The sequence below is a fragment of the Cervus canadensis genome, chromosome 2, assembly GCF_019320065.1.
Source record: "Cervus canadensis isolate Bull #8, Minnesota chromosome 2, ASM1932006v1, whole genome shotgun sequence".
In the NCBI taxonomy this organism is placed as follows: Eukaryota; Metazoa; Chordata; class Mammalia; order Artiodactyla; family Cervidae; genus Cervus; species Cervus canadensis.
In genome coordinates this window covers 102827339-102897474 of record NC_057387.1, presented here as the reverse complement: position 1 = coordinate 102897474, position 70136 = coordinate 102827339, and the positions used below count along the sequence as shown (strand labels likewise).

Genomic DNA, 70136 nt, shown 5'->3' with positions numbered 1-70136 from the left:
GCAGCAAGAGAACTGGGTTACAATATCTCAGGGTACAACAGTAAGGTGGTCAGTTGACTGACGCTGCCACCATGAAAACACACACGAGTCTGCCTCTCATTGACATAAAACTGAGCAACTCATTCTTACAGCAAGTAACATCAGACTTTAAGTTAAATAAATCCACAAATGAGACACTCTACTTGAAAGACTAGCTACTGAACAGTCTGAGGCAGTGACTTCAGATCAACATGAAACGTTACAAGGCAGAAAGTAAGACACCGAGAACTACACTCAAGCATCACTTACCTGCGCAAGGATGCAGATGCTGGAGGGGTTTGCTTTGATGAAAGCTTCAGAGAAGCCCAGTAAAACAGACAGGGGAGACTGCTGATCCTTTTACAGGAGAACTGGATAAAGTCTGCCTGTTTTGTTTTTCATTCTTGGTTTACTTTATTCTTTTAACAAAAATATACAATGCTTCACTAATTAGCATACAATTCCCCTTTGGGACTATGCTAATCCATTCTCTTCCTAGTGCAGGTACATAAGAAGCCAAAGGAAACAAAAGCAATGCATGTTTGAGGAAAACTTTCAAAACAGTTTGAAAATAAATGCCCCAAATACAAAACTCCAAAACTCCAAAATCCTTGAGATCTGAAGACATAAAAGTACAAATTCTGAGAGAAAAGGTTGTTTCCTCCAGTGCCACCAAAGATCAAGAACACAGGAATCATTCCATAGAATCTGTTATACAAAAATCTGGGGATAAGGGAGAGATTCTATACCAAGGAAAAAAGAGTGAAAGGCAAAGCAAACCATTCTGACAGTCATAGTGAAGGGGAAAAAAAAAAGGACTTAGTCCAACTGATGATGTTGGTAGAAAGGAGTCAAAGCCACCTACCAAGTTTTGAAGGCGGGAGAATAGAGTACTCTTAACAAAATAATTGGGCAGACACACTTTGAAGAAAATGGCATGGCTCAGTTTTAGACAAAATGAGTCTGACTGAGTGGAAATGTCTAGAAGACACTTTATAGAATTTTCTAGAAATGCAGGACTAAAGCTCAGGGAAGTGAGTTAGGGACGAGGCTAAAAACTCAGAAATCTGTATATAGAGATAATAATAGAAGCCACTGGGTAGTTCTAATTAGAAACTACCAAACTACCAAAACCCATTTTCCTCAAACCAGTGCCCTAATGCAAACAAAACAACTGGATCCCACACCGAGACATGCCGTGGGCAAGTACCCAGCCACAGTACAAAAGGCAGGGTGAGTTTCAGAGTGACCCGACCCACAGGGAGAGCACCCAGTGCATCTGCCTAGAGTCTGATGCAGAAAGGTAAACGTGCAGCTCTAAGTCTCATTACTAGAAACAAGAAAGGAGTTAGACTGTGTGGCTTAGGTACAGAGAATGATACAATTTCTCTACAAAGTAAATACAATCTGCTCTCCATTTTAAATTTAAGAACACACAGGTACATTCCATTCATAGCATCAGAATTTCCTAAGAATGATTAAATTGGGTACACAGGAATTTATTAGATATGTCTGAACTTTTCCATGACAAGAAGGGTTATTTTTAACTAAAAAAAAAATTTCCTAAGACTTCACAGGAGTGAAAACATATTTCTGTGTCTTTGAGCAGCTAAAGTGAATCTTCAAGTGACTGAAAAGGCAGGAGGGACATGGTAGTTTCTTCCACAGAGAAAGACATGATTAAGGATATCCAAAAGGGCTCCTAACTTCCAGAAAGAGGCAAGAAAAAGACATGCAGTCTTCAGATACACAGTTGGACTGAAGTTAAATACAGGAGTGATGGTAGCTCAAATATAAATTGATGAAAAAGTAAAAAAATAAGTAAATAAACTTACTCTTTTCAATGAGCTGGTCCTGAACTCCTGCCAAAGCACTCACTGCCTAAAAGAAAAAACTACCAGTTACCAAAAAAATTATTACAGGTCTCAGGAGAGCACTCACAGACAGAAAGGAAAGAGACAACCTACTCATAGACAGAAGGGAAAGGGAAAACTCACAGGAGTTTAACTGAGGGCTTCCTTAACAATGGGCCACAGAAAGATCCTCCCCCCACCCCCCCCCACCTCACTTACAGCTGCTGAAGTAACTGAGGATTTACTGAAGAGCCGCTCTGCTTCCTTAAACTTCCGGTTCCTTCTATCGTTTTTGCTATTGGAGTTTCTAAAACACACAAGAAACTCATTGTAAGCACCAAGCTACTCCTATGGTTCAAGCTGAGGACGCCCCAGGACAAATATAAGGAAGTCTTTTTTTTAATTATGAAGTTGATTATGGAAACACCTCCACACCACCTGGATTGACCAAAATGACATTCATGCTGAATGCCTACATACATAGCAGTGTTTTCCAATGTATGGTATGTGATCCACTGTGACACACGGGATTACTTTAGCTTTAAAGTTCAGAGTCATTTTCATGTATTCAATATGTATTTAAAATGTATTTATTTTAATGCCTATTATTAAAAACATCTAGCACAGACTAGTGCTATGAAGTATCTCTGTTTAATAACCTGAATTTAAAAATTTAAAGAAAGAACCAGGGTTCCTCAGAGAAATGACTGATACCAGGCCTGGGACAAGCAAAGTACAGGGTGACAGAAAACAACAAAGTGCTCAGATAACAGGGTCATGTCAAAGGAATCAGCTTGGGGAGGCTCCCTCCGGGCACTTTTTGGACAAATTAAGCTTTCCTGGTGGCTTAGCTGGTAAAGAATCCACCTGCAATGTGGGAGACCGGGGTTCGATCCCTCGGTCGGGAAGATACCCTGGAGAAGGGAATGGCAACCCACTCTAGTATTCTTGCCTGGAGAATCTCATGGACAGAGGGGCCTGGCGGGCCACAGTCCACAGGGTTGCAGAGTTGAACCCAAATGAGTGACAAACAAGCATCAAGAACAATAATGATGGGTGTGTTGCGGTGTGAAAAGTCAGTGGGTTGTAAATTCATGATTTATGTACTTCTTTGTATAGATTTCAATAAATGAATTTACACTAAATAATAAAATAAACCTCTAGCGTAAAAAAGTGACAGTACTAGACCCTAATACACTGGGGGTTTTTTGGGTTTTGTTTTGTTTTTATATCCACGCATCTACAAGGATTCTAAAGAGACAGAGAAAGACAGAATGAAAGGGAAAGAAGATAAAAAGGGACGACTCTTCTTTCGGAATGCTAGTAACAAATGTAAAAGGAACACTAAAATTAGAATCATCATTTTGCAACCTCCATTATAATAACTGATTCAGATATGAATCAACAACGGACACTAAAACCAGTGACAAAAATTGGGGGAGTAGCATATTCACACTTCTAAAAAAGTATAACCTCTGAAATTGTTAATCATGAAGAGAAAAAAATAACTTTGGCAATTGTGAAATTACAGAATCAAACTTTGCAGCAGCACCAACAATGGGGCAATCTGTCATTATGAGCTGTATGATAACACAGAGGTAAACAGGGACTCCCCTGGTGGTCCAGTGGTTAGAACTCCATGCTTCCAGTGCAGGAGCACAGGTTCGATCCCTGGTCAGGGAACTAAGATCCGGCATACGGCATGGGGCAGTCAAAAAAAGAAAAAACAACTTAGAGGCAAACAAGAGGTACACAATCAGTAATTCAACATTTTTGCCAAAAATATTTAAAGGATCCCTCATGAAGTCACAGCAAGAAAAACCTAGAATTTGTACATTCTACAAGATAATGTCATAAACAAGCTCACCACTGAAAAGGTTGCTGCTGCTGCTGCTGCTGCTGTCGCTTCAGTCGTGTCCGACTCTGTGTGACCCCACAGACGGCAGCCCACCAGGCTCCCCCGTCCCTGGGATTCTCCAGATAAGAACACTGGAGTGGGTTGCCATTTCCTTCTCCAATGCATGAAAGTGAAAAGTGAAAGTGAAGTTGTTCAATCGTGTCTGACTCTTAGCGACCCCATGGACTGCAGCCTACCAGGCTCCTCCCTCCATAGGATTTTCCAGGCAAGAGTACTGGAGTGGGGCGCCATTGCCTTCTCCATGAAAAGGTTGGGAAGATCCTAAATTAAGAGACTAAAGACACATAACAGCCAAATGCAATGCACAAACACTACCTGGTTCAAAACAAGCTATAGCAATGCATTAGGGGAAATATGAATAAAGACTGTATATTAGATAATACTATTAATGCAGTGCTAATTTTCTAGGCATAATTGTGGTTACGTTAAGAAAGATGTTCTTATTCTTAGGAGGTATCTGCTGACACAATTAGGGACGAAGTGTCGCAAGATCTGCTTTTAATTTCTGAATGGTTTAGCAAAAAGTATATATACATATATATGGAAGAAAGGAGAGATACGACTACAGGGGGTGGCATGAGGGAGATCTTTGTGGTGACAGAAGAGTTCTATATCTTTACTGCAGTGGTGGCTATAGGAAGCTACCCACTTAATAAAATGACAGAACTAAACATACACATTGTACCAATGTCAATTTCCTGGTTTTACCATTGTACTATATGGTTACATAAAACCCAACCACTGGGGAAAACTGAGTGAAGGGTATATGGAACCTCTCTGTATTGTTTTTTGCCTATGTATCTATAATTATTTCCAAAAAAAATTTTTTTTAATTTTAAGTATAGATCTGGGGATGTATGGGCTTCCCTGGTGGCTCAGATGGTAAAGAATCTGCCTGCAATGCAGGAGACCAAGGTTCGATCTCTGGGTCAGGAAGATCCCCTGGAAAAGGTAATGACTACCCACTCCAGTATTCTTGTCTGGAGAATCCCATGGACAGAGGAGCCTGGCAGGCTATAGTCCATGGGGTCACAAAGAGTTGGACACCACTGAGCGACTAAGCAGGCATGCCTGCAGAGGGATGTGTGCTTATAAATTACACAAAAAGAAAAGCGAGAAAGCAAATGTGGCAACAAGTTAACAACCGGTGATCGGTGAAGGGTACCAAAAGATCACGAACTATTCTTTCAGTTTTTCTCTAGATTCGAAAATTTTCAAAAAAATTAGAAAGTTTTTAATAATAATATTACTAAATAAACCATGGCACAGTTGGCATATAGGTATGGCAAATCCTGTGAGGGTGGAACTCTTGACTGATTAAAATGTACAAAATACCAAGAGGCATGCTGGTATATAAAGTATTATATGCTGTATTCCATTTAAGCCTCATACAACCTTGTGCCATTGGCCAGACTTCCCCTACTATACAGATGTAGAATTTGTCCAGGGTTACTCAGTAAGGCAGGGGCTGAACCAGAGTCCGAGCTCAAATGCAGACCTCTGTCCACCCCACCTTACTACTGCTTCCCTCCAAAGCTACTACCAAAAATACATACATAGTCCTAATCACAAATACAGTTGTTGTTGCTTAGTTGCAAGTCGTGTCAGATGCTTTGAGATCCCATGGACTGCAGCACACCAGGCTCCTCTGTCCATGGAGTTTTCCAGGCAAGAATACTGGAGTGGGTTGGCATTTCCTTCTCCAGGGAATCCTCCTGACCCAGGGAAGGAACCCACATCTCCTGCATTGGCAGGGGGGTTCTTTACCACTGAGCCACCAGGGAAGCCACAAACGCAAACATTACTAGGGCACAAAGCAACGCTACAGGCCTCTATCACTCACTTTTGGTTGGTCAGATACCGATCCCAGCCACGAATAATGTTGCCATACATCTGCGTGTCTTCCAGGTAGCTTCCTTCAAAGGCATAGATCTGTCTCTCCAAGTTTGCCAGTGTTTCCTGAGATGAAAGACAAGGAAGCAGTTGATGCCTTTTACATGCAAGCATTAAGTCGGACCAAACTGAAATCCTGGTATCAGGCTTGGAAATTCAAGTTCAACGACACCGAGGCAGCCGTGTGGAGAAGGATGACGTGGGCAGGGGCAGGCTGTTTTAGACAAGACGGTCTAGACCTGTCTTGCTGGGTGCCTTTAAGAATAAAATGAAACAGAGTCTGTCCCCAGAAAAATGTACACCCAGGCAAACGTCTGCATATACTCAGAGGCTTCGTGGAAACCCAGCTGTCAAGAAACTCCGCGGAGGAAGAAGGTGAGCAGTCTCCACTCCCACGCATAAAAGATACCGCTACCGGAGAGCGAAGGGTGAGCAGCCTTCCAGCGCCAACTCGCTCCCCTCCCTGCAAGCTCCGAAAGGCCGCCTGCACTGGGCTGCCGGTTGCTATGGAAACCTGGAAGGGCAGCTTCAGGTAAGATGCGCCTCCCGGTGCTCCAGCCAAAAACGCAAGGGGAGGGAGGGCTTAGCCACCAGGGAGCAAGGGGCCCCGGGCGCGTGTCACAATTCCTAATTCCCTAGACTGAGTCCGCTCCCCCTCACCTGTCATCTTCTAAGATGTCCCCAAACACATCCCACGCCTGCCCATCAAAAGCCCCATCCAACGGATCTACTCCTATTCCCCGCAAAGACACTAACGCCCCTCCATCCTCCAAAGGTCAGAATGGATGTGCGGGTCTCCCCTCCCACATCCGTCTCCTACCACACCTCCCCAGAGCCCATCGCCAAGCCCGAGCCGATCTCCTCCACCCTGCCGGCACGCTTGCCGCCCAATCGCTCCAAGAGCCCAGAGCCGCCCGCCCTCATCCAGCCCGCGGAGCTCGCGGACCCTCGCCGCTGCAGGGCTCCCACACGGCAGCCCCCACCCGCGGGCGCCATCCTCCCTCCACGCCTCCGCCGGCCTAGCCTCCCTCCCCCTCCCCCGCTCCGCGCCCCGCCCCCGGCTCCCGGCTCCAGATCCGCCCGGCCGGGAAGCTGAGGCGCCGGCGGGCCGCGCAATGCGCAGCCGTCCTCAGGCCGGCGGACTCCGAGCCGCCGCGCTGCGCCCGGGGAGTAACGAACGGCCCGGAGCGGCTGGGCCCGGGCCCGGAGACGGGGGCAAGCGCGGGGGCCCCCACCCGGGCACCCCCGGTGCCGGCCCTCACCGCCAGCTCCTGCTTCCGCTTCACGAGCTCCGCCAGCTCCCGCCGGGTGTCGGGGATCTGCGGCGGCGCCGCCTTGTTGTGCATCGCCATGTTGGGCTGAGGCGGGCGGCGGCGGCGGCGGCGCCAGGCTGGGGGCGGTCCCTTCGAGCCACCGCCCGCCAGGGGGCGCCCGCCGCCACACTGCGCCTGCGCGCGCGGTTTCCGGAGGCGCGCTGGGCGCCCCCGCAGAGCTCCCGCCAGCGGGCTCAGCTCGCCCCTGCCAGCAGGACCCCGGGGGTGGCCTCTGCCCTAGGTCCCGGCCGCGTTTCTGCACTGAAGATTCACCGTGTCCAAAATAAGACTTCTCGGAAGTCTCGTCAGTGAATGACTGTTAGTGTCCGCGGAATTACTTGAGTCAGAAACCTGTGTACCAACCTTACCCTTCTTCACCCCCTTAATCCGATCCAAAACCAAGTCCTGTGAACTTGACTCCAACAAAGCTCGCCAATCTGTTTTTTCTTTTGCCTGCCACCTCCCTCATTCATCCATGCTCTCATTTTTGGAGACATTATTCCAACAGCCTCCTGTTTCTATCCTTAGCTCCATTTAATCCATTATCCAAAGTGGTGCCAGGATGACTTGTTTTTATAAAACAAATGTGTCACTTTCTGGGTAAAAACCTTTCAGTGGCTCCCTAATGCCCTTTAGAGAGACAAGTATGTGTGGTGGTTAAGGGCGCAAACGAGCCAGAACAGACACCTGGCTGGTGGCAGAAATGGAGGAGGAGGAACAAAGCTGAGGTCTGGAAGATGATTATTCTGTTGTGTTTTCAGACACAGAAAACAAATTTACAATTACCAAAGGGGGAAGGGGGCAAGGAATAAATTAGGAATCTAGGATTGATATATAGGCACTACTATATATAATATAGATAACCAACAAGGACCTACTCTATAGCACAGCAAACTATACTCATTATATTGTAATAACTTATAAAGGAAAAGAATCTGAAAAAGATTCTATATATGTGAATCGCTTTTCCGTACACTTGAAAGTAATACAACACTGAAGTGCTTGCTTCGGCAGCACATACACTGAAAGTAATACAATACTGTGAATCAACTATACTTCAATAAAAAATTAAAATTCTAAAAATCCTACCTCTACCACTGATGAGGCTGTGCCACCTTGAGCAGGTAGCTAAATTTCACTTGTCTCAATTTCCTCATCTGCATAATGGAGGTAATAATAGTGCATACCTAATACAATTGCTGTAAGTCTAATGTTGTTATGGAAAGCTTGGCCTCTCCGTACACTTGTGCCAAATCAAATCTTGGGAGACAGAGTTTGAGTGAAGTAGAAAAGGATAGCTCTATCACTTTGCCAGGCAAAGGGGAGACAAACTGGTCTTCTGTCTCAAAAAACTATGTGTTCCACCCTGGGAGGATGTGATGAAGGGTTTTATAACAATAATTCAGAACTACTCTCTAATTGTGGTGCTAAGGTTTCTCCTTGTGGTGGCTCCTCTTGTTGCGGAGCACAGGCTCTATCTAGAGAGCTCAAGTTTCAGTAGTTGCAGCACATGGGCTCAGCAGCTGTGGCTCCTGGGCTCGAGAACACAGGCTCAGCAGTTGAGGCACACGGATTTAGTTGTCCTGCAGCATGTGAAATCTTCGTGGACCAGGAACCGAACCCGTATCTCCTGCATGATGAGCGGTTTGAGTGTAGGTTGGTAAAGAACTTCCAGACACACAGTATTCCAGCAGGGAGCAAGTATATTAAGAACAAAGAGCAGAGATAAAGTGGGTACTGAGAGCGCAGTGGGCCAACCTCCTGACAGACCAGGGAGAGTTGACAGCTTTTGTGGGTTAATAGCCAACTTTTATAGCCTCAAGCCAAAGAAAATTCCTCCTGGAAGGTTGGTGTTAGGTGATTGGTTGGGGTGCTATAGGGTGTTTGCTGAAGTGGACATCTTTGCCTAATTGGGAGTCAGGAAGTCGGGGGGCTTTTGGAAACAAAAGGGGCTCAGTTACAGAGGGGCTCAGTCAGCTTCAGAGGTGACCTTGGTTCTGGGCTCCACTTCTGTGGCCTTGGGGGCAGGACTCAACACTGCATTGGCAGGCAGGTATTTTATCACTGAGCCACCAGGGAAGCCTCTATTGATTTATTTTTGGTTGTACTGGGTCTTTTGTTGCTGCAGAGGGTTTTCTCTAGTTGCAGTGAGCAGGAACTACTCTTACTTGCAGTACACAGACTCCTCACTGCAGTGGCTTCTTTGTTGCCGAGCGCGGGCTTCCTAGTTTGGGCTCACAGGCTCTAGAGTGTGGCACACGGCCTTAGTTGCTCTGCAGCAATCTTCAAATCCTCCACTGGGACTTTTTTAAATAGACAGTCATTTCATCTGCAAATAGGGAAGTTCTTTTTCCCCCCTTTTCAATCTATGTGCTTCCTATTTCCTTTTCTTGTCTTACTGCGCTGGATAGACTTCCAGTACTCTGTTGAATAAGAATGGCCAGAGCAATAGCCTTGACTTATTCCTTAAGAGGAAGGTATTCAGTCTTACCAAGTTGAGGAAGTTCCCCTGCATTTCTGGTTTACTGATAGTTTTTTTATCATAAATGGGTGTTGAGGTACTTTTCTGGTGGTCCAGTGGCTAAGAATCCACCTACCAATGCAGGGAACACAGGTTTGATCTCTGGTCTGGGATGATTCCACTTGCCAAGGGGTAACTGAGCCCATACCCCGCAACTACTGAGCCTGCGTACGCTAGAATCCATGCCACACACGAGAAACCCTTGTTCCACAACAAAACAGCCCATGCGCAGCAATGAAACCCAGGGCAGCCAAAGAATGGGTGTTGAATTTTGTTATTCAAAACTAATTGACATGATCATATGATTTTTATTTATCTGAAGCTTCTTGATACAATGGATTACTACATCAGTATATTTTCAAATGTTAAATCAATTCATTTTCACATGTTGAACCAGCCTTACATATCCGGAATAAACCCCTTGGCCATCTTGCATAATTCTTGTTATGTATTGCTAGATTCAATTTGCTAATATTTTACTGAAGATTTTAGTAGCTAAGTTCATGGGATATTGATCTGTAGTTTTTTGTTTTGTACTGTCCAGTCTAGTTTTCATATCAAAATAATAATGGCATTATAAAGTGAAAATAATAATGGCATTATAAAGTGAGCTGACAGGTATTCCCTACTTTTCTAATTTCTGGAGATTGTATAGAATGGTGCTAATTCCTCTTGTAATGATTGGTAGATTACTTCAATGAAACTATCACCAACTGGACCTGGATTTTTTTTTAAGTTTTTAAATTACAAATTCAATTTTTAAAATAGTTACAGGATTATTCAGATGATCTATTTAATATCAGGTGAATTTTGGTAATTTTATGGGTTTTGAGGAATTGATCCATTTTCTCTAAGTTGTTAAATTTACGTGCATGGATAATTTCTTTTGACCTATCTTCCTAGTTCACTAATTCTCCCTGAAGCTTCTGTTAAAGGAGTTCATTGATGGATTTAGTTATTATATTTTTCATTTCTAAAAAGGTTCTAGTTGGTCTTTTGAATAACTCTCATTTCACTCATTGCCATTCTTGTTCCCTGTGGGTATTTTTAAGCTTGTCATATATTTCTTTGAAAATAGCAACCATGAACATTTTATATATAGTACCTTGAATTCAAGTATTTGAAGCCTTTGACAATCAGTTTATTTTATCCATTAGTTCTGTTGGCAATAATCTTTACTTGCATACTTTAAAAAATAATTGGTTCTTTGCAGAGTAAGATGTGGAAATAACTGGAAGGGAGATAATATATCTCTTCCTCCAAAGACTAATTTCATTTATTTATTTATATCAGACATCTGGAGGCACAAATAGTACAGGGTCATTTTCTTTTCTTCTTTTTTTCCTTTGTATTTAGTACAGGGTCATCTTAAGCCAAGTTCAAGACTTGAGGATTTCTGAGCTCCCAGCGTGCAAATCCCTGGGAGGATTCAATTTCTGATCTGCTCTTTTATTCTGAAAGATATAGCCCTTTGGTGTGCCAGATTTTTGTTGGAAAGATGCTCTATTAGACTCATGCTATGTGTGCTCTGGGTTTTGATGTTTGTCCCATTCCATCCAGGGTAAGGTCTGATATGCTGGAATTGAGTACAGTTTGCCTTTATATTGAAAGTGGTTTCCAGGCGTCCGTGCTCCATTGCTGTCTGGATTAGTATCTTCACTTTGGGCTTGATAACTCTACTTGTCAGTTCCTGGATGCCTTAAGAAATTTTTTTTAAGTTTTTTTTTTTTTTTTTAAAGTTTCTTTTATTTTTGGCTGCACTGGGTCTTTGTGGCTGTGCACAGGATTTCTCTAGTTGTGGTGAGTAGGGCATACTCTCTACTTGCAGTGCATGGGCTTCTAATTGTGGTGGCTTCTCTTGTTGCAGAGCACAGGCTCTAGAGCACTGACTTACTAGTTATGTCCTCAGGCTTAGTTGCCCTTTGGTACGTTGGATCTTCCCAGACCAGGGATTGAACCTATGTCCCCTGCATTGGCTGACGAATTCCTAACTGCTAGACTACAAGGGAAGCCCAAGAGATTTTTTTAAATTTATCTTTTATTCAGAAATTTTAGCTGTTTTCAGCAGGATTCATAAAAATAACTTAGGCAGTCATTAATAGAAACCAGAAGTCTCAATCACCTTCTTTCCCCTACTGAACTTCAAGTGCTTTCAAAGCCTCACTGAACACCTTAAGCATTTCTGAGTGCTAGTCTCTGTCTAGAAATTGTTGGTGTTGTACAGTCATTTCCGACACTTTGCATCCTCATGGACTGCAGCATGCCAGGCTTCCCGTCTTTCACTATCTCCCAGAGTTTGCTCAAACTCATGTCCATTGAGTCAATGATGCCATACAACCATCTCATCCTCTGTTGCCCCCTTCACCTCCTGCCTTCAGTCTTTCCCATCAGGGTCTTTTCCAATGAGTCAGCTCTTCACATCAAGTCTAGAAATTATTTTCCTGTTTTGGCGTCTGCAAAATATAATGATAATAGAAGCCCTACTCCTAAGGTTATGTGGGTGAAATGAGTTAATGTATGTGCTTGTTGTGCACATGTTAAATGCTCCATCTAGTCAAGGCTATGGTTTTTCCAGTAGTCATGTGTAGATGTGAACGCTGGACTACAAAGAAGGCTGAGCACCGAAGAACTGATGCTTTCAAACTGTGGTGTTGGAGAAGACTCTTGAGAGTCCCTTGGACAGCAAGGAGATCAAACCAGTCAATCCAAAAGGAAATCAACCCTGAATATTCATTGGAAGGACTGAGGCTAAAGCTGAAGCTTCAATACTTTGGCCACCTGATGCAAAGAGCCAGCTCATTGGAAAAGACCCTGGTGCTGGGAAAGATTGAAGGCAGGAGAAGGCAGCAACAGAGGATAAGGTGGTTGGATGGCATCATTGGTTCAATGGACATGAGTCTGAACAAACTCCAGGAGATTGTAAGGGACAGGGAAGCTTGGCATGCTGCAGTCCATGGGGTAGCAAAGAGTTGGACACGACTGAGAGACTGAACAGCAACAACACACACACAAATACACACACACACACACGTATATATATAATCTTTTTCAGGTTATTTTCCCTTATAGGTTATTACAAAATATTGAGTATAGTTCCCTGTGCTATACAGTAGGCCCCTGCTGGTTACCTGTTTTATGTGTGTGTGTATGTGTGTGTGTGTACAACTGAATCACTGTGTTGTACACCTGAAACTAACATTGTAAATCAAATACACTTCAACCAAATAAAAACTAAAAACAAATACCGTCTCTTTTACAAGCTGCATGGCACCTCCAACGTACTGCTCTAACTCAGCTGTACGCCAATTGCTAGCATAGGAATTTTATGCAATCATTGATTGGATTAATTCACTTTAACTTCAGTGTAAAAGTGTGAAAGTGTTAGTCGCTCAGTAGTGTCCAACTCCCCGTGACCCCATGGACTGTAGCCCACCAGGTTCCTCTATGCATGGAATTCTCCAGGCAAGAATACTGTGGTGGGTAGCCATTGCCTCCCCCATGGGATTTTCCCAGTCCAGGAATCGAACCCGCGTGTCCTGCACTGCAGATGGTTCTTTATTGCAGCCACCAGGGAAGCCCCAACTTTAGAGTAATATAAACAAATCAACTGTCTTTTAAAATTGTCTCCCACTTGATAAATATACTGGAAAGTTGACCCAGGAGACTGAATGAAGCTTTAAATTCCAAACATTTGATTTAAATCAACAGCACTTTTATATAAACTCACACATCCGGGAACCCTGAGGGTCCAGAACGTTCTCTCACAAGCAGGCATTACTGGCGTGTTACGTGCGTGTCACACTTAGACTCTGATTAACGTGGCATCATTTCACTCCTCGTCAACTACTAATTTCCAAAAATGGAAGGGTGTTAACAAATATACCCGTGTGTGTACACAAAAATAAACTCAAAATGGATTAAGGATCTAAACATAAGACCAGAAACTATAAAACTAGAGGAAAACATAGGCAAAACACTCTCCGACATGAATCACAGCAGGATCCTCTATGACCCACCTCCCAAAGTAATGGAAATAAAAGCAAAAATAAACAAATGGGACCTAATTAAACTTAAAAGCTTTTGCACAACAAAGGAAACTATAAGCAAGGTGAGAAGACAGCCTTCAGAATGGGAGAAAATAATAGCAAATGAAACAACTGACAAAGAATTAATCTTAAAAATATACAAGCAGCTCCTGCAGCTCAATTCCAGAAAAATAAAAGACCCAATCAAAAAATAGGCCAAAGAACTAAACAGACATTTCTCCAAAGAAGATATACAGATGGCTAACGAACACATGAAAAGATGCTCAACATCACTCATTATCAAAGAAATGCAAATCAAAACCACAATGAGGTACCATTACACGCCAGTCAGGATGGCTGCTGTCCAAAAGTCTACAAGCAATAAATGCTGGAGAGGGTGTGGAGAAAAGGGAACCCTCTTACACTGTTGGTGGGAATGCAAACTAGTACAGCCACTATGGAAAACAGTGTGGAGATTCCTTAAAAAACTGGAAATAGAACTCCCATATGACCCAGAAATCCCACTGCTGGGATTACACACTGAGGAAACCAGAATTGAAAGAGACATGTGTACCCCCAATGTTCATCGCAGCACTGTTTATAATAGCCAGGACATGGAAGCAACCTAGATGTCCATCGGCAGACAAATGGATAAGAAAGTTGTGGTACATATATACAATGGAATATTACTCAGCCATTAAAAAGAATACATTTGAATCAGTTCTAATGAGGTGGATGAAACTCTAGCCTATTATACAGAGTGAAGTAAGTCAGAAAGAAAAGCACCAATATAGTATACTAACGCATATATATGGAATTTAGAAACATGGTAACGATGACCCTATATGCGAGACAGCAAAAGAGACACAGATGTATAGAACAGTCTTTTGGACTCTGTGGGAAAAGGCGAGGGTGGGATGATTTGAGAGAATAGCATTGAAACATGTATATTACCAATTGTGAAACAGATCGCCAGTCCAGGTTTGATGTATGAGACAGGGTGCTCAGGGCTGGTGCACTGGGATGACCCTGAGGGATGGGATGGGGAGGGAGGTGGGAGGGGGGTTCAGGATGGGGAACATATGTACACCCATGGCTGATTCATGTCAATGTATGGCAAAACCACTACAATACTGTAAAGTAATTAGCCTCCAATTAAAATAAATAAAATACTTAAAAAAAAAACAAAAAAAAAACATGTGTGTACCATATAAAATCATAATTATATATAAGAATATATAAATAACTTCTAAGACTTTAAAAACCAAGCTATACTGTGGCACCTTAACACAATAATACAAAAAAATTTTTTTTAATTTTTTAGATACACGCGAGGGAGGAGCTAGGATGGTGGAGGAATAGGACTGGGAGACCAATTTCTCCCCCACAAATTCATCGAAAGATCATTTGAACACTGAGCAAACTCCACAAAACAACTTCTGATCCCTAGCAGAGGACATCAGGCACCCAGAAAAGCAGCCCATCGTCTTCAAAAGGAGGTAGGACAAAATATAAAAGATAGAAAGACAAAAGAGTTAGGGACGGAGATCCGTCCTGGGAAGGGAGTCCTAATAGAGAAAGTTTCCAAACACCAGGAAACCCTCTCACCGGTGGGTCTGGGGGAAGTTTTGGAATCTCGGAGGGCAACCTAACCGGGAGGAAAAATAGATACATGCGTATGTATCACTGAATCACTTTGCTGTAAAACCTGAAACGATCACAACATTGTTAATCATCTATACTCCAAAATAAAGTAAAAAGTTAAAAAAAATTTTCACAGTTATCTGAATTGATTACTCGGCTTTCCCTTATCATCAGGATACAATGAGAGTATTTAAAATTTAAATACTTTTAAACTTTCAAATAAGTAAAAGAGTATTTAAAAATACAGTAAGAGAATTCCCTGGCAGTCCAGTGGTTAGGACTCTGCCCTTCCAACGTAGGGGGGCACAGGTTTTATCTCTGGTCAGGGAACTAAAATCTCCCATGCTGTGCTGCACAGTGGGGAAAAAAGTTATATCACTGGTTACACTTAATGAGCTATCCTTTGTCAGCGTCAGAAAGAGGAAACTAGAAGATGATTGGAACGAGGCTTATGGGGGAAATCTGAAGATTCTGTCCCATACCTCGGCAGAACCATAGACCACAGAGGATTTGAGGGAGGGGCTCAGAAGCACAGAGTTGTTCTGCAGATGGCTCGATTTTGACAGCTGTGACTTGCAGACAAGGACGCCAGGGCGGAGAAAGGGTGGGGAGTAAAGCCATTGCCAACAGCTAACATGAACATGAGTTTCTAAGCAACGAATTAATTCAAAAAGAAAGCTTTAGAATTAGGACCTCCCTGGTGGCCCAACCTCCAATGCAGGGGTGACGGGTTCCATCCCTGGTCAGGGAACTAAGATCCCACAGTGCTGCACCTCAGTTACTGAGCTCACACTAGAAACCTGGCACTGCAATGAAAATCCCATGTGCCAAAACTAAGACCCAGCCAAAGCTAAGTTGTGGGTTTTTTTCTTTTTTTAAAGAAACCTTTAGGATTAACTCATCAACTTCAGATGAGAGGTCTACTTGCTGATACCTGGCCTGGCCTCAGAGATAAGTAGTTTTTTTCTTTCACGCTCTTAAAAAAAAATGTGAGTATGGGCGGGAAACAACATCCCACATATTTGGCATGAAACATCTCTTAATCCAGGAAGCAAAAGTTAACTATACAACTGGCACCTCTAATTGAAAAATATAAGCAAAGTGGTCATCGATCAGTGTCCACCAGGATGGTGCATGAAGTCAAGCCAAAAGCTGCCAGGAAGCAGAAGTAGTTGCACAGACTGAACAAGAAGGCCCTGGAATGAGATGTCAGGTAAGTACCTCATTCCAGGAGGAGAAAACCATTCGTCAGGATCAAGAGAAAAACTCACCCAAACATAACCTTTTAGACCTGCACGCATGTAATATGCACATCCACGGGCCAAATTAGAGCACTTTGGGTGAGGATGCTAATTGCTCCTACATTGCTTCTTCCCTCAGGTAAGCTTCTACCTAATTAACCCTTAAGTATTCACTCTTCAAAGGGGATCTTTTTTTTTTTTTTAGTTTTTGCCCCAAGTCATGTGAGATCTTTATTGTGCCCATCTTCGCATGAAATGTTGCTTTGAGATCTCCAATTTTCTTGGAGATCTCTAGATTTCATGCGAAGATGGGCACAATAAAGGACAGAAACGGGGAAGACCTAATAGAAGCAGAAGAGGTCAAGAGCAAGAATACACAGAGGAACTGTACAAAAAAGATCTTAATGACCCTGATAACCACAGTGGTGTGGTCACTCACCTAGAGCCAGACATCCAGGAGTGTGAAGTCAAGTGGACCTTAGCAAGTACTGCTGCCAATAGAGCTAGTGGAGGCAATGAAATTCCAGCAGAGCAATTTAAAATCCTAGATGATTCCGTTGAAGTGCAGCATTCAATATGTCAGCAAATTTGGACTGGAAATTTGGAGATTGCAGTAGCCACAGGAAAAGGTCAATCTTCATCCCAATTCCCAAGAAGGGTGGTACTAAAAAATGTTCAAACTATTAGACAGTTGCACTCACTTCCCATTCTGGTAAGGTTATGCTCAAAATCCTCCAAGCTAGGTTTTAGCAGTATGTGAACCGAGAACTTCTAGACGTCCAAGCTGGGTTTAGAAATGGCAGAGAAACCAGAGATCAAATTGCCAACATTCACTGGATCATACAGAAAGCAAGGGAATTCCAGAAAAACATGTTTCATTGACTACGCTGAAGTCTTTGACTGTGTGGATCATAACAAACTGTGGAAAAATATCTTAAAGAGATATTATCTTAGACAGATAATATCTTAGACACATCATCTTACCTGTCTCCTGAGAAGCCTGTATGCGGGTCAAGAAGCAACAGTTAGAACCTTATATGGAACAACCGACTGGTTCAGAATTGAGAAAGAAGGACAAGGTTTATCTGTCATCCTGTTTAACTTATATGCAGAGTGCGTCATGCAAAATGCCAGGCTGGATGAGTTACAAGCTAGAATCAAGGATTCTGGGAGAAATAAACAACCTCAGATATGCAGATACACTTTAATGGCAGAAAGTGAAGAGGAACTAAAGAGCCTCTTTATGAGGGTGAAAGAGAAGAGTGAAAAAGTGGGCTTAAAACTCAGTATTAAAAAAACTAAGAAAAAAAAAACACAAAACTAAGATCACAGCATTCAATCCCATTACTTCATGGCAATTAAAAGGGGAAAAGGTGGAAGCAGTGACAGATAAAATCACTGCTGATGGTGACTGCAGCCATGGAATTAGACAATGATTGCATCTCGGAAGAAAAGTTATGACAAACCTAGATAGCATATTTAAAAAGCAAAGACATCACTTTGCTGACAAAGGTCCATAAAGTCAAGACTATGGTCTTTCCAGTAGTCATGTACGGATGTGAAGTTGGACCATGAAGAAGGCAGAGTGCCAAAGAATTGATGCTTTTGAACTGTGGTGCTGGGGAAGACTCTTGAGAGTCCCTTGGGCTACAAGGAGATCAAGCCAGTCAATCCGAAAGAAAGTCAATCCTGAATATTCATCGGAGGGACTGATGCTGAGGCTGAAGCTCCAATACTTTGTCCACCTGATGGGAAGAGCCGACTCACTGGAAAAGACCCTGATGCTGAGAAAGACTGAAGGCAGAAGAAGAGGGAGACAGAGGATGAAATGATTGGACGGCATCACCGATTCAATGGGCATGAACTGGGGCCAACTCCAGATGTTGAGGGACAGGGAGGCCTGCAGTGCTGCAGTCCATGGGGTTACAAATAATTGGACACGACTTGGTGACTGAACAATGTGGGATCTTAGTTCCCCCACCAGGGATAGAACATGTACTCCCTGTAGTGGACAGGAGAGTCCTAACCACTGGACTGCCAGGGAAGTCCCCAAAGGGGATCTTTTCATTTCTTTTGAATAAAATTAGTCAGCTGCTCCTCTCCACACTAGGTACTAGTCAACATTTAATGTTGAGTACATACAGGTATGAGACCTCAATGGAAATACAATGGTAAGCAAGATCAGCTAATGTTAATGTTGTCTAGTCACTAAGTCACTTGTATCCCGACTCTTTTGCAACCCCATGGACTCTATAGTCTGCCAAGCTCCTCTGTCCATGGGATTTTCTAGGCAAGAATACTTGAGTGGGTTGCCACTTCCTTCTACAGGTGATCTTCCCAACCCAGGGATGGAATCTGAGTTTCCTGCATTGGCAGGTGGAGTCTTTTACCACTGAGCCACCAGAGAAGCCCAGTAAGATCATTAGTTTCCACCCAAGAGGACCAGCTAGCAGCAGCACTGACTGACTTGCATCATCTCTCCTTCCCATTCTCACACCCCCATCACCACCTGAGGGTGAGGAAGCAGGGACAGGTGTCAGCGGTAGGAGGCCCACGATGGATACCCTGCCCCAACTCTGACTCTTCTGGGAAGGAAAAGCCCTCCACTGCCAACTCAGAAAGCGCTGCTGCTTCATCAGGACCACCACTCAAGTCGCTGAGATGTGAAGATCTGGATTCCAAGGCAGGTGTGGGCCCTATCACTCCCGCAACACCCTCCACGACTGTCAACTTCTACTCCACAATACTGACTCAGAGATGTCCTTAGCACCAGAATACACCTGTGAACACAAGGTCTTCTGTGCAAGCAAAGAAGTACATTTTGAAAGGGGGCTATATTTACAAATTTTATTATTTTTTATTCCAAAAATACATATAAATGAAAACCTGCTCCTCAAATGCAGGGAGGCCTTTGCCTATAATATTGTATTACATTTACGTCACAAAACATTCTCATAGGAAAATCAGTATGCGGCTCTTTCACACAATTTTTTAAATATGTACATATATACATACACACAACAGATGTAAGCAGTTGTGACTTTTCTACTTACACATAGTCCTCTGGTGGAAAATGAGAAAACTGGGCAATTCCCATACTTTCCAGCCTTGGGAAGGTAAATACAACCTCTCTGAATGTTGTTTTAAAAAGATGAAACGTGTAAACCACACAACCGTCTTTTGACATGTATATGTTGTTAGGATAAAGCAAAGACCCTGCTACAAAAATGACTGCTTCTCTCAAAGAAGAAAGAATGGAGATAACCTCTAAATAAAAATGTGAAGTTGAAGAACAGCTACAATGATCAAAATTGTTCTGTACATGTTCCATGGATAAGTCAGAGTTGTCTCCCAGGAAACAGATCCACGACCCATCTCGGCCTCCTGTGACATGCAGTCAGCACGCGCTGGCAGTGGCCACGGTCCTCCTGTACAGTGGTGAGCTGAAGCAGGCTCCATAAGTATCTGTTTGAGTCCAACAGTCAATAATGAGGTCATGTGGTAAATCCCACCCACCCACCCAAACCAACCAAGTGCAAAATCAATTTCTATGACTCAAGAGCTCAACCAGGTCAAAGCTTTGGTATATTCTGGAGGCTATTTTGGTGATAACCAAAGCTTAGTAAGATTCTCTGTTCAGGGGTTTGCCCCCGAGATAAAAACAAACCCGGTCCATAAAGCTTAACAACTATATAAATAAAGTAACTGTACAAAGAAAACAAGCCACAATTCCCCCTTAACCAAGGGTTTATAGTTTCCTAGGCAGCAGTTCTGAAAGCACCAACTCAAGCCACGATGCTTCTACTAAAACACGATGTGTCGGTGAGACTGTTCGGGAAATAAATGCCCACAGGCATGTGGCCAATGTGTCACAGAAAGAAGTTCAACCAAACCTAAGTCATTTTTTTTTACACTAAAACATAAGCTGGTCAGCAACAGAAGAAAGACTTAAGGCAGTAAGAGGCATTACAGAGAGCACAGTGGTGCCCCGTGAGTCAGTCCCAAAGCCTTCGCACAAAGAAAAGGTCTCCCGAGAGTCTGGGTTGTTTTCAGTTTGCTAGCTGTCAGACACCTCCTCCTCTTCCTCGTCATCCTCGTCTTCTTTCCTGTCTACTTCAGAGGTGTCAGAGGACTCGTGGAGCAGAACATACTCTCTACTGCTGAACCCAAACTTAAGGACATCCTTTTCCTTCAGTTCATAGTATCTCTGTGGCTCAATTCGCTTGTTGTTCAGGAATGTTCCATTGCCTGAGCCAAGGTCAATGATGTAGGGCTTCACCCTGCGGCCAACTGTCCCATCAGCACGGGTATACTCCACAAGCCTAGTGGAGGCAAAGTAGAGAAATCTGTGAGGGAAATCCAGCCTCAGATCCTCCAGCTCTTTGCTAACAGTCTGGACAACGTAAATACCTGGCTTAGACTCAGTTCAAGTTCAAACTGTAGAAATCAATGGGAAGGCACAGTCATGGATTTTGAAATTGGGAGCAAGTTAAATCAGTGAGAACTGGTCACTGGGAGGAAGGGATTCATGGTAGACCAAAGCTTAAAATGCAGAATCCAAAGCCTCTTGCCATGGTTAAGAAATACTTTTTTTTTGTATTTTTAAAAATTTGACATTTTTTGTATTGTTAATAATCAACATAATGCTTCTTTTACCTATATTTCAACATATTTTAGCTTCTGTCCCAATAGGAATAAACCAGTGTATTTGGACTTCGGAGTCAAGGGGACAGATAAGATGATCAAAATTGTTCAGATCAAAACCAATTTGAGCCAGCATGCTACCTCAGTGATTATGTATTAGGCAGGCCACCTGGCTTTGCTGAGCTTCATCGTCTCATCTGTTAAATGGGGTATTAATACTAGTCCTCGCCTCCCCACAGGATTGTTGTGAGCATCCAACAATAACAGATGTACTACAGAAACTGCCAAGAGAGAGATTCGGCTAACATATGCCAGGCATTCTCAGCTTTATTTCCATTCTCAGCTTTATTTCCATTTACCTATCATAACAGCCCTGCGAGGGACGTAGAAACTGAGGCCCAGAAAAGCGGCTGGCCCCAGGTAAGTGGCATTGGCAGGATTCAAAATCTGGATTTCAGACACCAACTTCAATCCTCTTACACAAGTGTTGGCAATTATTTATATAAAGTGATTACACATTAGAGGAATAATACTCCTTAAGACTAATATTAGAAGGAATTCCCTGCCAGTCCAGGGGCTAGAACTCCACGCTCTCACTGACAAGGGCCTGGTTTCGATCCCCGAATGGGGAACTAAAATCCCATAAACCATGCAGGTTCAGCCAAAAAAATAAAAATTAAAAAAATACTATTAGGTATGAGGGATATGGGCTTCTTGTGCACACACACGTGCACAGATCTCAGTAATCCTAACTAGCCAAGACGGCGGGCTTCTGCTGGCACCTTGGTTTCCTCCGCAGATGGACACTTACCGGTACTGAAAGACGGCATGCTGCTTTGAGCAGGAGGGGTGATCGATGGGAATGTCTGCGATGCGGCGGTGCCGGCCCAGGAGGTAAGCGCTCTGTCGGTGGATGTACATCACTGGAAGCACTTCATCATTTTTAAAGGGGTAGAGACGCCACCGTTTTTTGGGGATACGTGCTTCCGGGGGCTCGCTGTATTTAATAACCACACCCCGAAAAGTGTTAGTGTCCTCAAGAAGTGCCCCAGAAAGTTCGAAGCTTGGCTTCTCTTTAACAGGCGCCTCTTTGTCCTTGCTGTTGCCTCCAGGTCCAGGCCGGGGCAGCGCGTCCTGAGACACGTTACTGCCAGCGCTAACTTCATTCTTCTGGCGGTGCTCGCGGCGCCGGGCGTTGTGGAACTCCCGCTCGGCTTCCTGAGCCTGCAGGTTCTGAGCATCGCGATCACGCCCCTGAGGCTGCCCGCCGCCAGGCCCCTCTGCCGAGCTTCTCCTCTGGTGGGAATGGCCACGGTGCCTGTCCCGGTCGCTGTTCCGAGCTCGCCTGTGGTCCTGTCCTGAGGGGTCTCGGTGTGGCCGATCCTCCCGGCCTCTCCGAGGATGGTCCTCACGTTCCTGAAATTCGAACAGATTCAGGAAAGTAAAGGCAGTTCACGGTCTCTAAACAGAGCTGCATTCGAGAAGTCATCTGTGATTTGGTGTTCAGAGCAAAATGTCCCACAGAAATAAGGTTACCGGTGGTGGTCATGTTCCCCTTGCAAGGCCACCACCCAGTCAAAGTGTTAGCCGCTCAGCTGTGTCCAACTTTTTGCAATCCCACAGACTTTAGCCTGCCAGGCTCCTCTGTCCATGAGATTTCCCAGGCAAGAATACTGGAGTGGGTTGCCATCTCCTTCTCCAAGGTACCCCAGGCTGCTGCCCAAATATAGCTCTAACAGTGCACACCCATGTTCAGAGCCTAAGAAACAAGAATACCTACAGGCAAATTTAGGGAAAACACAACTCACAGAGAGAATTAAGTAGTCACATACAAGATAATTACATAAAGAAAAAAGCTACCTCTCTCTTATGCCAGAAATAAAAATGTATTAATAGTAATTTTGAAAGATCTTATTTCAACAGTAACAAAGATTACTCAATACCTAGGAATAAAATTAAGAACTATATAAGAAGAAACCTGTAAAAATTGACTGCAGCTGGGGCACAGGGGAACTGACCCTCCAGGCAGCTGTCGTTGGCGATCTGTATATGTGGTCCCTCTGTATATGTGGTCCCTCTGTATTTGAGGGTCTGCATCCGCAAATTCAACCAACTCGGGACACGGAGTACTGCAGCCTCTACTATTGAAAACAATCTGCATATAAGTGGACCAGTGCAACTCAAACCCATGTTGTCCAAGGGTCAACTGTAACAGATATATTTTTTAAAGATTTGAAGAAATGAAGAAACATACCACAGCTTCTTTAAAAACAGTACTGATAATCACCTAGTAGATAATGGGCAAAGGATAGTAACAAGCAATCTTCAGAAGAAGTATTAATAAATATTTAATGAACACATGAAGATAGGTTTATCCTTACTAATCTTATAGCTAAAGTATCAGAGTTCAAGAGGGAGCCCTGCCACTATGAAGTGAGGCTCCCCTCCTGGGAAGGGGTGGAGAGGAAATCCCGAGCATGAGGACTGGGACCTTGCCCCCACTTCCTCGCCGACCCTCATCCCTAGCCCCTGCCTCAAGGCCTTCTCCCTACCAACCATAGAGGTCAAGTAGGGGTATGCTTGCTCGGAGCTGGACCCAGTTTTCCTAGACTTCCTAACCTCCAAAGACAAGTACCAAGAAGAAGGGAGCCTCAGACACCCATCCCTCCTACCCCAAGACAGTCACAAGCTTGCCACCACCATCTGCCTTGAGTTCACCAGAACTAATCTCATTATGCCCTTTATCCCTGATTAAATGAGTCACTGTAAGAAGTCACAGACTCCAGGCCATCACCGCCACCTCCCTTGTACTCTAATTCCCATAAGGCTCTATATATGAAGGATTCTGTCCCCAAATTCCACCCTTTTTCAACTCCTAAAGCCACTGTACTTTCTATTTCCTCTGGAAATGGGAAGCTTGGCAAAACCAACCTACATCCTCCGTGTCTTCTCAGATAGTTCCCGTCTCTGTTCCCCCCCAGCTCTCTCAAAGGAGCTGGTTTTCTCCTTCCAACCTCCCCTCAGCTCCCAGCATCTTCAGGCCTGGACATACGGCAGGCAATGCCCTTTCCTCTCACTGCCAATTCTAGAACACTCCCCACCTCTTCTTTCTCCCTGGAAAGATGCGGCAGTGACTCTCATGTAAGACCACTATCAGCCACCACTCTCACTGTTGCTGTCATTTACTAATCCTAAATCACGCCCCTTCAAGTCACCGTCTCACTTCTAGCTCGTCACTCTCTAAAGCACTGCCCTTGCTGATTTCAGTACCACGCTCACCTGTCCACTCTTCACGTTGCTCTCTCCCCGTTATCTTATCTGCCAACTCCTTTCTCCTCAGCCACTCACCTCACGGTTACACAGACCTTTTCACTTCTAAGAACTGCAGCCCCTCTATAATTTCAATTTCAAGCAGTCCTCTTTCTGCCCATCTTTCCAGCTCACATTTTACCCAACTCTAACAATCATGCCAGTAAGACTCATCCAAGCCTTTGCTCCTCTTACCTCTGCACAGTCCCTCACTCTCTTGATGTGCTCTCTTCCCTTCCCCTCCAGCTGAACTTCCAGGGTCAAGCAGTAGGATCACTCCCTCAATCCCCTGTCCAATGCCATTCTTGTTGCACTGTCCCGGCAAAACCACAACCAGCATCTAGCACATCAAAGTGGCAAGAGAGAAGCACAAGCCATTCTGACGGGTCCCACTTCAGAAGCATGCCCTAAGCCTCCTTAATGATGCCCAGCAACCATCCTACATTTTCTTGAACTAGTCCTCCTCCCAGATGACTGTTTCACCCCTTCTCTCTCATCCTACATGGTCCTCTACATGTCTTATTTACTCAGAAGGGGTTTTCTATGTCTGCCCCCTTACCACTCTCTACACCCATATACTGTTTCCCTTCCTGTGCCCATAAGGAAACTATGTGTGCTTCTCAGTTCAGTTCAGTTGTCACTCAGTCATGTCCGACTCTTTGCAACTGCCCCATGAACCGCAGCACGCCAGGCCTCCCTGTCCATCACCAACTTCCGGAGTTTACCCAAACCCATGTCCATCGAGTCAATGATGCCATCCAACAATCTCATCCTCTGTCGTCCCCTTCTCCTCCTGCCCTCAATCTTACCCAGCATCAGGGTCTTTTCCAATGAGTCAGCTCTTCGCATGAGGTGGCCAAAGTATTGGAGTTTCAGCTTCAACATCAGTCCTTCCAATGAACACTCAGGACTGATCTCCTTTAGGACAGATTGATTGGATCTCCTTGCAGTTCAAGGGACTCTCAAGAGTCTTCTCCAACACCACAGTTCAAAAGCATCAACTCTTCAGCGCTCAGCCTTCTTTATAGTCCAACACTCACATCCATACACGACCACTAGAAAAAACACAGCCTTGACTAGATGGACCTTTGTTGGCAAAGTAATGTCTCTGCTTTTTAATATGCTGTCTAGGTTGGTCATAACTATCCTTCCAAGGAGCAAGTGTGTTTTAATTTCATTGCTGCAATCACCATCTGCAGTGATTCTGGAACCCAGAAAAATAAAGTCAGGCACTGTTTCCCCATCTATCTGCCATGAAGTGATGGGACCGGATGCCATGATCTTAGTTTGCTGAATGCTGAGCTTTAAGCCAACTTTTTCACTCTCCTCTTTCACTTTCATCAAGAGGTTCTTTAGTTCTTCCTCACTTTCTGCCATAAGGGCGGTGTCATCTGCATATCTGAGGTTATTGATATTTCTCCCAGCAATCTTGATTCCAGCTTGTGCTTCCTCCAGCCCAGCGTTTCTCAAGATGTACTCCGCATATAAGTTAAATAAGCAGGGTGACAACATACAGCCTTGACGTACTCCTTTTCCTATTTGGAACCAGACTGTTGGTCCGTGTCCAGTTCTAACTGTTGATTCCTGACCTGCATACAGATTTCTCAAGAGGCAGGGGTCTGGTATGCCCATCTCTTTCAGAATTTTCCACAGTTTATTGTGATCCACAGTCAAAGGCTTTGAAATAGTCAATAAAGCAGAAATAAATGTTTTTCTGGAACTCTCTTGCTTTTTCGATGATCCAGCGGACGTTGGCAATTTGATCTCTGGTTCCTCTGCCTTTTCTAAATCCAGCTTGAACATCTGGAAGTTCACGGGTCACGTATTGCTGAAGCCTGGCTTGGAGAATTTTAAGCATTACTTTACTAGCGTGTGAGATGAGTGCAGTTGTGCGGTAGTTTGCGCATTCTCTGTGCTTCTATCTGAAGCCAGTCCCCACACTGGGGAGCTCCCCTCGCACCCAGAGCATTGCTGCAGTGACCCCTGCCCCCCCCCGCCGCCCCCCGTGCACAGTCCCCTTTCCTGGTCTGCACTGGACCAGCCCTGTCAGCACCGGCATCTGCTCTTCCCAAAGCCCGTTTCCCATGCTGGCTTCCACTCTATCTCTTCACTCTCTGAGTAAAATTCCTTAAAGAGTTTGGTTTTAAACAGTCTCCAATTCTTTTTCCATCTTTTTCTGAATTCTCCAATTAGGCTTCACCCTTACTACTCCACTAAAATTGCTGGTCAAGGTCACCAATTACCTACATATTGCTAAATCCAATGGGCAATTCTGTCTTCGTTTCCAGTACATGTATGTATACTAGGCAAAAATCAGTAGAAGCTTTGGAGAGAATATGACAAATTACATAACCAGACAACACAAAATAACTAAGATTTCAACATACACTCTCAACTATTGATAAGTCAAGTAGGATAACAGATACAACATGATTATTTTTGCTAATTAACATCTTTGCACAGAATACACACACCCACCAAAATATAAAGGAAAAGAAGAGAACATAAGCATTATAGAACGCTAAAGTATAAATACCAAACTATTAAAAAGGTGACCTCTGGGGACTGAGGTGGTTTTTTTTTGTTCATGGGGAGGGGTGTGATTCTGGGGCTAATGAGAGAAGTAACCATATACTATGTAAACCATACTCTCACTTTTTTATTTTAGACTTCTGTGTTATGATGATGAATAAGCAATTGATAAATTTTTTCCTCAGGTTTCCACAATCCTGTCCCCTACCTCCTTCAAAAAAAAAAAAAAATCGAAGTATAGTTGATTTACAATGTTGTATTCATTTCAGGCATATATGCAAAGTGATTCAGTTACACACATATACACATTTTTTCAAGTTGTTTTCCATATTAGGTTATTAAATTATATTGAATATAACTCTGTGTTGAACTTTTTTTTTTTTAATGGTGGCTGAATAGTGCAGAAAAGGATATCTCTAAGTACAAGTCAGAAGCTGTGTGTGCTCTTACAACCCAGGTGAAAGTCACTGATTTTCAACTGCCTGTCAAGTCCTCAATTCCCTCTGCTTGAGAGCCATTTACAAGTTTCTAGCTGATACAACGAAATCAGCTTTTTAAGAGATTATTTGAGGTCAGGAAGGAAGTTAGCATAGATAGGCAAACTAAGCCACTCCAAAGTAACAATAATCACAAAACAGTTCCATATGATAGGCCCCAGGATTTACTATAAGTTGCTGATTTAGAAACCAGAGGTAAAAAACTGCAAGCTGAAAAAAGTCTCACACACACACCTTTCTCCAGGGGATCTTCCTGACCCAGGGATAAAACCTAGGTCTCCTACACTGCAGGCAGATTTTTGCTGTCTGAGCCTCCAGGGAAGCTCCTTTATATCTATCTCCTATATATATAAACAGTCAGGGAGGAAAATGGTGGTCACCAGAGATGGGAGGCAGGAGGATAGACTGATGGTATTTAAGTGTACTAACAGTAACGAATAGCAAATAAGCCACAGACAGAGATCTAATGCCCAGAAAAATGAATATAGACAGTAGCACTACTCTATAATGATCTAACTTGGTAAATACTGCTTCCATGGCAGTCATATTACAATATATCAATGTATCCAACTAACAGGCTATATACTGTACCTTTTAAATCTACAAAATGAAAAATAAATAAATAAATAAATCTACAAAATGTTAACATGCCAAAATTATTAAATCACAACAGTGGCAAGCTGTACACCCATACACACACACACACACACACACAAAGCTACAAGTGGTTTGAGAGGTTTAATCTGGGTATTGTGGTTCCAGTGGCTGAATTCTGAGATAATGAAGGTGATGGCTGACCAACTCATACAACAGATCATCAAGACTGGCTCTGAATCTTTTTAGGTAGCAGGAAGTTGGCTCAAATTCATAGGAAAATACATTTCTTAATGCCAGTGTCTCTATTTGCACTTTGTAACCCAGAGGCTCTTTAAAAAGAAGACTGAGGACTTCCCTGGTGGTCCAGTGGTTAAGAATCTGCCTGCCCATGCAGGGAACACGGGTTTGATCCCTGGTCCGGGAAGATTCCACATGCCACAAGGCAACTAAGCGTGCATACAACAAGAGTATAGCCTCTGCTCACTGCAACTAGAGAAAGCCCACACGCAGCAACGAAGACCAAGAACTGTCAAAAATTAAATAAAACTTCAAGGAAAAAGAACAAGACGATGACTGAATGCCTGGCCATCAGGACTGAGGACACGGCAAAAGTGTCTGCTCTTACTACTCTTATTCCACTTAGTGCTAGAGTCCCAGCCATGCGGCAAGAGGAAATAAAATGAATATACACTGTAAAGGAAGACAAACAAAACTCTCTCTTTGCAGATATGATTATCTATGTAGAAAATCCCAAGTTTTAGGTTGGGATTTATTTAAGTAAAATAAATGAGTTCAGTAAGGTCACAGGATATAAGATAAACATACAAAAATCGATCATATTTCTATGTACTAGCAATGAACAAGTAAATGCTGAAATTCAAAATATCACTTAATGATAACTTAAAAAAATTACTTAAGTGTAAATCTAACAAAACGCATACAGGACTTGTACACTGAAACACTGATGAAAGAAATCAAAGATCTAAATAAAGAGAGACACATCTATATTCAAAGATTGGAAGACTATATAATGTTTTAAAAATTCTCAAAAAGTACAAGTTTAAGACAATTTCAATCAAAATCCTAGCAAGTTTTTTTTATAGATATAAACAAGATTGTTCTAAAATGTATATGGAAAGACAAAGGAACGAGAATTCCTAAAACAATTATTTATTTATTTGGCCATGTCCTGTGGCATGTGCCATCTTAGTTCCGCCCAGCAGGGATTGAACCTGTGCCTCAGAGTCTTAACCACTGGCCTGCCAGGGAAGTCCCAACAAGTTTTAAAAAGAAGAAAGTGAAAGAATCAGTCTGTCCAATTTTAAGACTTATTATATAGCTACAGTCATCAAGACTGTGGTACTGGCAGAATGACAGATCAATGACACAGAACAGAGGACCCAGAAATAAAGGCACACACTACTTTTGATTTTTGACAAAGAAGCAAAAGCAATTAAAGGGAGGAAAAATAGTCCCTTCAACACCTAGTGCTGGAGTAAATGGATATCCATGGGTGAAAAAGGAAATTCGATTTAAAGCTCCTGTCTTATATTAAAACAAACTCAAAACAGATCATGGACTTAAATGAACATTAAAAAAAAAACCATATTTTCAGGTTCTAGGGCCAGAGAAGTTCTTAGACATAACACCAAAAGCATAATCTGTAAGAGGAAAAACAGACAAGCTGGACTCCAAACAAATCAGAAACTTTTGCTCTGAGGAAAACTCTTTTAAGAGAATAAACAGACAAGATACAGATGGAAAGAAAATATTAAAACCTCTCACTCCAAAAGGCCTGGTATCTAAGAATATATTACAAAAAAAAAAAGAACTCTTAAAATTCGATAGTAAAACAAAACCAAAACAATCCAACTAGAAAATAGGCAAAAGATATGACGAGACATTTTACCTAAGAGGAAATATAGATGGCAAATAAACACATGAAAAGATGCTCAACATCGTTAGCCACCAGGGACATGCAAATTAAAGTCGCAGTATCACTATCATACTTGTCAGATGGTCAAAATAGTCACAATACCAAATGCTGGATCACTCACATTATAAAAAGGGACAGCCACTGTAAGGACTAAATTGTGCCCCCTCCAAATTTATATACTGAAGTCTCAACCCCCACATCTCAGACTGTAACCAGATTTTTTGCAGGTAAGGTCTTTGAAGAACTGATTGAGTTAAAATGACTAAGCCCCTAATCCAATATAGCTGATGTGGTTAAAGAAGATGTGAGTCACAGAGATGGGAGCGCACAGAGGGAAAGACTGTGAGGACCCAACAGAGAAGGCAAGCCAAGGAGAAAGGCCTCAGGAGAAACCAAACTGCTGAAACTTTCATCTCTGACTTCTAGCCTCTAGAACTGTGTGAAAATTATAGTTTCCACTGCTTAAGGCAACCAGTCTATGGTATTTTGTTACGGAAGACCTGGCAAACTAACATAGCACTCTGGAAAACAATTTCTTAGGAAAAAAAACAAAACACAACTACCATACCATCTAGAAAGTGCACTCCTGGGCATCTATCCCAGAGAAACGAAAACTTATGTTCACACAAAAACCTGTAAAGAAATGTGTACACAGCAGTCTTATGTCTAATAGCCAAAAACTGCTAACAACCCAGATATACTTTAATGGGCAAATGGTTAAATCCATATGACTGAATACCATTCAGCAATAAAAAGGAAGGAACTACAGACAGAAGCAACAATATAAATGAACTCCAAAAGAATTTAGCTGAGTGGAAAAAGCCAATCCAGAAAGGCTACATACTGTGCAATTCTATTTTCACAGCATTCTTGAAGAAACAAAATTACAGAAATGGAGAAGTGATTAGAAGCTGCCAGGAGGTGGAGGGGTAAGGGTGGGAGGGAACTGGGTGTGATATAAAAGAACTACTTGAGGAATCCTTGTGGTGATGGAAATGTTTTGTATCCTGACAGAATTGATGTCAACATTTTGGTTGTGATATTGTTCTATAATTCTGTAAGATGTTACCATTGGGACAAACAGTTACTTTTGTATTACCTTTTACAACTGCATGTGAATCAACAATTATCTCAAAATGAAAAGTTTAAGTTAACAAAGAAAGAACAAAAAAGGGAAAAAAAAAAAAGCCCAGTTTTTGGAGAAGCCCGTTGCAGGTACAGGAAAACACATACATAACACTTCAGCTATGATGGAGAGGCTCCAGGTTTGGAGCCAATATGAAAACACCTCAATCCACTTACCTGCTTTACTTTGATTGCTGAGTGGTGAGGACTTCGGCTTCTCTTACTCCGGGGAGACTTGCTCCTTCTTCCTGAGGATTTGTTTTTCTTTTTGGCTGGGGACCTGTTCAGAAAATGGTACACACATTTATCTCAACTTTCATTCCCTCATACAAAACAGCTCCAAGTGTCAGGCATACTCACAAACACCATGTCTGTGTAAGTCTTTGCTGATCACACTAAAAGGATCAGGAACTTCACTTTTCTGGTCCTATGTCTTCCACATACGTAACTGCCTACTAGAACTTCTCACTTAGATAACAACTGTGGATTCCCAACCACCCAAGCCACTTTCCTCTGTTTTCTGCCAGCTGGGTAATTAGTGCCACCATCCACCCTGTTCCTCAGGCAAAAAACCTAGGAGTCACCCTTGATTATTTTTCTCCCCTTGATCAACAGCCCTCCATGCTCCTTCCCCACACAATCATAATCTATCAGCAAAGTCTCTGGCTCTATCTCCTCACTCGCCAATGTCATTCTTACCACTCTCCTTGATTACTACACTGGATTTCCCCTCACCCCATTTTCTAGAAGAACACAATTAATTCCACTTCAGGTTCTGTGTATGGGTTGTTCCCTCTGCCTAGATCTTCAACAAGGCAGATTATTCCTATCATTCAAGTCTTAGGTCAAATAGTGGACTTTCCAGACAGCAACTCAGGGAAAACCACCTCCCTCCACTCTCTCACTATCACATTAACCTACCCCCAAATACTTGTTACTAACTGAGACTACTTTTCCAAATTTGCTTGTTATTTTGTCTCAGGGCTACAGCACCATCTAGGAGCACCATCTAGAGGCAGACCATCTAAGTTCACCCTTGCAGCCCCAGAACCTAGGACTCTCTTCTTCCCCAATCCCCCACCATTTTCACCATTATATTTCTGCATATAATTCTATACTATTTTAAGTCAAATTCCACATATACGCTTGTATTTTTTTAAATGTTGTATATTTTCCCACATTATTTTATAACCTAGAAAGGTCTTTAGCACATAATAGGTCCTCAGTAAAACTACGTCGAATGAATGAATAAATGAAGGTGTCTATAAAGAGACATTCTCCCCCCGCAAGAATATCAGGTAGATTGCCTAAGCCCTCGATATGTAAACTTCTGGGGACAGATAATTGAAAAGATAACGCCTGCACTCCATTTGCAGGCAGATGGGGGAAATCTTTCAACTTAAATTATTACTGCTATCAACTGGACCATACTCGGTGAAATGCTGGGTACACAGAAATGAAGGGGCGAGAGACTGCGCAGCAGGCATTGAGCGCTTAACGTCCAGCTGTAACCCAAGTGCTAGGTGCCGGAGTAAACATTCTTCCACACAAGCACAGCTGATCACTTCTATCGCTTTAGGATTAAGTCCAAGCTGCCGCGTTAAGGTGTGTTTCTGGCGCTAGCCCTGTCCTCCCTTCTCAACCAGCCCTATCTAAGACTCACCCCGAGATGCTTCCCACTTACCGGCTACCTCCTCGGGCTCGGTTCCCGCGGTGACTTGGGCGGCCCGACTCGCCGGCCGGTGGGGACGGGCTACCGCCGGAGGAATCCGGACGGCGGTGGACCGGAGGCGCGGACTCCGGGCTGAGTCGCTCCTGCTTCACCACTACCACCGGCGCTATCCCCACCACGTCCCCGTCCCGGTGCCTTCGCCGACCCCCCCGCTCCCGCTCGCTCTTCACCTCCTTCATGCCGAGAGATCTGCGGAGCCAAGAAAAAAAGGTCCGTTGCCCTCCTGTCCCAAAGGAAATGACGGACTTGCCTCCAGGACTTCCGCTTCCGGCTGCGCGCTCTCCCAGAAGTCCTTACAGCGGAGATAACGTGACAAGATTCCGGAGTGGGCGGGGCCTTAGTGACCCGTCTCGAGAGGCGGGAGATTCAAGTTTCAAAAGCAAACTTAGGGAAAACTGCTCTCGAGAAGGGCTTCCCTGGTGGCTCAGACGGTAAAGAATCCGCCTACAATGAGGAAGACCTGGGTTCGATGCCTGGGTTGGGAAGATCCTTTGGAGAAGGGAACGGCTACCCACTCCACTATTCTGGATACTCCAGCCAGTATCCTGGAGAATTCCATGGACAGAGGAGCCTGGCCCGGCTACACGACTCAGCGACTTTAACTTCACTCACTTTCAAGGATGTTTAACTAGTAATTACTAAACAGAGACAACCTGCACTCCTAGCGGTAGGAAAGATACTATGTCGCCATTCGCAATGCTATTTACAAGAAAAGTGAAAGTGTCCGACACTGCAGGAAGATTCTTTACCGCCACCGGAGAAGCCCATTTGAATTGCAGTTTGCTATTTACAGACTATATGACAAATGGAAAAAAACCTGACTTGTTAAACAAAACTGTGCACAGATTGTGATTACATTTACGTTTGGAAACACCAAGGAAAGAGGAAGAAAACGCAATCACAGATGGTAGCCCGTGGGCAAATCATTAGCATTTCCTCTGTTCCTGCACTGTCTGATATGTTGTCATTTCTCCATTTAATTAAAAACAAATACCTTTTATAACGTGAGAACTTCAGATGCCTTCCACTGAGAATCTTTCCCAACCCTTCGCTAAGGAGTCAGACGACTCCTCATTTTGCATATGACAAAATGGAGGGTCAACGAAGGTGGTAAGCATCTAATTGAAATTGCGAGCTAGACGCAGCCCAGGGATTCAGAACTGATGTTTTTCTCCCTGCTTCCAAGAGTACAGAGGGACCCTGTTGAGCAGGCGGTCTGATAAGCATTGGAAAACTTTCTGCGAAGGCAGAGTTTGAACTCGCGCGCTGCTGGCCCCACCCCGAAGCCCCGCCCAGGCCATGAGGGCGGAGCGGAGGTTTCCATGGCGACGGCAAACAAGGCCCTGACTGGAGGGCGGCTGCTGGGCTGCTACTCGCGCCGCCACCATGATTCCCCCAGCAGACTCTCTGCTTAAGTATGACACCCCGGTGTTGGTGAGCCGGAATACTGAGAAACGGAGCCCCAAAGTAAGGACGAGTCTCAGAGGGTGGGGGAGCACGAAATTCCGTTGGGGTAAGACAGGGGCTGCGCTGAAGTCGGGAGTCCCGAGGGACAGAGGCTGCAGTCACTGGGAGTAAAGGGAACTGGAACCTGAGGAGAGACGCCAAAGAAGACCAAATGCTGGGTGATCCCAAAGGGCAGATTAGTATGGGGAAGAAAGTCACAGGGCGATGTGACAAGTCTTTTTAGGGTCGCAGGGTCCCAGAATAGATCTGATAGTGATGCCCCATCACTAGAGCAGAGGCCTGAGCAGCTGGGCCAGAAACATCTGTTCAAGGAGATGCAAGCACTGGGTTGGGGTGGAACCAGAGACGCTGCATGGCCTCCTTCAGCTCTGAAACATAACTTCTGCTGAGAGGACAGATGGGGAAAAGTGAGCTGGGGTTAGGGGAGGGATGTGCAGGAAACCTGGAGCAATCCAGGGGCCCAGGGAGTGTGGAGCTGAGTGTCTGAGTTGCCTCCTGCCCCAACTTGTCCCTCCTTCTCAGGCTCGGCCACTGAAAGTCAGCCCCCAGCAACCTGGACCCTCGGGTCCCGTCCCACAGCCACCCAAGACCAAGCTCCCCTCAACTTCCTGTGTCCCAGATCCTACAAAGCAAGCAGAAGAAATCTTGAATGCCATCCTGCCCCCAAGGTAAACAAGTAGTGGCTAGGAGGAGGCCCAGGCTTTTGCTTCCCGGAACTTGGGAATGTGAGAGGAGGCATCCTGACTCTGTTTCTGACTGAGATTTCTTCCCAACATCCCAGAGTTTCTAGAACTTGCAGATGGCTAGATCCTGGGAGGGTCCAGGGAGACCTCTTCTCTATTTGCCATCATTTCCTAAGTGCTCTCACCCAGGCTCATGGCTTTAAATATCATCTTTATACTAATGGTTCCCACAGGTCTTTTTGCAGCCCTGTCCTCCCCTCTAAACTCCAAACGTATATATTCTGCTACTTACTCATTACCTTCATGAAGATGTCCAAGGAACATCTCAAACTCAACATGTTCAAATTAAATCACAATGTCTTTCTTCCCCTAACCAGCTCATTCTCAGTCTTCTCCTTTCCACTCGGGGATCAGGCAAATTTTCATTCCCCTTGATCTCTCCAGTCACATGTCCTGCCCTTCATCACATTCTCTTGTCTCCATTGTTCTTGTTTTCAGACACTAAGTCATATCTGATTCTTTGTAACCTCATGGACTGTAGCACACCAGGCTCCTCCGTCCTCCACTATCTCCCGGAGTTTGCTCAGATTCATGTCCATTGAGTCAGTGATGCTATCTAACCATCTTATCTTCTGCCACCCCTTTCTCCTTTTGCCTCTACCTTCAAATTACTTTCCAAATCTGACTGCTTTTCACTTTGCTGCCACCGTCTTATTCCTAGTCGCTGTCACCTGCATTATTGCGATGGCCTCCTACCTGAAAATTCTGCTTCCACTCTCTGCCCCTACAATCTATTCCCCATGCAACCCCAAAATCACAAGTCAGACTATCCCTTCTCACTCAGACTGAAATCCAAAGTCCTTACAACAACCCAGAAGACCTGGCACAACCTGGCCCCTGAGGTATCCGAGATCGTCTCTCTGGTTATTCTCTTCCTAGTTTACGGGGCTAATGCCACGAGAGCCTCTGCTTGCTGTTTCTGAAACACATCAATGACTTTCCCACCATAGGACCTTCTCACCGCCAGGGATCCTCTTCCCCTGATATCCTCCTTGTTCCTTCACTCAAGTCTTGCTCAAATGTCCTCTCCTCAAGGAAACCTTCTGCAGACTCCTTTATAAAAGGAGAGCTCCCCCCCAAAAAAATATAAATAAAATAAATAAACAAAAATAAACAAAATAAACAAAAATAAACAAAATAAACAAAAATAAACAAAACATAAAATATAAATATAAATAATAAATATAAAAAATAAATAAATAATAAAAATAAAACAAAATAAAAAAATTTTGTAAATAAATAAATAAAAGGAGAGCTCCCTTCTTCTTACCCTGCTTCTTTCTTCTGCAGCCACATTGATCGCAAACATCCTTTTCAACTATTTTTATGTAATAAGGTGATAGAAGTTCTGAGGGTGATTTTCACTTTCTTCCCTCTCAACAATGCATGGAATCCTCTCCCTCAAGGTGACTCTGCCCTCAGACTGCCCCTTGTGATTCCAGAACCTGGCTGGGTCTCTGATACAAGGTTCACTATGGGTGTCCATATAGGTACACCGCCCCCCCCAATTCATACCTTCACCTCTTTTTGCTGACACAAGGCTTATGGTCTCCTGTGTCTCCTACCCCGCAAGTCAGTGGGTATTGCCGCTGGGCCTCCCATTCAGATCAAGCAACATCCACCATAAATCTGTGCTCAGCATGTTAGGAGTGGGAGATCTGGAACGTGGGTGATGACTTCACAGAGGATCGTGGGAGAATGAAGACTGTCCAGCCCCAAGGTAGGGGCCCTATGGAGGTGGCACCGTGGGTGTGGCTTTGGAGCCACACCCTCTTCATGGAAGAGAGAGATGGGGGATTCCGGGGGGTCGGGGACAGAGCTGCCCCTCCCTCCTCTCAGGCAGAGAGTGCCAAGGGCCACCTCTGCTCAGGTCCTGAGGACCTTGTGTGGTGAATGGGGCTGGCTCAGCCTGGCTGTGTCTATCCCGCAGGGAGTGGGTGGAGGACACGCAGCTATGGATCCAGCAGGTGTCCAGCACCCCCAGCACCAGGATGGACGTGGTGCACCTTCAGGAGCAGCTGGACCTGAAGCTGCAGCAGCGGCAGGCCCGGGAGACCGGCATCTGCCCAGTGCGCCGGGAGCTGTACTCGCAGTGTTTCGGTGAGTGGTCCGAGAGGGAGGCTACACAACCCTCTACTGCCTCCTTCCCTTCCCTTCAGTAGAGACCCAGGCCCTGAGTCCCCCCAAGCTGAGCCCACCCCATCCTGGAATGTCTGTCTCCCCCCGCCTACCCCACCCAGCACCGTCTTCCCCCTCCTGCCCATCTCTCCTACCAGTCCCCACCTTGTCAGTCACCGTATTCGTGATGACTTGGTTCCTCACCCCTCAGCAACTGCTTGGAGTAAGATGAGAACTTCCCAGTTCCATGAGACTGCTTCCATTTGGTTCTTTTCAAAGGTTTCTATAATAAACAGAGATTAATTTTTTAATCAGAAAAATTTCATGTTCTATATTTATATCCACCTATCAACATCAGGCCTTGGTCCAGAAAAGTATTTCAGGGTGATTCGTTGTGACTCAACAGACCCAGGGACTTTTTGTTTTTTAGCCCATACCGTGTGGCATGTGGGATCTTAGTTCCCTAACCAAGGATCGAACCCAGGCTCCCTGCGTTGGGAGCATGGAGTGTTAACCACTGGACCACCAGGGAAGTCCCCAGACCCAGAGATTTGAGATCTCCCTCCTTGGGTGCTGGTGTCAGATGACTGGCCCTCAGTCAAGTCTCACTGGCCCACGTGGACTTGGACATGCAGAGCACGTCCAAACCCTGCTGCCGGGGGGCCGGCAGGTTCACTTCAGTTTGAGGGTGATTCTGGCTTGTGCTCCCCATCAGCATTTATGGAGGAGATGTTTCCAGCCCCAAACCAGTCCAGCCAAGTGGGCACAGAGGATTTCCCAACTGCTTTAAAACAGCCACCATCTTTATATTGAAAAAGTCAGATTGCTTTGAATAGTACCCAGTCTCTGCCTAAGAGTGGACCAGAAGAGCCCCCTGGCTGTAGACACACACAGCTCTTGTCTCCGTTTGCCCTGGCCAAGCCAGGCCTGCTGATGGCCTGTGCTCCCAAGTGCCGAGTTCAGAGAAGTCATGACAGGGCCCCCGAGACCTGCCTGTCTGCAAGTGAGGACACACCATACTGCCCTTCCCGGCAGGAAGGCGGTTTGCAGTAGGACGGTTGGCATTTCCCCTCCCGCCTGCTTTCTCCCACCTCGCTGTGTGCACCTTGGCAGATGAGCTGATCCGCGAGGTCACCATCAACTGTGCGGAGCGGGGGCTGCTGCTGCTGCGGGTGCGGGACGAGATCCGCATGACCATCGCCGCCTACCAGACCCTGTATGAGAGCAGCGTGGCGTTCGGCATGAGGAAAGCGCTGCAGGCCGAGCAGGGGAAGTCAGACATGGAGAGGAAAGTGAGTGGGTTCACCAGGAGCCCCCCGAGCCTCTGCGACTCTTCTGTCCACCTCGGGGCCACAGCTCTCCAGTCACCTCAGCAAGGACCTTTGGTTCAGTGTCACGGCCGGTCCTGGGGTGACAGAACTGTCTCCCCTTGGACAAGCCCTGCCAGTCACTGGCCTCCCACTGGGTGGCAGCACAGATCCTGGCAATGCCCTGGGTCGGGCAGCTGTGTCCCAGGTCCCCTCTACCCAGGGACTCACACCGCCCCATCCACTTGGCGACGTCGCAGGATGACTGGCGCTTCTGTCCGCAGATTGCAGAGTTAGAGACGGAAAAGCGAGATCTGGAGAGGCAAGTGAACGAGCAGAAGGCAAAATGTGAGGCTGTTGAGAAGCGGGAGAGCGAGAGGAGACAGGTGGAGGAGAAGAAGCACAATGAGGAGATACAGTTCCTGAAGCGGACGAATCAGCAGCTGAAGGTAATCGTTGCACCGGCCCAGGTGGAGCGCCCCCAGCCCCAGCCCCAGCCCCTGCCCTTGCTAGCCAAGCAGAGCAGCCCAAGCATTTTGTCCTACACTGACTTTCAATACTGCCAAGGAGTCAAGGAAGCTCTTTTGGGGAGAGGTGAGGGATCAGAACGCAGATTCTCTGTCCATCTGGTTCTGGAGATGGGTTCTGTTCTCAACTCTGAACCCCCATGACTCCTCAGCCTGGCTCTCCTGTGGATTTTTGTTTCCCCTTGGGTAAAAGTTGCCTATCGTCTGGGAAAGGTGGGTATGTCAAAGGTGGAACTTCTGTCCTGTGGCAGCTGGCATTTCAGAGCCTCCTCAGAGGGGGCTGGGTCTCCCCAGTGGGCTTTAGTGGGTGTGCTTTCCTATTGCAGTCGCCTAGAGAGGAGGCACTGCATTTGGGAGGGTGGGGGGTAAGGGAAGGCCCTTTGAGAGGGAAGAACCAATCAAATCATGAAACTTCTCCTGGTACATGATCAGAGAACTCAGGTGTAGGTGTTTTTCATCAAAGCCCTTTTGCTGACAGTATACTTTAATCTGACAGAGCTGAAGGGAGGGAGGGGGACTAGTGAAAAAGGCTGGGCAGGGGGCCAGGCCTCTGAAACTCCAGGCTGTCTGGTCGAGAGGTTCTCAGAGGTTGGGTTCCAGACAGCATCATCCTCATCACCACAGCTTTTAGAAATACAAATCGTTGGGCCCGGTCCAGAGCTGCCCAATCAATCAGAAACTTTGGGGTTGGGGGCCAGCAAGCCAGGTGATTCTGATCCTTGCTAAAGTTTGAGAACCACTGCTCTAGACAAATGGCCTATTAGTGTATAACGTCCATCTCCCATGGCCCTGGCTCGGAGGGGCCCCTGGATGTATCTCCCTCTCCTCCCTAGTTTCACAGAAGCTTACATTCTTGCGATTGGCAGGCTTGTGGGTGCTACAAGCCAAGAAGGCCAAGCATTTGAGATAAAGAAGGGCTTGTGTTAATTGCTAGTGGAGGATGACAGATTTTCTCCTTGGCAAGTTGAACAAAACAAACTTTCACAGCCAGATGTGAGTCTGTTTACTTAGCAGTCTCTGAGGCTGCCTCCCTTATCTGCCATATTCTTTCATCGTAAGCCCAAGTTCCCCGGTGCCTCCTATGGTACTGGCGGCAAGTGCAAAGCAGAATGCCTTGGCTTCTAACACTTACAAGCAACCCTGTTATCCCCAGGGCAAAGGGCTCTTTAGAAGTGAGTTACTTTTATTGGCTCAAAGCTGCACTCCAAATAAAGCACTGTTTGCAGTCCCCAGCATAGACCTACTTAAAGGTCTGTCCACACACTATGATAGTGAATTATTTTTCTGGCTGCCACAGGAGCAGAGTAACTCCCAAGCGTCTGAAGCTTCACATACAAGATGGACAGCTCCCTACTCACCGGTAGCAATTTTCTCTAACTGGGTGGCAAGTTGTCTCAGTGGCTGAAAATTTGCTGTTTCCCAAACCTCTTGTCCCAGCACAGAGCTCCCAGGCTCCCAAACGAGAGAGCCAAATGTTTAACTTAGCAGAAGTATTCAGGCCTGAAATGTGAGCCATGAAAAAACCACTATTTCAACAACTTTTATTCAATTTCCTTTTCAATGCCTTATATTATACACTGAGCAGCTATTGTATGGAAAGCAGGCCAGCTCTGATTTCTCCTAATGCAGCAAGACTGAATGCCAAGCCAGAAACCAGCTAATCCAGAAAACATGGAGTTGGGAATGAAGGGGAAAAATAATTGGAGTGGAGGCATTTGGATCATTCTTCCAGGAGACTTTTGTCACCTCTCGGCTATTTGTGTTAGGCTGCATGTTTCAAATATTAATGGAGTTTGTTTCTGTTTTTCAGGCCCAACTGGAAGGCATTATTGCACCAAAAAAGTGATAATTTCCATGTGGGTCTCGGCAAGCACCAACGACCCCATCATAAGCCCTGTGTAATAAAAAGCGTTTCCTGAGTGAAGAAGCCATACTCCCGCCCTTAGCACCACCTACATATCTGTCAGAAGTCACACCACTGCCCCTGAGTGGTGTTCAACACCTCAGGTCTGACAGCCAGGCTCCAGGCTGGACAACGGAAGGCAGTGCAGCCCAGGCAGTCTCCACACGCAGCCAACCTTGGGACTTGCCGGCTCCGACAGAGACTCAGAACTCACCCGTTTGGCTGTACCTGTCTCGGGCGGAGCAGCTGCTTTCTCATCGTCTCTCCACCCTATCACTTATTTCCAGTCATAGGAAGCTGCTTCTCTACCCCGTTTCTGGTCCACAGCTCACCTTGTCCCTTAACCTTGACCTGGGTTCTTCTGGACTCAGTCTTGTCTTTATTTAATGTCTTTTCATCCTCCATACTCCAATGAAGTTCTAAAACACCTCATTTTGGAGTTTTACTCTGCAGAAAATCAAACCCCAACCCTACAACCCTCTGACTAGCCCAGACCTCACATGCAGTTCTCATTATTAGTGACCGGGCCATGGTGAGGAGACAACTGCATTTTACTCTTCCTTATAAGCTAGACTCAAAGTTCGGAGGCTCAGAACTCTTCTGGTTTCACAGACCCAGAAGACTAAATTAGCGACATAAATCTGATTCAGGGCAGACTAGCAAAATGACTAAGTTCCATCATTCAAACTTCCCAAGTAGCATAACTAAGAAGGCACTAACATCTCCCCTCGTTGGAAGGCGTTAGGTGCTCAGTACTGCCATGAAGAGGTGCTCGGACCTGACGCCTGTCTGGCAAGGGCTTCCAGGCTCCCTCAGAGAACTACAGGCCAACAAGAACTGTGTTCCACTGAGTCCAACAAGCCCTGTACACTTTCATCTCAAATCTCGTCACAGCTTTTACCCTCATCCAGGTGTCCTGAGAAACTAGTCCCCAGATTCCACTGAAACAGCCTGTCTGTGCCCTGTCAACTTCATGGCAAAGAGCTGTGGTCATGGAGATGTGCTAGATCCACAACTCCCTGACTGTAGAGCAGTCACGTCCTAACTGGGTTCTCCTAACAGACCCAATGAGGAACATCGCAAGCTGCTGTGGCTTTTTCTTCATATTTTAAAGCCTAGGCTCTGTACACAACATCTACAAAATTAAAACAAAAATAAAACAGTTCCATTCCAAACTAAATCGCTCATTGCTAGTACAGAAGAAATATCACACTCCATATTTTCTAGACCTTGGCCCTATTTCTGTCAGACACCTTCATGCCAGGGTTATACTCTTAGGAACTCAGAGGACTAACTCATTTGTCAGGAGTTCGAGTGGACTCCATCACTGAGATCCTTGGGGGTGAGGAGTTCTCTTTACTTTCACTAGTACTGGTGGGTGGTTTCAACTGTCCAATCTCAGAATAGAGGCATTCTGGCCTTTGAAATGCCAAGTGGGCATGAAGACAATGAACAGTGTCTAGTTGCATGTTTTTGTATAATTTAATAAACAACGTTTAACACGTTACTGCTTCTGTCTGGCTTTCTTGTGCCTGTGTTTCTGCCCTTCTGGGTCAGTGGTCTTTCTGTTCCGGTTCCTGTTTTTCACGTTGTGTGTCTCATAGTAGCGGACACCGACTTTCTTGGATCTCTGCTGCCGTGCTTCTCGCCGCCTCTGCAAAAACAGCACACACACCAAGAGGCAAAAAACCAATCAAACAAACGCTGAAAGTCACAGAAGAGGCCCCTGTTTCTCTGTGCTCCGTTCCCAGACTGCTCGCACAACACCTGGCGGCAGCACTGACAACGAGCGAGGGTTCACCTCCCGGACTCAAGCCCGCACTTCCACGGCAGCTCCAAGTGACAGGCTGTCACGTGGCCCAACCCTCGGCCGATGCCTGCGTCTTTTCCTCGGCACTCCTGCCAAGTGGTCCTCTGGTCTAAGGCTGGACACTCATAACAAGCTCTCCACCTCCCAAAGGGGACCCCTCCAGCTCTCAAGAGCCTGGTTACAGAGCTGAGCTTCACAGATGGCAGCAATCTGCCTGCACAACTCGGCTCATCATGTGTCACTTCCCCGAGGCCACATAAACCCAGCAGATGCCTCCTAACGGTAGTCCCCAAGTTTGAGGGCAGCGACTGGCCTTCTTGAAACAAGACATACACTCAGCTGACCTTCATGCAGTCAAGGTCAACTCTTAATCCTATTTCACTGACCTCAACCAGGTCACCTAGGACTCGGGTTCTGTGACTTAAACTCTAGAGCATTAATTTCATAAAGTGTGAGTTGTAAGAAATGTACTTCCCCTCTCTACTCTAAAACTGGGTGATGCTGAGGACCAAAACACGTACCTCCTTAGATGTAAGCGTCCTGCGAGTTTTGTCTGACTGCTCCTCTTCCCTCTGTGCTTTCCTCTTCTTTCCCTTTTTGGTCGGTGCTGGAAACAAAACACGCACACACAGAAAAGAAATGGGAATTTTTTATTTAAAATGTGCCTGTGAATCCTAAGGTGGGAAAGAACTTGATATACTGGAGGAGGAAGGCAGAAGGCTGGTGTGAATACAGTGTGGTATGAGACACAGATAAAACCAGGAAGACGCCAGAAGGCTGCCAGATTGGGGGTAGTAATCCCAGGCCTCCAGTTTATCTTGAAAACATACTTGATGTAGAAGTTATTAGAATGACTGCATAAAGAATAAATATATGAACCATCTGCCCACCCAAAAAAACTTGTCTTTGGATCCACGCGAATTACCAATTTAACCCCAAGAAATGTGCAGAATAAAAAAACGATAAGGACTCCCCTGAGAGCTCAGATGGTAAAGAATCTGCCTGCAATGCAGAAGACCCGGTTGGATTCCTGGGTCAGGAAGATCCCCTGGAGAAGGGATAGGCTACCTACTCCAGTATTCTTGGGCTTGCCTTGTGGCTCAGCTGGTAAAGAATCTGCCTGAAACGCGGGAGACCTGAGTTTGATCCCTGGGTTGGGAAGATCCCCTGGAGAAGGGAAAGGCTACCCTCTCCAGTATTCTGGCCTGGAGAATTCCATGGACGATATAGTCCATGGGGTCGCAGAGTTGGACACGACTGGGTTGAAGGGTTCTATGACTGATCTGGGAGGATCCCACAGGCCATGGGGCCATTAAGCCACCACAACTACTGAGCTGGAGCTCTGCAATAAGAGAAACCACCGAAATGAGAACCTGCGCATTGCAACCAAGAGGAGCCACCACGCGCCACACTAGAGAAAGCCTAAGAGCAGCAACAAAGACCCAGAGCAGCCATACAAAAATAAACGATAGATATTAAAAAAAAAGATAAAGACAATTTGTGTGATAAATAGTAAGTGGAACCAGCGTGATCTGCCAGATATGATAAATGTCAGGATGACAGTACAAGAGATAATTCCCGAGATAAAACTTAAATTTCCCAAAGTTCTGAAGATGCATATTGCATCTACCTGATTTCAGTAATTTAACTGTACCTGTATTGTCTACATCTTCTTCAGCTTTTCTTTTTTTTTGTCCTTCAGATTTTGCAAAAACCATTTCACTCAGTCCCTTGGATATCCTGAAAAGGAAGAGTCCGGTAATGAAACTGTCTGACATTTCCCTCCACTGCCCACAGCTCACGCAAACGTGAGGATGGTGACAAGCTCCCAGATGAAAGAAACCTGCTCTTCTTCATGTATGTGGTTAACGCCACTGGTAGAAGCAACACCATTTCTGCAGCCCCTGGACATTTGTAAAAGACTCAACCACTAAGTTTCTCAAGGTTCAAGCAGCTGTACATTTTTAAAATGTATAGCGACACCTTCCCCTACCCTATAAAAAATTCCTTATGGCAAGTTTCTGGGAAAATGAATAAGCACACAGCAATCTGTGAGATCAAGAGGACGCTACCTGATTGCTGAAAACTTCTTAGCTTTGGCTTTGTTTAAAAACCTCTGGTACTTGGCGATCTTTTCATCCAGGGCTTGAATAACGGCCTTAGTGGTGCGTCCCGTGTGTTCCTCCTGAGACTCTGCGTAAAACTCGTCCTCATCGTCTCCTGGGTGCTCCTGTTCCTCCTCCTCCTCCCTCTCTGCAGAAAGGCTCTCCAGCTCGTCATCAATATCGGACATCTCCAGAGGAACCAGGTCATCCCCAGAAAACTGAGGTGTAACGTTGATCTTGCCAAAGTTCTGCCGGACCCGCGCCAGAATCTGCTGCATTTCTGAATCGATGCCACAGTGCTGGGGCTCCTCTTTTTCCTTCTCGAGGATGGATTCCGACTCCTCACCTACAATTTCTGTGACTTCCTCTTCTGGGTTGTTCTGGGTTGTTTCTGTGGCAACTTCCAAAGATGAGGAGGATGGAAGCTAATCAGGACAGAAGGGTGGGGGTGGGGAGAGAAATGGAATCAGAAAATGAAAACTGAATTTCTTTTAATTTTTATTTTGTTACATTGGAGTATAGTTGATTAACAGTATTGTGTCAGTTTCAAGTGTAGAGCTGAGTGATTCAGTTACACATATTCTTGTATCTCTTCTTTTTCAAAAATTTTTTTCCCAATTTATAATACTGTGCATTATCCCTGCTGAATTTCTGAACTTACACATCATGCTCTCAAATGAGGCAGTCCTCTTCTCAGGACTAAGGGAAAGTGTCAGAAACATGCACATCTCAGTCATGTTGTTAACGTATCATTAAGTCAGTGTGCATTAAGCCCTGAACCCAGCATGCAAGGATGAGAGGAATACAGCTACAATCCGAAAGGGTGCGCCAATCACAGTACTCTGCCATCAAAACCCAAACCGCTAGACACACTGCAGACACAGGAGGTCGCCTACACCACCCCTGAGGACTGGAGGAACGGGGGCTGCTGAGAAAGCACGTCACAGGGACCGCACACCCCGGGGGAAGAATGGAGGCCCAGCAGAATGCTGAGGGCCAAGGAGGCGCTAGTTTAGAAAGTGCTGAGGGTGGAGGAGAGGCACTGAGGAAGCGGCTCGAAAGGAGGGTGGGAGGAAATGGAGGGTTCAGAACCAGCCCCGAGGTGGTGAACACTCAGATGCCAAAGCATGTTTCGGGGAAGGGGCCGAGGGAAACGTGGGCTGGCAGTGCGAGGCCTCAAGTATGGACACTTACAGCTGAGGCTGGAACAACTCACGGAATTTTCCACAGGCGAGGTGGCTGCACAAAGCACTAAATACATCAGGAACCCATGAAATTCAGGAAACACTATACAAAATTCCTACGTATGTTTTCATACGTTTTTCTATTAAGGTAGTTTTTTAGCCTTGGGATTCTCAAGGGAGTTTCTGCCACCACCAAAAAGAGGGAAGGGTGAGTCACAGAGCGGGGGTAATTGCCTCAACTTAACAACTAGACACGGAGGAAGAGTGAGAGAAAACCCCGCCGTTTCCACACAGGGTCACCTGGGGGCAAAGATGGTCTCCTTGGACCAGAGGCCTCGGCCCCACCAGCCACAGTGCTGCCTACCCCACGGCCTCCCTCCAGAACCACGGCACATCAGGCTCACCTTGCCTCAGGTGTTGGGGGTACTGCTCCCAGCACCTGGAACCTCTCCTGTGACATCCACAGAGCTCCTGCCTCAGGTAACCAAGGTCTCCCCTAAAAGGCCACTTCCCCGGAGGCCAGCCCTAACCATCTCACTTACAAAGCACCCCTGTCTCCCACAAACCCCTCAACCTGGTTTAGTCTCCCTCATCGCAATCAGTACATCCTGACATCACATATTTATCTGTGCACTACATGTCTTCCAGCAGGGTAATAAAAATATGCATTTGGCCTTTGACCCCCAGTTCCTGGCACAAAAGCTCCTAAAACGTTTGGTGTCTCTTGTTATTCTTCCTAAGTCCCTCTGCCCCAAATCAGTTTATGCTATTGAGACAACTGTGCTGGGATCCAGCTTCAGACTAGGAGCTGGCCACCGAGAGCCCAAGCAATTGCTGAGAGGGCTGGAAATTGAGTTCAATCACCATGGCTAACGAGACTGTCAACCGCACCTGTAAGGAAGCCTCCGGGCTGGTGAGCACCCTGACGTGCTGGGAGGGTGGCCTGCCGGGAGAGGGTGTGGACACTCCATGCCACCCTCCACCCCACAGATGCCCTATGCACCTGACATTCAGCTATTCCTGACTTGTATCTTTTATAATAAACCAGCAATCACAAGCAAATCACTTTCCTGAGTTCTGCAAGTCCTTTCAGCAAATGATCACACATGGGAAGCACTGAATTCGCAGTCAGCTGGGCAGATGTGTGGGTAGCCTGAGAACCCCGTCTATGCTGGCACGTGAGGTGGGGGCAGGCTTGTGGGTTTTAGCCCTTAACCTGTGGGGTCTGCACTGACTCTGGCAGCTACCCAGCTGGTTCCGGAGCTTGTGTAACAGGTACAGAAAGATGAGGCCCATCTAGGATCAGAAACACCAGGTACTCCTCCACTGGCACGTGGACATGTGCATGTGTGCGTGTACAGGAGGGCGGGGCCTTGTCCTGCAGTACTGGTTGTCTGGTGGTTTTAGTGGAAGAGGAGAAAAGGTTGAGTAACATCAGTTTCAGGTATGTTGATTTTGAAATGCCAGATAAAATATTCAAATGGAAATTTCTAGCTGACAATGGAAACTCTGGGACTGGAGCCAGGTGAGAGGATATCAGAGAAATATGGACCCAAAAGACTAGCTTAAAGCAAAACTTAAAGCCATCTCTTCAAGAGACTTGGCTGAGCTCTGAAGAAGACCCTAAAATAGAAAGGCAAAGTACTCAAGTTGGAGCCTTGCGCAGTCCACTGCCGGGAGGGACATGAAACGGTTGGGAAGCTTCTCGGGGTAGCTCAGAGCCCCAAGACCTAAGACTTTCCCTGAGCATCCACCGTACCACTCTCCTTTCCCGCCTGATCACGAGCTTCCTGAGGGCAAGGACCATGTTACCTAATCCCGTGCTCCCAGTGCCCAGCACCTGATTGGGTTTGTGAAACAAAATAAACCTTGGAAACATCTCTGTTCTTCAAGCAGAACACAAGACACAAAACCATAAGCGAGCACTCACAGGTAACGAGCTCTCCTTTTTCAAAGCCCTGAAGACTGGCATTTACACTTAGTCTTCTATCACACCTCTACTTCCAGGTCACCCCCCCCCCAAGGTCACAGCCAGTAGCACTTGGGATGGGAGACACCGCAGTTGGAAGTTATACCCCAAAGGAAGATGATGGTAGTCCAAAGACATGTGGGTCCAGTAACCCCACTTCCAGAGAGGTGGGTCCACCTCTGTCTTACCTCAGGGGCTGCTGGGGCTTCTGCATTGGGCGGCTTGACAAAGAAAGGAATCCGGCCCCTCTGCCAGTCATTGAGGACCATCTTCCCCACAGTCCGCAGGTCAGGCTCTCCACCCTGAAACGTTGCAGAAAGATGCCCAATTCAAACCACAAAGCCGCCTCCCGCTTTGCTGGCACATCGCTGTCCCAGCTGTCCGTCACCACCTGCTGCCAAGGTTCATACTTCACACTGCTCACACACATGTACCAAAAAAAAAAGGGCCACAGCACACACCGCGCACACAGGCCTGAAGCAGGTCCCAGTCTGAATTCTCACAAACCTTGGCTCACCTTTAATAACTTCCCTGTCCGGAAAGCTAGCTTCTCCAGAAAGTCCTCAGCGTTCTCCCAAGAATCAATCTTGTATGTCTTGCTGATATATTCTGGTTTTGCTCGTTCAAGTACAGCACCAACGTGGTCTTCAGGAGTCTTAATTTTTTCAACTTGAACCTAAATATTGATAGGAAAGCTCCTGCTTACAAGCTTGACTATGGAAGGAGTGAAGCTCCGAGGGTTCTTTGTAATCGTGTCTGAAAATAGATTTCAATGCCTCAAAGCAAGCAGGGCCCAGAGGTGGCGAGACATGGTTGGCTGGAAGGAGTGCCATGGAAAGCCGACCGCAGCCGGGAACCCAGAACCCCTCTCTAAGCTGGCTCTAATCCGGCTCAGCACAAACGGACGGCATGGCTTCCGCAAGCACTTTAAACTCGGAATGCCCTGTGCTACTGACTTGCAGAAATGGTTAAAAGTCTGCCAATTCCAGGACACAAAGAGAAGGGAATAAGTAGTTTAAGGAAGGAGGGGAGGAGCCGCCCAGGATGTATATAGCCAGAAACACTGGCGAAGGTTAAGTGGAATCATTTAAAGCTCTAGGTCGTCTTCAGAAACAAGTGAGGAAATGACCGAGTTCCAAAATGACTCAACCCATAAACCCACGAAGATGAATTATTGCTAAACATAAACAGGCCCTGCTTCCCTCTGGATCCCGTGTGTAAACGACAAACGCTTTTGTGGGATGACACTGACCAGATATGCCCCTCAGCCTCCTCAGACAGGCTGAAGTGGAGCAGGGAGGCCGCCCTGCTCAGTGTCACGTTCCTCCAGTCTGGTCAGACAGGCTGACCCCAAACTGCCTGCTGAATGAGTGAAAAGCAGAGGTCTCCAGAGCTCCCCACAGCACGCTCCCCTCGAAGGCAAACACAGAGCCTCCCGGGACCAAAACACTCACGACTCCTTTCAGCACAATGTCTGTCTCCGAGTCCTCGGAGGGGTAAACCACACCCGGACAGTCGATGAGGAAGATCCGACGCATCAAGGTAATGTACTGCCAGACCTAAAAGCAGAGACTTCTGTTTCTGACTGTTTCGGCTCAGTCCCGGAGAGGGGTTTCACAAAGCCCTGATGCTCATCTAACAAGAAAGGGGGTTGGGGCTGGGGGTCGGGTGCGGGGGCGGTCATAAGAGGAGCAGCCTGCTAGGTAGTGAAGCTCCAAGCCCCTCCTCCGTATGCCGTGCACGAGGCACTTCCACGAGGCATAAACTATAGCTTCCATCAGCTAAGGGTCTAAAAATAATGCAGAGGCAGGCTCTCCATCTAGGATTGTGCAATAACGTCCAGTAAAGCGTTCTCTGACTTCTCGAAAAGTACTTCTGGAAGCTTCATGCTGCTTGGCCCCAGTTCCTTTCACCAGAACCATGCTGCACCCCACACTCCGTGTTCTAGGGTAGGCCCTCTAATCAGCACAATCTGTCTTAAACTTGAATTGTTCTTTCTTAAGCCAGACATCAAATATTCTCCAGTTTTGTTTATCAAAACAAAAGGCTGGAGTGACATGAAAACAAGACTCAAGGGGCACACAGCAAACCGTGCCAAGATCAGGCAGTGGCACCCAAAGGAGTCTTATCCAAAGGGCAGAAACAGCTCCAAGACATTCCCACTTGAGACAAGGGGACTAAACGCCCAACGGAGATCTCATCCAAGAGAGGCAGACAGACGTTTCCATGTCCTGAGTTATCACCCTCTGTGGAAATAAGTCAAAGTAAGACAGACCCCCCAAGCCAGAGGTACCTTTGTTTCACCTGCGATGGGGGCCACGTTGCAAACCTTCTTGGAGCGCAGCGTGTTTATCACAGAGCTCTTGCCAACATTTGGATAGCCAATGAACCCCACGCTGATCTGTTTCTTGTCTGTGTGCAACTGTTCAAAAAAAAAATACACACCACACACACCTGGAGTGAGTATCTTTGGGACAAACAGGTTGTGTTACTTTGCTGCCATAAAGAACACAGTACAAACTACCAATACAACTTGATTTAAAGCCCAGACACGCACCACCTGCCTAGTCTGAGTGGGCTGCATACACGTCCTCATTAATAAATCAGAGGTGAGTCAGCGCCTCAGTCACTCATATGAAATTATTCTTGAATGTTTTAAGGTTGAAAGTATGTAGGTTGAGAAACAAAGGAAGAAATAGCTCATTAGTCATCAGTTTAGAAGAATGCTATCCACTGATACAATGTCTTCAGGGAAGAGAACCTTACCAGATGCACCAATCCCATGACCCACCCCTCCTCTTCTCTGCACACATTTTGCATACTCACTGCCAAAAACAAATGACAAGAGAAAAGAAAGGCAGCATCAAAAGCTAGATAGCTGGGTGAGAGTCTCACGGAGGCAGAGCTCAAGAAGAGTCTACAAATGAATGGGGGCTTCTGAGTAGAGACAGAGGACTGAACATCTGTGACTGCCCCACTCCCTCCACAAACCCCTGGGACCACAGCAGTGAGAATTCACACACACCCTGTCCCCACAACCACAGAGACAAAAGTGGGAATTCACACCCCACCCCCATCCCCAGAGAGCCAAACACACAGAACGGAAGCATAAGCTAGAGATGAGACAAAACAAACTAATGTGTGATGTCAACAGAATACTACCAGTTAAAAAGTAGTATCTAACTTGGCCCACTACAAAATGTGAAAGCTACATGGCTGCAAAGGTAGAAAGGCTAAAAATGCAGCAAATACACTGCAAAATGCAGTGAATACAGGCCTCGGGAATAGGCAGTACAGCCCGCTGTAAGGGTGGGCCTGAAATCCAGAGGACTGACCAGTGGACTGTCTGTACAAAGAGTCACACCTCTCCCTCCCCTGCCCAGCACAGGGGCCCCAAGTTCTGTGCCCCGGAGGCTTAGAAGACAATAACTGCTTTGGAACCCTACATCTTTGAAAATATTTCTAATTTTCAGGCCTGACAAGGACCCCAGATTTACACAGAACAGTTGCTGAAAGCAAGTGTTCCCAGAGAGCTGAACATCTAAATACTGAATAGTGCAACCCCAGGCCCCTACTCCCACTGCACTCCTAGAATCCTGGCAACCAGGTCCACACACCCCTGAGCTGGAGACGGGAAGACTCCCTTCTAGGGAAACTCACAGGTCCAGGAGGAAGACCTACAGACGGGGACTCCCATGATGATTCAGTGCTTAGGGCTCAGCACTTCCACTGCAGGGGGCACAGGTCTAATCCCTGGTCAGGGAACTAAGATTCTGCACGCTGCATGGGGCAGCTAAAATAAGACGAAGAATAATAGACCTGCAGATAGCGCCATCTAGAGTGTCCCCCAATGAAATCCTGGGTTTCTTCCCAGTCACCCTACAGTAAAGCCTCTCAACAAGCCCACCCCCTGCATAAAGCTTCTATAGCCTTTTGTCTGTGGCTCACTCTTAAAAATGAATGGAGAACCAAGAATAACCAGACACTGAAGTGTGACTCCAGTAGAAAAAACAGCAAAACAGCAACTTGGAGGACACAGTGTCAATGTAAGAAAATGTAGAGGAAAATTCCCAAATACCACTATCCTCATCGTCCTCAGAGACAGAGAAGCTAGTGCATCCGTGAAACACGAACAGGCTATAAAAGGGGGGAGGGCGACTTGGAGTTAAACAAGGGCTTTCAGAAGTTAAAAATTAAAAGTGAGAGGCAAAACACATTTCGTGATAGAACAGCTAAATGACCGAATCAAGGTAACTGCCCAGAAAATTAGACAAAATGTCATAAATGTACTGAAGCAAAGAAAATTCAACAATTGGGACTTCCCTGGCAGTCTAGTGGTTAGAACTCCGTGCTTCCACTGCAGGGGGCATGGGTTCAATCCCTGGTTGGGGAACTAAAACCGTACAGCCATGTGGCAAGGCCAAAAATAAAAAATGAAGATGCAATGGGGTACCTTCAACATTCTAAGAACAAATGGTGTGAGGGTAGAATGAAGAAATTTGCAGAAGGCAAGGTCTCAAAAAAATGTTCCTCCAAAGTACTCTTCCTCAGAAAGCTTTTGGAAAACACATTCCATCAAAAGGAGTAAACCAAGAAAGAAAAAGGATTCAATGAACAAGGGAGCCAACACAGGGAACAGCCCTGTGAATTCTCAGATGATGGTGAGAGGAGATCCCAGGAAGACCCAGCCGCAGTCTGGGACGTGGCCCCACCTGGACGGGAGGTGCTGGACACTCTGAAAGTTCCCACGCTATCGAGGATTTGGTGACACATCAGCGACAAATAAAGCGGAGCTACTTAACACCAGATAAAACAGAAGGTCCTGCTGGAAAGGAATTATAATCATAGCATTGTGGATCAGCAGGGACTGACACTTCGGTCGTAATACTATAAACACTGAACAAATGGTAGTTTAGCCAAACGCCGTACAAGGACACAGTAAGTGGAGAGAGAGGACAGGGGTAAGAAACCTAACTCTCATTTTTCACAGCAGGAACTTAACAAACACGTAAAACTGAGTGGGGTGGGGAATGAAACACAAACTCATAAGCGTGTACAAAAATATGGAAGAAAATGCCAGAAGTTAAGAGCCATGAATTTCTTCTGGAAAGCAGGGAAGGGTAGGACAGAGGTCATGTATCCTTTGTTAGAAGCCAGGTAAGAAAAAAAAAAAAAGGCCAGGTAAGATGAACTGAACACATGAATACACAGTTGCAGGTACAGAACAGGAAATTTCGAGGAGGTTTGCTTTCAGGGCCTCCCTGAGGAACTAGCGTCTGACCAGGGATCAGAAGCTGGAGTCCAGCAGGGTCCCTTCTAGGCAGAGGGGAGAGAATTGCATGGCCTAGGAGCCCAGAGTGGAGAGAGTGCTGGGAGAGGGCAGGTCATCAACACCAAGCAGAGGGTGGACCATTCGATGCCAGGGACAAGGCAGAAAGGAAAGCGACGTTCGCTGGGGAAGGGGGTACAGGCTGAGCATCTGAGGATCCCCTGTAATCCTGAGGCTCTGTGAGTGGTTACAGCTCCAGAACACACCGTTCTCACTACTGAGAAGATGTAGGAGATGAGACACACTCTGGGAAGAGAAATTCTCAGACCAACCCACAGCCCCCCAACTCCAGGAGGGGCAGGCCAGGTTTCGATACCTTTCCAAACTGCCGCAGAAGCTGAATAAATGCTCCTTTGCCAAAGGGGTTAGTAAGACTCGCGTGGAAAGCAAGTGTCGGGTAATCCTGGGAGAGGACGGCAACCCATCGTTTCTAAAGGGAGAAAAGAAAGAAGCTGGTAAATTGGAAGTTGTTTATTTACAGCACAGGAAGAACCAGAGTGTGAATGACAGGACAGTACTTCACACGTACAGCTGTCCAAGGAAAATGTTAGCTGTACTTCTTTGAAATACTTTTTTCAAGTATGACAGTTGATGCTGTTTTCTGCCTTATAAACACAAAACAGTATTCCCAAAATGCCTTCACTGTTACTAAAGGCAATTAACCTAACATAATGTGAAACGGGCCAGGGGCCGCAGCTGCCGCCCCTTCTAAAGGCCCACACTAGTCCTCCCGTGGGCACCGCAGCTGTGCCACTGCCAACAACCAGGGATCAAAGGTAACTGCCCATCATCAATGAAGCCCATTTTAGTTTTGCTTTCAATGAAGACACTTCAGTGACTACAACCTCAACAGTGCAACACTGCTGCCCCATCTGCTGCCCCAAACCCTATCACGACACCTACTTATTCATGGATAACGAGCCACGTGGCCTTGGTCATCTGTTTTGCATTAGCAGCTGTACTTACCGTTGCCCAGGTTGGAACAAGGTCACATTTGTTAAGAACAAAAATGAGATGTTTCCAGGGTTTCTCTTTTTTCAAGTAAGTCTCAATGTGAGGAGAACGTGTACCCATTGGATCTCTAGCATCAAGAACCTGAACCACGACATCTGATGAATCTATCACCTGCAAATTCAAAGAGGTGAAAGTGATTTGCTACAGTAGTACACAGGCAAAATTAAAGAGAGAAGGCATTTAAGGGAACCTGGGAAAAATAAAGCAATAACAGGGATAACCTCTCAACAGTCTTATGAGGAGAGCAGGTTGAGCCAATCTCAACACCCAGCGATCAGTATTCTAAAAAGTGTTTTTCACTCTGTGGGTATCTGAAACTTGTCAAAATTTCAAACAGAACTGGCTTGGATGAAACCAGTCTATTTCATGACTGCTATGCAATAGCGAGTAGAATCATTTACTTCTTAAACCTCTTAAGTTTCTGTGTTATAAGTGTTTTGCATTTTACCAAAAAACCTAAGAAATTTAGTTTGCTTTCATGGTACTAGTTTCCTATTACGTTACCGTTTGATTACGTGACTATGCTTGAAAGACTTTGTTACTGAGAATATTACTCAAATGCAACTCAGCCAGCTGAACAGCACTGGACCAGGACTCAGCAGACACAAAGCCTCCTGCACTAACTACCTGGGTGAGCTGGGGAAGGTACTCAAGCTTTCAAGACATGCATTCTCGTCTGTAAAACAAAGACAGCTGGACGAAGGAACTCAAAAATTTTCATGCAGCTCTAACCATGTATAATAAATCTCAGCAGAAATTTCATTTCATCAAGTAATCGAAAGAAATATCAATATAAACAGAGAATATATGAATCCATGTAATGTGGTTGTTACTGCTATGAGTAATAAAAAAAAAAAAAAAAAACGCGGTTATCTACAACAACAGTAGTATGTGCAAAGCCATATCCATCCTGGTTTCTCCATGGAAAAAGGATGGGTGGACGGACAGAGCATCAGTAGGTCCAAGTCCATTTTCTCACAAGATCATGAAGGCCAAAGGAACCACTCAACGAGAGAAAATTTAAAGTCTTACCTTGTAGAGCTCACCCCATATTCTTTTAGACTGTCCCTTTTTAAATATCTCTTCTTGGGCTTCATTTCTAAACGAGAAAGCAACCAAAGTGAGCAACTGATGCGCTATAACGATTAAAGGATGTTTTAAGGAAAAATCAACCATGTGCCCAGGGAAAGGGGTATAAAAAGACTAGTTGTTATCAACACGGCTGATGATTAGAGAAATGCAAATTGTAACTACAATGAGGTATATCTCACACCAGTGAGAATGGCCATCATCAAGTTTACAAAAAATAAATGCTGGAGAGGGGTTTGAGAAAAAGGACCCCTCCCACACTGTTCATGGAAATGTAAACTGATACAGCCACTATGGGGAACAGTACATGGGTTCCGTAAAAAACTAAAAAGAGAGCCACCACATGACCCAGCAGTCCCATTCCTAGGCATCTATCTGGAGAAAATCGTAATTCAAAAGGATGGATGAACCTCAATGTTCAATGCGGCACTACTCACAACAGCCAGGATGTGGAAGCAACCTAAATGTCCACTGGCAGAGGAACAGATAAAGAAGGTGTGGTACATACATACAACGGACTACTGCTCAGCCACAAAAAGGAACAAAACAGTGCCATGTGCAGAGACGTGGATGTACCCGGAGACTGTCATACAGACTGAAGTAAGACAGAAAGAGATAAATACTGTATAATATTGCTTGTGTGCAGAATCTAGAAAAATGGTACAGATGAATTTATTTGTAAAGGAGACACAGAGCCACACACACAGAAAGCAAACTTATGGTCACCAAGTGGGGAAGGGGGGTGGGATGAGTTGGGAGACTGGGACAGACACATATACACTACTATGCGTAATACAGACAACTAAATGAGAACCCACTATGCAGCACTGGAGAGGGAAATGGCAACCCACTCCAGCACTCTTGCCTGGAAAATCCCATGGACAGAGGAGCCTGGTAGGCTACAGTCCATGGGGTCGCAAAGAGTCGGACACAACTGAGCGACTTTACTTACTTACTATATAGCACAGGGAACTCTACTCAAAGCTCTGTGGTGGGACTTCCCTGGTGGTCCAGTGGTTAGGGATCTGCCCTGCAAACTAGGGGACGTGAGTTCAATCGAGGAACTAAGATCCCACATGCTGTGGGGCAACAAAGCCCAGGTGACACTCACTGAGCCCATGAGCTGCAACCACTGGGGCCTGCGCGCCCTAGAGCCCGTGCTCCGCAGCGAGAGAAGCCACCGCAATGAGAAGCCTGCACACCGCAACTAGAGAAACCTCCACTCGCCACACTAGAGAAAGGCCAAGCGCAGCAACCAAGACCCAGTGCAGCAAAAATACATAATAAATATATATTAAAAAAATTTTAAGAAGCAGCTTTAACTTAGGCAGTCTGTCACAGAGAATTATGAAAAGGAAATCAGCAGGACCTACAATGTAATTCACAAGCCACAGCTCCCAAGGAGAGTGAAACTCTGCTGGTAAGGTTGAGAATCTGTTTACTAGCCTCAAAGATATCTACCCAATGTCTCTGACATAAAAAAATAGTTTTGTCTCCCCTATTGCTGACTGAGGGCTTCCCTGGTGGCTCAGAGAGTAAAGAATCTGCCTGCAATGCTGGAGACCCAGGTTCAATTCCTGGGTGGGGAAGAACCCCCTGGAGAAGGGAATGGCCATACACTCCAGTATTCTTGCCTAGAGAATTCCATGGACAGAGGAGCCCAGTGGGCTACAGTCCATGGGGTTGCAAAGAGTCAGACACGACCGAGAACTAACACTACTGCTGATTGTGCCTTTTCGAGGTGGAAAAGGAATGAGTGGTTCAAATCAGTAGAAACATACAAAGTTCAAAAAGCTCTAGGAAAAAATGAACTCGCTGCCTCTTCCTGCTTGGCCTCAAGTGGCTTGACTTTACCTCCAGGAGTCCCAGCGCTAACGATGGGCTGAGGACAGCACCGAGGCGGTGGGGCTGAGGCAGGGACAGCATGTCTCCACCAGGGCGCCTGAGGGACACGGGAGGGGGAACCGGGAGCATCAAACTGGAAGACCCTTCCTGGAGGGCAATGGGGCAGCCACCGATCAAAAACCTGCGTACTCTTGGACATTGTCCTTTCCCCTAGGAATTTATCCTTGCGGAACAATTCAAGATAAGAAAGAATTAGTCACACTGACGTTTTACCCTACAATCGTCTACCACAGGGGAAAACTCTGAACAGTGTAAATGTCCAAACATGCAACTGGCCACAACAAAAATCTACTCTGACATGAAACATTATACTGCTGTTGACTAAGTACTGACATGGAAATATATTCTTAATAATTGAGAAAAATACATTAAAGTCAAAGCAAGTTAAAATACAGTCTTCAAGTATCACATTTGTAAGTAAAAACGCCACATTAGAAACGTCTAGATTAATGTGTATGTGTGTGTGTGCTTCCCAGGTGGCAGTGGTGGTAAAGAACCAGACTGACAGGGCTGGAGACATGGGATGCAGGTTCCGTCCCTGGGTGGGAAGAGCCCCCGGAGGTGGGCATGGCAACCCACGCCAGCGTTCTTCCCTGGAGGATCCCATGGACAGAGACACAACTTAGCATGCACACACACACATATATATACACACACACATATACATATACCCTTGAATGATTCTTGATCTCCTTTTGGGTATGAATGCCTATCAAAGTATGATGAAAGTTACGGATCCTTTTCCTCTCCCTCCTCTTCCCAAAAAACAACAAAACCTCACTACTTTTATGTATGCACAAAAGTTTTCCATATTACCTTCAGATGGTCACAGAAACCTCAAAGGCCATCCATGAACCAGAGACTCTGGTTAAGGAAATCCTGATAGTCACCAAAATATTAATAACAACAGAGGTGGAGGAATTAGGAGTGCTTCTTTTCTTTCTACTGTATTTCCAATTTAACTATATTTTGAAAAATTGCCTGTGACAGAATATACTGCTATTATTACAAAGAAAGTGTCACTTATTTTTATTTGGGGGTATTAAGAGGCCAATAGTAAATCATCTATCTTAAATTAACTTCCATCTGGCCCCAACCAATTTCACTAAATTTTCTAGTATAAGGGAAGAGGCTAACTCCATCTATGAGATAAATTACTGAGCTTCTTGCAGGTAAATAACTGTACAGAAGATGTTTGTTTTACAAAAGAGCAAACGATGAGATGTGCATGAACTTCAAAACAGTACCTCACACCAGTGTCTTCAGCTACCAAGTCACGATCCTTGCCCTGGTCATAGCTCTCAGTGGATGTTTCTGCATTTTCTATAAGTGACTGCATATCACTTGCAAATAAATTTGGCCGCTTCCTCTGTGCTTTAGGGCCAAATGTTGTTTCGAAGCTTTCAGTATCAAGGATGTGCACCTTTGCATTCTAAAGAGAGAGGAAAATTATAGGTAACACCAAACAAAGCACAGAGCAAAAGCATAAAGTTCAAAACCTACCCAAGAAAGGCTTTCTGCTCTCATTTTTACAAAGCTCAACCCATACCAAAATATGTAACAGGAATACAGCCTGACTTCTCATCAAAAATGCTTATTTCAATAGCAAACACACTTGTTCCCCTCTTCTTCAAGTTCTGTAAGCTTCCTTAGAGAAATACAAAATACAAATAAGCAAAGCAAATATGAAGAGCTGTGTGTAAGACTTGCCAAAAACTCAGCTTTATTTCATTTATCATAAACTTTTAGTCAAATGTAATTAAGGTTACAATACTGAAAATTAGCTTCTCTTTTCTGACCCCCTCTCTTTTTTTAAGTTTTCAAGTAAGTGCATAAAATTCGCCAAATTCACAGATTTTGTCAAGGACGATCATGCTCGAATTTGTGTTTTTTTTTTTAAACCAACTGTAAATGCCAACTTTTTCTTGGAAGTTAATTTCTTTCATGGCTAAAAGGAATTGCTTGTTTTGTAAGATGCATTTTAGTTTCAGATAACATTTTCCCTAATTTAGGTAACATTTTTTATTAAATGCACATGGAAAGTCTTCAGATGAAAAACATCTAGCAAAAGTCCAAAATAATAGTTTAGATGTGATAAAGGGAACCTGATCCTAACTAGAATTTGATGTGCCTATAAAGCAGTTACGAGCAGAGGAATTTTTGAAGCAGGATGAAAGTCACAGTCTGAGTTAGGATCTATCACGTAACAGTATGTTGTTAATAGCCGGCAGAGAATATCCTCAGTTTAAAAAAAAAAAATCACCTTCTGCCCTCAGTACAGGCTCCTCTGTAAGCACCAGCTACTAAACTCAGAAGACAGAACAACCCCATGGCTTCTAAACAGAATCCCCTCCAACTCCTAAAGATCCTTAAGATATTAGCATTTTCTCAGAGTCTCTAACCCATCTCTTAGTTTACTTTTACTCACTACACTCCAACAAGGGAACACCCCCACACAGAACAGTCATGTTTCACATGAGAATTAGGTTCTAAAGTCACTGGGAAAATCATGACCAAAATTATCCTTAAAAATCTCTTAGCCTATAAAATACAGTATACCTGGATCTGTGTCTATAAACCTATACCTCAGGAAGTACAATGTAGTAATATGCAGGGTACAATAAAATACACAGGCAAAGTAAGTTACAGTATTTTGACTGTAGTATTGCCATAGAAACACTGGTACTGAACGAGGGGACGCAACAGAGGCAGGCCGGAGCCGTTGCATGACCCGCAGTAACCAGCGCGAGCTCGCCCGCCAGAAGAATATGAAAAAGCAGAGCAACTCGGTTAAGGGAAAGCACCGAGATGATGGGCTTTCTGCTGCCGCCTGCAAGCGGAGGGACTCGGAGATCACGCAGCAGAAGCAGAAAAAGGCAAACGAGGAGGAACCCAAGTAGCCTTGTGGCTTCGGTCCAACCCTCTCGCCCGTCGCCTGTGTGCCCGGAGCCAGTCCCACCACGCTCGCGGTTTCTCCTGTGGCGCTCACGGGTCCCAGCTCGGATGGCACGCCCTTCGCCCCGAGTCTGCAGCGGGTCCCTTTTGTGCTTCCTACCCCCCAGGTAGCCTCCCTCCCCCTGGGCCACTCCTAGGGGTGAGGGGGTTACCCCTTCCCAGTGTTTTTCATTCCTGTGGGGCTCACCCCAAAGTATTAAAAGTAGCTTTGTTAAAAAATAAAAACCACAGTAATTATTATGCACATACAGGTGAGTGTGCAAAAGTTAAAAGTATATTTGATTTGACTACATGTGTGCATGCATGTGCGAGCTCAGTCATGTTCGACTGTTTGCAGCTCCGTGGACTGTAGCCCACCGGCTCCTCTGTCCCCAGGATTTGACCACACTGTGAAGCCAATCTCAGAATCAGATTTTATGAGCAGTGGATACTGAAGTAGTGCAGTGGAAAGTAAAGAATCCACTTGCCAATGCCGGAGATGCAAACGACTTGAGTTTGATCCCTGGGTTGGGAAGATCCCCTGTAGAAGGAAATGGTAACCCACTCCAGTATTCTTGCCTGGGAAATCCCATGGACAGAGGAGTCTGGAGGGCTACAGTCCCTGGGGTCACAGAGAGTCAGACATGACTGAGCGACTGAGCATACACAAACACACACAAGGTTTTTCAAGGCCAAAGCAGAAAACTCATCAGTTACTCTGAGTACTGGCACCAAAATACAAGCCGGCTGCTGCAGTCGTGGACCCCCCACTCTACACTATCAGGCATTTAAGCGCTGCATTTTAAAAGCACTGAACAGCCGGCATGTGCAACAAAGCAATAAATCCACAACAGAGCTTCTTCTCTGTTCTTCTCATAAACAGGATTCAACAGTTTGTTAAAAGATGGCTTTAGGGAGAACAGACAGAGAGAACAAGAGAAATGAGCAACTTGTCTGTGTTTCACGAATTACACTCATGTGTTTCCCTGACAGAAAACAGTCACTCCACTAATAGGTGCCATTCTTCTAGTCCGTCATAAAACAAAGCATAATTGACAAAACCTGGGGCAATAACCAGGCCCTGGGTTTTATTCTGTTCTGCAAGTAAACACTTTTCTTTGAACTGTTTAATTCTTGTATGTATGTCAATGTTTTCTTCCCCTCCTGATGCTGGAACCAAAGCTCTATGCTGTAACTGATGGATGTTTGGGGAAATTATTATTCAGTTCATGTAAAAATGTACAGCCAAGCTTTAGGCCACTTCTCTGGTTCCCTGTGAAACTCACTCCACTCAAGCCAGATTCAGTCCTTTCTGCACTTTGAACTTCATCGATTTTAACAACCAATCTGACAGGCACCCTTTCCTTCAGGGGACAAGACTCTTAAAGGAATTCACTGAAGCTGAAAGTACTCAACACCAAAGTCTCCTTTCCTACCAACCCAGTCCTAATTCTACATTTCCCCAAAGTTTGAAGGAATTACCACTTAAACAAGTTTGCCTGCAAAAACATTTAAAAATGGTATCGGTAATAGCCATGATCTATTTAGCTCTAATTAACTGGTAGCCTAAGTGCTTGCTTTGTGCCAAGAGCCTTAATGGATGTTTCATCTGCATCCAATCACCCAAGGAGGTGGCCCATCCTGACTTTAAGGCTGCAGAAAGGGCCACAGCAAAAAGGTTAAAAGTCAGGCCTGTACTCTGGTCCACCATGCTACTGAACCTCTCCGACAGAATTCGATTCATGCTAAAGGTGAGACCCTTAATAACGGCGAAAGGAGAAGTCTCAGAAAGCTCATCAGTACTGCATCAGACACTATTCTCCATAGAAAAAACAAGAGCTAAATACGGTAGAGAGGGATCTGTGTGGTCTGCCAGGGACATCCTCCGTCTTACATGAGGCCGGATTCGATCATGGAGAAGAGACATGGGTAACTTGCTTTGCTTCATGACAACTTTGTATGGATCCTTCAAGACTGTGTCCATTTCCTCTTGAAATTTTTGTAATGATGACTGCTTAATCACACGTGTATTTCCTGTTTTACAAAAGAATGTTACCATTTAATAAATTGCTCCTTATTGCTTTCGCCTCCATGTTCCCATTGACACAGTGAAAGGCAAGATTTTTAAATTGCCCTCACTTACCCAAACACCTGACACATTTACCCTAAAGCCATTTTTAAACTTAGAAGGCAAACACCAAAAAACACAAAAACTGCCTCTCCTGCATTCATTCACTACGAACTAAATCACCAACCCAGACACACAAAGGGTTTCAGTAGTTTTCCAAGTCCAATTTCCTGACTGGACAAAACTGAAAAATAAACATCACTGAATGGAACTGGGATTTGACAGATGTTCTACTTCCGGCAAGAAGTGGCAAAGAAATATGGAGCCAATCACAGCTGATCAGTTAGTGTACTCAGAGGATCCCGAAGCACAGCGTCTCCTAAGAGTCATAGCTCCTGTTCTGAGGATGATGAAAGCTTGAAGGGACTGTTCCATCAACCAACCAAGCCCTGCAAGGGAACAAAACAAAACTACGAAACACCTCCTGGAGCACACCTTGGAAGTGAGAGCCTGTTCACTAAAAGGCACATGGCAGCACACATGCCAAACTCACAGTGAAGACCACACCGGCGGGGACGGCGACAGCGACAGCAGTTAATGCTTCCACTGTACTTCTTACTGGACACTATTCTAGACACTTTACATCATGGATTAACTCAATTAATTACCACAGCAGACCTACAAAACAGGTGCTACTTTTGTCTTCATTTTGCAGATGGAAAACTGATGAGCACACTTAAGAACTTGCTCATGGTCCCAGACAGGGTAGAATGAGGACTCGCACCCAGGAGGTCTGGATCTAGAGTCACAGGACCTTGCCACCACGCTAAAGGCCTCTTGAAGGCCTCTCAGACACTTTCCTGTGTTGCAGTTTTCTAGGGGATACCCGTCCCACCCAGAGATGTTAAGAGATGTTCAAGTACAGTTCAAACAGCAGGCAAACAATGGGGTCTGACCACCTGACATGTCCACACAGCTGGCAGTGCTGAGGGAAAGGCTGGGAGCCCCGACGGAGATGAACGTGGGGTTTCCAAAGGAAGACATTCTGCCTTCCCACTGCCTCTGGAGACACACTACTCACTCCTGGGAAGGACTAACGAGAGGTCCTTTCATTTTCACTCAGTCCAAATACAACTGCACTAAGAAAAAAGGCTTCAGAGGAACTTCAGGCTAAAGGCACAAACACACCTCAAGACACCTCTCAGTCATCTCTCCAGGTGATCAGAAATTAGAAGAGGAGCATAGGAGCGCTCCAAGGTCTGTGAATGCTAGTCATTCAGGACGATCTCATCTAAGAGGTTCACTCTCAGTGAACAATGATGAGCTCTTTTCAAAAAAGGAAGTCATTTATGAAAGCCACCGGTACCACTTTTCTTTGCATTTTCCCCATGGCAGGGACTTCTTAGCTCATTCCTTTCTCATACTGTCCTTGACAGGTTCCCAAAACCCGAATACCTTTTAGACACCTGAACATTCTACCCTTTCCCAAACAGTGCACATTTTCTAGGGCAAAAGTAGCAGAGGATCATACTCACCAAACCACTTAATGTTCGGCTCCACTCTTGCCACTGTGCCAGATGCCACCGTTGACTGAAACTGCAGAGGCTTAATCACTTTACCACGGCTGTTCCTAAATGGAGGAAATAACAGATTTGGTTTGAGGACAGAAGAAAGACAAGGGCAAATTTGGGTTTACAGAATACCCTTCCCATCAAAAGGACCTCTTTTTTTTCCCCCTTTTCCGGGTTTTAAGCAATCATGAAATACAGATTTTGGTAACCAAAAAGTCCTTTGACATTCAAAACAGATTGCCCCAAGCCATTTAACCTCTTGCAACAGAGCACGTAATGATATTTGCTCGATGAATAACAACTAATTCCCATGTCTAAAAATCTGTTTACTGTTTGCTTTAAAAAAAAAAAATCACATACTTGAGCCTTTTGGGGATAATTATTTGAAGGCTGGTTTAAATGAATTTTAAGTAGAGGGTGATTTATGCTGGAACTCGAAATTTTAAAACAAACTGCAGAGGAGGTGACTAAGGCAGATTAAGTTCATTGACGTTTGTGTTTTAGACACATCTTTTAGAACGGATGAAGAATCCAATTACCAAACAAATTAAGACCAGTTCACAAAATGTCACACTCAGCAAGTCCCTGCGGTCGAGGCTGCCTCAGCAGAACTCTGAGTTGTGATGAGTGTCCAAGTGCCACAGTGTGGTGATCTAAAGTCTGGCCTTAAAAAACAACTTTTTTGGCTGCTTTCATGACACTGCTCTATATGCCTTGTTCAAGAAAAGCAGATTTCTATCTGACAGACATTTACCCTGAGATGTAACACACCATTCGTGGAGGCCGAGGCTGTGAGCAACAGGGCTGTTGTAGGGTAAGGACTGTGATACGATCACTATTTCACCACCCACTACTCATGTCTCTAACTCAAAATTGACAGTTGATCATATAAAACAGTATTTGAAAAACATGCTCAGTTGAACAAATGCTGAGTGCCTGCTCCAGGCAAAGCATCAGGAAGAGTCTGTATGATTCTGACACCTAACTGTTCCTAATGTACCAGTTTCTTAATCTCCTAATGTTTGATCTTAGTTTAATCAACAGCAAAATAGACAGTAATTCTTGCTTTACATCTCAGAGAGAAAGAGAAGGACAAGTTAGGATAGCAATGCTGGCTTGGCGTCACATTAGGGGATGCCTATTTGGGGAAAGTGGAGGTGGGAGTATCAAGGACTTCACAGGTACAGCTACAAGTCCAGGGCAGGAAGGGAAGGGGGAGGGGACAACAGTGTCCAGGCTCACCTGCGCTCCTTCTGTCTGTACATATTCAGGCGTCGAATTGTGGCCCGGTCCCTCATGTTGTGGCCTCCTGCTCCCTGCACTCGATCTAGGAAACACAAAAGTAGTCTGAACACTATTTGATAACCAACAAGTCTAACTATAGCCATTGGTTTAAGCACACCAACCAGTTCATTTAAAGTAGGCAAGCTTCCACCTCAGTGCAAAATCTCCACTTTCTCCACCTGTTGCTCCAACAGAATCATTCCTGGAAGCTACATGGTATGACAAAGCTGACCTAATCTTGACTCCTCCATAGGACTGTTTTGAAAATGATAACAGGTAAGGTTTCTGAGCACTAGTTATGGCACTGTGCTGTCCATACTACTTGTAATCCATACAACAATCCTATAAAGAGGGTCACATTATCCCCATTGTGCAGCTTAAGAAACTGAGGCACAGTGGGCAGCCATCCTGTACAAAGAAGACAAAGATGGCACAGACAGAATTTGAACAAAAGCACTGGATCACCATCTCTGCTGTTAACCACTAAGATGCCTAGCTCTGGGTTTCAGTGGAACAAATATTGAGTACCTGCTCCAGGAAAAGCATTGTGAAGCTTCTGTATGATTCTGAAGCCTAGGTGTTCCCAATGTACCAGATTCTTAATTTCCTAATGCTTGATCTTAGTTTATTCAACAGAAAAATAGATAGCAATTTTTGCCTTACATCTCAGAGAGAAAGAGAAGGACAAACTAGCATAGTAACACTAGCTTCACATTTGGGGATGCCTTCCCTACAGTCCACAGGGTTGCAGAGTCCGACGTGACTATCAGCTGCGCATCAAGTCGCCTGTCTGTCTACTCCTGAAGTCATGCAGTAGAAAAGAGGCTGAGACCACAGGACTGGTGGGTCTACTGCTCACTAACTTGTCAACTGTGAGAAGCCACTTCACCTATTTTGGCTCAGTCTCTTCACCTATAACATCATGATCTCTAAGGGCCTTTTCAGGCTTAATACTGTAAGATGCCCGTCTCCACAAATTGAATAATTTAGCAGCAGTCCAGGGAAAACATTCAACATGAACCAAAACCAAAACCTTTAAGCCACATTTTAATATGTTTTATTAACTAAACCCAAATGGAAAGGACTCTCACAAGGGCTACCTTGTTCACTCCGTGGTGGAACCTCAAAATCCATACACATCTCCAAAAACATCTTTACTGACACGACCGTATTTATTTATCCGTAACGTTTTCTATGCACTTGGACGATTCCAAGAGCCAAATCTACAGTCCTTTTCTCATTTAAACGGCCAAAGCTAAGGTGGCAGGCAAGTGTGGCAAAATATAAAAGGCCAGTTGGGTTGGCCGACATGACTTTTATCTGACTTTAACTTACTTCTAGCAATTCCTTGAGCTAGACTTATACAAGACTTAACTATATTGGGGGAGGGGCTCCAACACCCGACACACACAGGAAAACAAGAAAAGGTCAAATTTAAGTGCCCCTTCCAACTCTGAGCTTCCCAGTCTCACCTTGGAAACGCCCCAAGGCTGCTAGGCCCAAGAGTTCGCTTTCCCGGCTTTAGACCTGGTGTCCGGCATCTACGCTTGAAAGGCGGGCAAGACTCAGCCCTCCTCAGTGCCTCTGAACAAGGAATCACCTTCGCCCTTCTCTTACCCAAAGGCGACAGCGCTTGAAGTCACTTCAAGCAAGGCACTCGGAGTCCCTAACCCCAAGCTTCCTCCAAGCCCCACCCTCCGCAAGCCCAGCCGACTGTACCGGGATTTGTGCTGGCATTAGAGGGGTTGATGGTGCTCCGTCCTTTGTACTTGGGCTTCACCATCTTGCCGACAGGACTGGTACCAGACCGTTGGGCCCGGCCTGCGTGGGGTAAAAAAGCTCGTAACTTCCCAAGCCGGACCGAAGACACCCGCTCGAACCACGCTGGACCGCGTGTGCGGGACGACGTCACTTCCGCTCGCACTCCTTCTATCCCCCGCGCGACTTCCTGCGATCGCGAGGCGCGCGCCGCCGCACTCCTAGTTCCGCCCCCGCCCCGCCTTTTAGACATTTCCCAGCGTCGAGCCCCGCCCCTCTGACTCCCTAGCAACCGCCAAGCTGCCCTATGTAGCAACCACCCAGTTACCCTGGACTTATGGCCTAGAACTCCTAAGTCTAGGAGTCCTGCCCGCAAACGTAGATGCCCCTTCCTAAGCCAATGACGCAAACTTAAGTTTAATTATCTTCTGAATTTGTCCTCTAAGCCCTTCCAAAAGTGGCCAAATACCCAACAGCCAAATACCAATCAGATCTTGTCATCCCTCCGAAAACTCCACTAGCCTATCATCACTCTCAGGGTTAAAGGAGAGAAAGAGAAACTCAAACTCTTTGCTATCCCTACAGAATTTTGCATGATCTGGTCCCTGCCTACTTATTTAACCTCATTTGTACCTTCCTCCCTCTGGTCATTTTTGCTGAATGTTCCTTCTGCCTGAATCATCATTTTCCTAAACCTTTGCGTGGCTACTTCCTTTTGGTCATTCAGGTTTCAGCTCAAATTTCACCTACAGGTAAGGTTGCAAGAGTTAGCAAATAAAAATACAGGATGCTTAGTTAAATTTGAATTTCAGACAAGCAATGCAATAATACATTTTAGTATAAGTATGTCCCATGTAATATTTGGGACATACTTATACTAAAAAAATTCATTGTTTATGTGAAATTCAGATGTGATTGGGAAGACTTCCTTGGTGGTCCCAGTGGTTAAGAATTTGCCTGCCAATGCAGGGGACACAGGTTCAAGCCCTGGTCTGGAAAGATTCCACATGCTATGGGGCAACTAAGCCCATAAACCACAACTACTGAGCCTGCACTCTACAGCCCATGCTCCAAGACAAGAGAAGCTACCACAATGAGAAGCCTGCTCTCAGCAACTAGAGAAAGCCCACATGCAGCAATGAAGACCCAGGGCAACCAAAAATAAATTAATTAATTAAATTTTAAAAATTATTGCATGATTTAATTAAAAATATGATACGGTTTTTGTTGTTCAGTCGCTCAGTCATGTCCAGCTCTTTGTGATCCCATGGACTACAGCATGCCAGGCTTCCCTGTCTTTCACCATCTTCCAGAGCTTGTTCAAGTTCGTGTTCATTGAGTCAGTGATGCCATCCAACCAACTCATCCTCTGTCGTCCCCTTCTCCTCCTGCCTTCAGTCTTTCCCAGCATCAGGGTCTTTTCCAATGAGTTGGCTCTTTGCATCAGGTGGCCAAAGTATTGGAGCTTCAGCTTCAACATCAGTCCCCCCAATGAATATTCAGGGTTGACTTCCTTTCAGATTGACTGGTTTGATCTCCTTGCAGTCCAAGGGACTCTCAAGAGTCTTCTCCAACACCACAGTTCAAAAGCATTGAAGTTGTTTAGCTTTCTTTATGGTCCAACTCTCACATTCATACATGACTACTGGAAAAACCAGAGCTTTGACTAGACAGACCTTTGTCGGCAAAGTAATGTCTCTGCTTTTTAATATGCTGTCTGGGTTTGTCATAGCTTTTCTTCCAAGGAGCAAGCATCTTTTAATTTCATGGCTGCAGTCACCATCTGCAGTGATTCTGGAGCCCAAGAAAATAAAGTCTGTCACTGTTTCCATTGTTTTCCCACCTATTTGCCATGAAGTGATGGCAAATGATTGGGTATCCTGTATTTTATCTAGCAACTCTTCCTCCTAGGGTAAGTCTTTCCAGTCTAATCTGTCTAAATCACAATCTCTCATTCTTCTGCAATTATTCCATTATGGCATTCTGTTTTGTTTACTTCATGGCATTTATTACTAGCTGAAATTATTTTATGTACAAGTTTATCAGTTGCTTCCCCAAAACTAGGATGTAAGCGTCTTGAGAGCAGGGACCTTGAAAATTTGTTCACCACTGTATCTTCAAGACTTTGAAAGGCATTTGAAACATAGTAAGTACTAAATAAATATTCACTGAAGTAAGGAATGAATAGATGGCATCTTAGCTGGGGCTGCTGTAGCAAAATACCATAGACTGAGTGACTTAAACCACAAACATTCATTTCTCACAATTCTGGCAGCTGGGAAGTCTAAGGTCAGAGTGCCCATATGGTTGCCTTTCTAGTGGAACTCTCTTCCTGGCTTATAGACAGCTGTCTTTTCAGTGTCCTCACATGCTGGGGAAAGGAGGAGGGCTCTTATTCTTATTATTTTTAAAAAATATTTATTTATTTGACTGCATGAAGTCTTACTTGAGGCATGCAGGATCTTCATTCTTTAGTGGCTGCATGCAAACTCTTAGATGTGGCATGCAAACCCTTAGTTGCGGCATGTGGGATCTAGTTCACTGACCAGGGATGGGACCTGGGGCCCCCTGCATTGGGAGTGTGGAGTCTTAGCCACTGGACCCCCATCTTTCTCTTCTTATAAGGGCACTAATTCCATCATGGGGGCTCCATCCTCACGACCTCATCTAGACCTAATCTTCCCCTCCTCCTCCAAATACCATCACATTGGGGATTAGAATATCAATGACGTGAGTTTTAGGAGGACACAAACATTCAGTCAATAGCAGATGGAAATGTCTCTGCATTCCTGAGGGGGAATGAAGGCAATAAGACCCAGCAGTTTCTGTTTTTTACTGGTCAAAATAAAGTCTCTAGATGTCTGTGCTGTGACCAAGAAGCCTCCCTTTTTTTTTTGGCACCTCAAGTTGTCAGGAAGTGTCCCTCGCTCTGCCTTTACAGGAGGATTACCTGTGAAGAGGTGGTTAGGCAGGAAGAAAGTGGACCCTGGGCTCTGGGGTAGCTCATTCTGTAAAAACAAACAACTTGGTATAAAGCGAGGTTCTCTCATTGTGGGATGGATGATTGAGTCCTTATTTCTCTGAGTCTGAAACAAACAAACCCCGAACTATTCTTTCTAGAGGAAAACCAGGCTATGTCCTAGACAAGAGCGGGAAATACCTCCCTCCCTTGAGACTCACTTTTGTTCCCCCCGGGGCAAGTATTGTGAGCTTAAACACAGCTTTGCTAGAATGTCCCTACCTCTGCCATGGT

At 45.2% G+C, this 70136-nt stretch overlaps 5 protein-coding genes across 7 annotated transcripts in view; 2 read left to right on the top strand and 3 right to left on the bottom strand.

The window, feature by feature from the left end:
- MEAF6 (MYST/Esa1 associated factor 6) overlaps nt 1-7094 on the bottom strand; it is a 24617-nt gene extending 17523 nt beyond the window's left edge. For both annotated transcript variants that reach the window (XM_043461866.1, XM_043461867.1), the window contains exons 1-4: nt 6945-7094; nt 5633-5748; nt 2091-2178; nt 1854-1899 (exon numbers count right to left, since the gene is read on the bottom strand). In XM_043461866.1, coding sequence (XP_043317801.1) covers nt 1854-1899; nt 2091-2178; nt 5633-5748; nt 6945-7034 — 340 coding nt within the window. In that variant the 5' untranslated portion in view covers nt 7035-7094. The remainder of the gene's footprint in view (nt 1-1853; nt 1900-2090; nt 2179-5632; nt 5749-6944) is intronic.
- Nucleotides 7095-19259: 12165 nt separating this feature from the next.
- Nucleotides 19260-33041, bottom strand: SNIP1 (Smad nuclear interacting protein 1). The gene is made up of 4 exons (XM_043461865.1): nt 32751-33041; nt 31244-31346; nt 21882-22486; nt 19260-20748 (listed from the first exon to the last, which is right to left on the bottom strand). The coding sequence occupies exons 1-4, from the start codon at nt 32975-32977 to the stop codon at nt 20484-20486; spliced, it is 1200 nt and encodes a 399-aa protein (XP_043317800.1). The 5' UTR covers nt 32978-33041; the 3' UTR covers nt 19260-20483.
- Nucleotides 33042-33998: 957 nt separating this feature from the next.
- Nucleotides 33999-41301, top strand: DNALI1 (dynein axonemal light intermediate chain 1). Its single transcript, XM_043461863.1, has 6 exons — nt 33999-34265; nt 34788-34933; nt 36939-37108; nt 38240-38418; nt 38718-38882; nt 40771-41301. The coding sequence occupies exons 1-6, from the start codon at nt 34185-34187 to the stop codon at nt 40804-40806; spliced, it is 777 nt and encodes a 258-aa protein (XP_043317798.1). The 5' UTR covers nt 33999-34184; the 3' UTR covers nt 40807-41301.
- Nucleotides 41302-42326: 1025 nt separating this feature from the next.
- On the bottom strand, nt 42327-67052 carry GNL2 (G protein nucleolar 2). Of its 2 annotated transcripts, XM_043461860.1 has the most exons (16): nt 66845-67052; nt 65084-65168; nt 63806-63900; nt 62097-62236; nt 58516-58700; nt 55307-55373; nt 54227-54385; nt 53577-53690; nt 50225-50353; nt 49386-49490; nt 48449-48607; nt 48120-48233; nt 44746-45203; nt 44328-44413; nt 43195-43280; nt 42327-42517 (listed from the first exon to the last, which is right to left on the bottom strand). In XM_043461860.1, exons 1-16 carry the CDS (start codon nt 66906-66908, stop codon nt 42368-42370), a joined length of 2196 nt encoding a protein of 731 aa, XP_043317795.1. In that variant the 5' UTR covers nt 66909-67052; the 3' UTR covers nt 42327-42367. The 2 variants fall into 2 exon arrangements, with proteins under 2 accessions (XP_043317795.1, XP_043317796.1); XM_043461861.1 differs by lacking the exons at nt 62097-62236; nt 65084-65168; nt 66845-67052.
- LOC122437209 (small EDRK-rich factor 2-like) lies at nt 59970-60169 on the top strand. Its single transcript, XM_043461864.1, has one exon. It carries the CDS (start codon nt 59995-59997, stop codon nt 60166-60168), a length of 174 nt encoding a protein of 57 aa, XP_043317799.1. The 5' UTR covers nt 59970-59994; the 3' UTR covers nt 60169.
- Nucleotides 67053-70136: the final 3084 nt, after the last annotated feature.

Excerpts from the sequence above, each read along its gene's own strand:
- SNIP1 (XM_043461865.1), bottom strand. The coding sequence starts at position 32,977 with ATGAAGGAGGTGAAGAGCGAGCGGGAGCGGGGGGGTCGGCGAAGGCAC. Across the intron at positions 31,347-32,750 it reads CGAGCCCGAGGAGGTAGCCG|GTCCCCAGCCAAAAAGAAAA; the intron begins GTAAGTGGGAAG and ends TTTTCTGAACAG. Across the intron at positions 20,749-21,881 it reads CATGCCGTCTTTCAGTACCG|GCTTGTGGAGTATACCCGTG; the intron begins GTAAGTGTCCAT and ends TGCCTCCACTAG.
- DNALI1 (XM_043461863.1), top strand. The coding sequence starts at position 34,185 with ATGATTCCCCCAGCAGACTCTCTGCTTAAGTATGACACCCCGGTGTTG. Across the intron at positions 34,266-34,787 it reads CTGAGAAACGGAGCCCCAAA|GCTCGGCCACTGAAAGTCAG; the intron begins GTAAGGACGAGT and ends CCTCCTTCTCAG. Across the intron at positions 38,419-38,717 it reads AGTCAGACATGGAGAGGAAA|ATTGCAGAGTTAGAGACGGA; the intron begins GTGAGTGGGTTC and ends TTCTGTCCGCAG.
- LOC122437209 (XM_043461864.1), top strand. The coding sequence starts at position 59,995 with ATGACCCGCAGTAACCAGCGCGAGCTCGCCCGCCAGAAGAATATGAAA.
- GNL2 (XM_043461860.1), bottom strand. The coding sequence starts at position 66,908 with ATGGTGAAGCCCAAGTACAAAGGACGGAGCACCATCAACCCCTCTAAT. Across the intron at positions 65,169-66,844 it reads TAATGCCAGCACAAATCCCG|ATCGAGTGCAGGGAGCAGGA; the intron begins GTACAGTCGGCT and ends TGTGTTTCCTAG. Across the intron at positions 42,518-43,194 it reads GGACGCTTACATCTAAGGAG|AGGCGGCGAGAAGCACGGCA; the intron begins GTACGTGTTTTG and ends CTGTTTTTGCAG.